Source organism: Vicia villosa, linkage group LG4 (genome assembly GCF_029867415.1).
Source record: "Vicia villosa cultivar HV-30 ecotype Madison, WI linkage group LG4, Vvil1.0, whole genome shotgun sequence".
Classification (NCBI taxonomy): Eukaryota; Viridiplantae; Streptophyta; class Magnoliopsida; order Fabales; family Fabaceae; genus Vicia; species Vicia villosa.
In genome coordinates, this window is record NC_081183.1 from 25,131,566 (window position 1) to 25,203,654 (window position 72,089).

The following is a 72,089-nucleotide window of genomic DNA, read 5'->3' on the forward strand; positions in this document are numbered from 1 at the left end:
TACCTTACCCTCCAGGTCCGTCAAAGAAAGAAGATGCAAAGCACTATGCTCGGTTCTTGGATATTTTTAGCAAGTTGCAAATTAATGTTCCTTTTTCCGAGGCATTAAAGCAAATGCCGATGTATGCAAAATTCATCAAAGACATCATCACTAAGAAGAGAAGATTCTTGGATCCGGAGGTAGTAACGGTGAGCTCTTGTTGTAACGCGTTAATTCAACGCACTACTCCGATAAAATCAAATGATCCTGGGCGGGTAACCTTACCGGTGTCTATTGGAAATGTTCACATAGGCAAAGGTTTGGTAGATACCGGTTCTAGCATTAATTTGATCCCATTGTCTATGGTGAGAAGATTAGGAATCAACGATTTGAAGCCGACAATGATGACGTTATCATTAGCGGATAAATCCACAGCTCATCCTCATGGAGTTGCGGAAGACTTGCTTGTAAAGGTTGACAAATTTTGGTATCCTGTTGATTTTATTGTCATAGACATGGAAGAAGATCCTGAGATTCCATTGATCTTAGGAAGGCCTTTTATGAAGACGACCCGAATGATGATAGATATTGATGATGGCTTAATGAAATTAAGGTACCAAGATGAAGAATTATGTCTTGATCTCTTTGAAGCCATCAAGCATCCTAGTGATGAGGATGATTGTTTTAGAATCGATGCTACCGAAAGGGCTATTATGAAAGTGGAGAATCAAATGCACTTGTCGAATCCTCTTGAGAAGACTTTAATGGAAGCTCTCGAAGTTCTCACCAAAGATCAAGAGAAGGAAATTGAAGATTGCTTGAGAAATTTAGAGGCTTGTGAGGAGATGAATCCATTTGAAACTCAAATTGAAGAGTTGAAGGATGAACCTAAAGTTGAAGAGCAAAAGGTGGAGTTGAATGTGTTACCGTCTCACTTGAAATACGTGTTTCTCGGTGACAATTCTACTAAGCCGGTTATCATTAATAGTGGTTTGTCTAACAAGGAAGAGCATCAATTGAAGGAAGTGTTGACAAAGAATCAAGAAGCAATAGGATGGGTTTTATCCGACTTGAAGGGTATTAGTCCGGCCTATTGTATGCATAAGATTATGTTAGAAGATGATTTTCGGCCCGTGGCACAACCTCAAAGGCGATTGAATCCAACCATGAAAGAAGTTGTTAGAAAAAAGGTTGTGAAGTTATTAGAGGCGGGGATGATTTATCCCATCTCCGATAGCGAATGGGTGAGCCCGGTGCATGTGGTTCCTAAGAAGGATGGATTGACGGTAGTGAGAAATGAGAAGAATGAGTTGATTCCTTCGAGAGCGGTGACCGGGTGGCGTATGTGTATTGATTATAGGAGGTTGAACCAAGCAACAAGAAAAGATCACTTTCCATTACCTTTTATGGATCAAATGTTAGAGAGGTTAGCCGGAAGAAATTTCTATTGTTTCTTGGATGGTTATTCGGGATACAATCAAATATCAGTGAATCCGGCGGACCACGAGAAAACTGCTTTTACTTGTCCTTTTGGCGTTTTCGCATACCGAAGAATGCCATTTGGACTATGTAATGCTCCTGCAACATTTCAAAGGTGCATGCAAGCTATCTTCTCAGATTTGATCGAGAAAAGCATTGAGGTTTTCATGGATGATTTTTCTGTGTACGGGTCGTCATTTGACTTGTGCTTAAAGAACCTTGATGTGGTAATGGAGAGATGCATTGAAACAAATTTGGTTCTCAACTGGGAGAAATGCACTTTCATGGTGACGGATGGGATTGTTCTTGGCCACAAGGTTTCTTCAAAGGGGCTTGAGGTCGATCCGGCAAAAATTGAAGTTATTGAAAAGCTTCCACCTCCGGTGAATGTGAAAGGCATAAGGAGCTTCTTGGGACATGCTGGGTTCTATAGAAGATTCATCAAGGATTTCTCCAAGGTCGCAAAGCCTTTGAGTAATTTGCTCAACAAAGGTATGGAATTTAATTTTGATGAATCATGTCTAAAAGCTTTCCTAGAACTTAAAGCAAATTTGACCACCACACCCATAATTGTCGCTCCTAATTGGTCGCTTGAGTTTGAACTCATGTGCGATGCGAGTGACTATGCGGTTGGTGCGGTCTTAGGCCAAAGGAAGAACAAACAATTCCATGCTATACATTATGCGAGCAAAGTTTTAAATGAGGCACAGGTTAACTATGCCACTACCGAAAAAGAATTGCTCGCAATTGTATTTGCATTGGAAAAGTTTCGCTCTTACCTCATTGGTTCTAAAGTTATGTGTTATACTGATCATGCCGCAATCAAATATCTTCTTACCAAGCCTGATTCAAAACAAAGGCTTATTCGGTGGATTCTTTTGCTTCAAGAATTTGATCTTGAAGTGAAAGATAAGAAAGGTACAGAAAATTTGATTGCGGATCATTTGTCTCGGTTAGTGAATACCGAGGTGACAAACAATGAAAAAGAGGTGAGGGAAGAATTCCCAGATGAAAAACTGTACATGGTACAAGAAGTTAGACCCTGGTTCGCAGATATGGCTAATCATAAAGCATCTGGCTGGATACCGGAGGATCTAACTTGGAATCAAAGAAAAAAGTTTTTAAACGATGCTAATTTTTATGTTTGGGATGATCCTCACTTGTTTAAGTTGAGTAGTGACAATCTTTTGAGAAGATGTGTCGCGGATGAGGAGGCAAAAAGCATTTTGTGGCATTGCCACAATTCGCCTTATGGTGGTCATTTTAATGGTTTGCGTACGGCCACAAAAGTCCTTCAATCGGGATTTTGGTGGCCTACTTTGTTCAAAGATGCTTACCACCATGTTGCCTCATGCGACAGTTGTCAAAGAACTGGTGGAATAGGGAAAAGAGAGGAAATGCCCCTCCAAAGTATTGTAGAAGTTGAGGTATTCGATTGTTGGGGCATTGATTTTGTTGGACCATTCCCTTCCTCAATGTCAAATGAATACATCTTGGTAGCTGTTGATTACGTGTCTAAGTGGGTGGAAGCGATTGCTTCACCCAAAGCAGATGGTAAGACCGTGATAAAGTTTTTGAAGAAAAATATATTTTCGCGGTTTGGCTCGCCAAGAGTGATAATTAGTGATGGTGGATCTCATTTTTGTAATGCTCCGCTTGAAAAAGTGTTGGAGCAATATGGAGTAAAGCACAAGGTAGCTACTCCATATCATCCACAAACTAATGGGCAAGTTGAGAGGACCAATAGAGAGATTAAGAGAATTCTTGAGAAAACTGTGTCTAGCTCTAGGAAGGATTGGTCAATGAAGTTAGATGAAACCTTGTGGGCGTATCGGACCGCTTTCAAAGCACCGATCGGTCTTACACCATTCCAAATGGTGTATGGTAAAAGTTGCCACCTTCCCGTAGAACTAGAGCATAAGGCATATTGGGCCTTGAAGCTTTTGAATTTTGACCACAAGTTGTGTGGAGAGAGAAGAAAAATCCAACTTAATGAGTTGGAAGAGATGAGATTGCATGCCTATAAGTCCAATTCGATTTACAAGGAAAAGACCAAATTCTATCATGATAGTAAGGTTAGAATGAAGGACTTTAAGGTAGGGCAATTAGTTTTACTCTTCAATTCCCGGTTAAGACTTTTCCCGGGAAAGTTGAAGTCTAAATGGTCCGGACCGTTTTTGGTCAAAGAAGTGAGAAGCCAAGGGGCTATTGTGATAGAGGACCAAAAATCAAACCAAGAGTGGGTAGTAAATGGTCAGAGGTTGAAGGTGTATCGAGGAAGCGATTTTAATCGTGAAACTTGCGTTTTATCGTTTGGCGATCCTTGATTGCCTTTGACCGTCGAGCTGACCGACGTTAAACAAAGCGCTCTTGGGAGGCACCCCAAGTTATATATATTCACTTGTATTTGTGTTCTTTTTGCAGGTGGGATTTTTGAGTTGTCGTCGAGCCAGAAACGATCTACCGGTATTTTTGGGCGTGCTGAAACAATGCAGTTTTTCTGCTGTTTCTGGTGTAGCGCGCGTCGCACCCATATGCGCGCGTCGCGCGCTATGCGAACTCAAGGACCCCTTCCAGGCAGAGATGAGGGCGCGTCGCGCCGAGTCTGCGCGCGTCGCGCGCTGTACATATTTTTGAAAAAAATTAATTTTGATTTGGGCCCACCCATGCTGGGCCCGACCCGGTTTCGTGGGCAGAGTGTGTTAGCTAGGGTTTTGGAGGTCTTTGCCTCCATTCCACCCTTTCTCCTCTTTGTTCCAAGAAAAGAAAGAAACACAACACACACTTGTTGCATTTCCTCACTAATTTCGTCACTCCACTGTCATCAATCATCAAAGGTTTGTCTATCTTCTTCTCTATTTCCATTAATTTAAGTTTTAGTTGTTAGGTTTTTAGATTTAGGAATATTTTGAATAATTTTGAAAAACTAGGGTAGAAAACAATCGTTTGCTGTATCTTATGCTTTCTGGAACCTTTGGAAGGGAGGAGAAGCTTGTTTCCTCTTCTGTTTTGCAGATTTTTGAAGAATTTTTCTGGGTTTCGCAGAGCGCGCGTCGCGCCCACTTCAGCGCGCGTCGCGCCCTGGGTTCATCTTTGAATTTTTTTTTATGTTGTTTAGGGTGTAGATAGGGTCTGTTTTGTGATTGATGATGACTGTGGATTGATATAGGCTATTAAAATAGAGGTTATGCTAACTTTGTTTCAATTTGTGTGTTTTGTTTGATGTAATTTGTGCAGGAATGACACCCTTTTTAAAGAGAAAGAAGACTGGTTCTGGTGAGGGATCTTCCTCACAAGCTGGCAGGTTTGATCGGACGAAGTTTCTAGGTCCGGAGCAAGAGGCGAGGTACCATGAGCTTGAAAGCCGCGTTGTGTGGAGTGAACGAACTGTGGTTCCTATTGACCACGGCCTCTTCCAAAGGGCGTGGACTGCTTTGTCTGAAACATGCTGGGACAAGTTGTTCACTCCACCAAAATTCTATCAGGTGGAAATTGTCAGAGAATTCTACGCAAACGCCTTGCCTCCGAGCGGTTGGTCAGGTACTGAAGCTTACCCGTTTAAAACATGGGTGAGAGGTAAGGCCATTGATTTTAGCAAAGAGGCTATTTTTGATTTTCTGGATAACCCTCTTGCTTTGGTAGAAGAATGCCAGTACCATCCCAGGTTGAACAGAGGAAACTGGGACGTGGAGAGTATTAGGGAGAGGATTTGCAGGACTGGTTTCACCTATACTCTGACTAAAGCTGGGCTGCCAAAGACTTTTACTCGTAGTCAGTTGACGGAGGAGGCTCAGTTGGTGACTTCGGTGGTCCTTTACAACATTAGGCCACGGAGTCACACTTCCTCCCTCACCATTGATACGGCAGGTTTGGTTCAGGGTATTTTGAATGGTGATAACATTGATGTGTCCAGGATTGTGGCGAACGAGCTGAAAAGAGTCGCCCTGAATGGGACTCTTCATGGAGATGGGGTGAAATGTAGGTTGATTTTTCCTGGTTTAATAATGGGTTTGTGCAGGAAGGCTGATGTCCGGTTTCCACCTGGTGGTAGGATTCCCATGGATGGTGTTATAGATGATATTTTTGCTAACAGGTACTGTTTGCCTGGAGGTCGTCCTTTTGGTGTTGCTGCTGGTGCATCTGACCTTCCCGATGCTTCTCAAGCTGTTCCGGTTGCTGCTGCACCGCCTGCTGGTCCACAGTATGGTGATGCAAGTGATTGGAACTATCAGATGCATATGGCGCATCAGAGAGCGTTTATGTTTTTGCAGGATTCTATCCGGCAGCTTTCTCTGCAGCAGCCTGTTGGTACCCGGGATGATCTATCTGCTTATGCTTCATGGCCTGAGGGCAGGCCAGATCCTGAGGAGGGGATGGCTGATGCTGATGAGGATACTTCTGATGAGGAGTAGTTTTGTTTTACTGTTTTATTTTTATTGTTTTTAGTTTTATGTTAGAACAATTTTTAGTTACTTTGTTTTTAATGTTTATAGTTTTGTTCCATCCTTTTGGATGAGGTACTTTGAAAGGCTAAGTTTACGCCTTTGGATAGTTAACACCTGTTTGGTGTGGTTTTTATTTTATATAAGTTCAGTTTATTTTATTTTTGCATTTATTTATTTTTAAGTAGTTTATTTTAATTTAGTGTTTATATTTTAGAAATAATGGTTTGATAAGTTGTCCTGATGATTAATTAGCTGGAACACGAATTTTTGTTGCCACGATGAATTTGGATGATGCAACACAATTTGAGTGGTGATGATATAAGTTGAAAACTGTACGCGCAAGGTACATCCTTTATCGTTTTATTTATCAAGTACCTTTGATTCTGATGCTTTTAATTGTACAAATTAGTTGTCATTAATTTCTGTGGATAAAATTAGTTCAATTGTGAATTACTTTAGCCTAGCTGTAGTTGTGAGGAGACTTTCCATTGTGTATATATATAAATTGTGCTGGATACCAGCAATGTGCGTTTTAACTCGTTTTTATTATGATTAATCTTGCATTATTATTAAATTGTGTTAAGCATGAAAGTGATCAAGGCGTTTTGTTCTGCACTATGAGAAAAACTTCCAATCCAAATGTAACCTACCCGGTGAGTGTGTGAGTTTTTGCTAACCACGTTGAGCCGTTTGCCAAGATTCTTATCGGTTAAGCTTATGTTGTATATAGATCTCTATACCGATTTTTGATAGAATCTTGATGACTTTCTTTTCTTTCTACCTAGAACTGTTTCCATTTGATATGATAAGGATTGATTCCTTTTTGCCTTAGAATAGGGAGCATTCTTAGTAATGTCTTGGTAATATACAAGTTGGGGAGAATTAAATAAAGGTGTACATTGGTGAGGATAAATCAAAAGATAGTGCTCAAGGGGTATATATATTTATGTATATAATAAAGAAAAAAAAAATAATAATATAAAAAAAAAGAAAGAAAGAAAAGAATTCTGTGGCCCTTGAGCAAGTAATGAATAATGTGGTGAACTTGGTTGTTTAGGCTGTGATAATTGAATTTGAATGCTCTCTTAGGTTTTGACACTTTCGTTTCAATGGCCGTGAGATATGACACTTCCTTGTTAACCAAGCCAAGCTACAACCCGAAAGTCCTTAGTGATTCATGCTTATACACTTTTTAGATGTCTTATGCTTAGATGAGTTTATAATTAATTCGGTATGTTTGCGTCATTGTCTGGTGAGTGTTAGGATCCTCCATTTTTGTTCTCTCAGTAGAGAAATACGTAGGTGTGATTCATTCTTGAACTTCTTTTGCTTTGTGGAATTTCTGACATAGAATTTGTATATAGGATTAGCATTGTTATCATGGTACTTTGATGAGAACTGGTAAGGATTGATCTTTGTGTACTTTTGGAATTTGAACCATTCAATTGTTCTTGTTTCTACCTTGTTGTTTCATTTGTGATATTTTGTGTTCCCGGTAATTTATCATTGTTTTGTTTGAGGATAAACAAGAGTTTAAGTTGGGGAGAGTTGTTAGGTGCCAAATTGTGTTTATATTTAGTTTAATTAATGGCACCTTTCGACCGTTTTTATCGGATATTCGTACAATTCCCTGAAGTTTTAGATAATTATTTATAGTTTATAATATTAAGCTTTCATTTTATGTTAATATGTGTTTTAGTTATGATTTTGTAGGTTTTAGCCAATTTTGGGGAAGTTTGGAGCTTGTTTTGAGCTTTGCAAGAGAGTGCCAGGCAGAAGTAAGCGCGCGTCGCGCGGAGATGTGGGCGCGTCGCGCCCTGGGCAAGATATTTTGGAGCTTCAAAGCAGAGAGTTGCGCGCGTCACGCGCATGGGCGGTTTAAATTTCTTAAGTGTATTGGCGCGAAGCGCGCTGGAGGGCGCGACGCGCCCTGGACAGAAAATGTTTTTTCTATATAAAGAGTAATTCTGATTTTTTGGGTGTGGACCTTTTTCTTAAGAGCTAAAAAAACCCTAATCACTGTAGCAAACTAAGAATTGAAGATTGGAAGCCTTGATCGTCGATTATTCGCCTTTGATGCTTGTTGATCTTCATCCTTTACTTCTTGAGCAAGCTACCATTTTCATGGATAGCTAAACCCCTTTTGTATCAAGATAAGATGTAATCTTCCTAGCTTTTTGTATGTTTTTCTTGTGAATATATTATGTATGAACAAGTGATGATCAATATAGATGGTTTAGTTTGTTTATTAAAGCTTTTTCTTTGGTATAAGTGTTTGAGACATCAATATTTGTATCTAGATCTAACTTTATCATCTATCAAACTATAAATTGCAGACATGGATTTAGCGTTTGATGTTTACTTAGTATCGGTTTTAAAACGTTATTTGTATTGTTTAAACGGTGGAGAAATCGTCGGTTAAACAATACGGTAAATCTAACTATATCGTTGCGGACACGGACGATATAGGCGTCGATACGTAATTATGTTGATTGTTACCATGTTCATATACGTATATTTATAAGGAGACATACAAATTTAGGTCGATGAAATCGAATCTTGATACATTTTCTTTAACTTAGAACTCTCATTAATTTACTCTTTGCTACTAAAAGAATTGAATGATCTTTTGCAAACCTAAAACTAAAGTAACATTAACTCAAGACAAAATAGGCTATAGAACGGCGGTGATATCGCAATAATCCCTGTGGATACGATAATAACGAAAAGTACACCACAATACTCTTTCAACAACGACCCAAAACAACGGATAAACTCTACGAGTCATCCTCACCGAGTACTAATGCCGCTACTCCTTAATCTGAAAATTGTCAACAAGTAAGGGTGAGTCTCATTCTCAATTAATCAATGTTATGCATTCATAAGCAACAAAACATCATAATATATCATTCACCCAATTTGTCATATATTCATATTCACATCTATTATTCATCAATTCACACAATAATAGAATACATTACCAAAAGACAACACTATAACAATTACACCATCATCAAATATTATAACATTGGACAATCTTCCATTCATGTTATAATTATACACAACAACCTAATGCAAATGCAACTATATGCGTGTGGTACCAAACATGGGATAACCCATCTCACCGATCCACCACCATAAAGATTCGGCTACTTCTCTCACCAATTCCACACAATGGGAATTAGCTATCGCTGTCCCACCACCATAAGGGATACAACCCACAACATGATTATGAAATGCATGTATCAACCATAACATGCTCACCATCAACATTAAACAGCCAAATGTCATAATCATCAACCACCACGATAATCAATAGCCACACATAGTTATGCTCTTTCTCAACTACAATTAAATACATATTTTACATCAACAATATGTGTATATCAATTACCAGTTACAACCACGACATCATAACAGATAAAACATTCACCACACAGTGCAACAACAATAGCACCCCTCACAATCGTGTACCAAGTACAACAAATCAACCCAACAATAACAGAGCATTTACATCATCATTCATCAAAACACATGATGACCATATTTACCATGAACAACATCCATTTTGCATAACAAGCAGGAGCAATCATATTATAACAACATCCATCATTGCACATATTCAATTATGCAAACAACAAACCATTGCACCTCCTCATTTATGCAAAACAAGAGTAAACCAGATTTGAAGAAAACGATACTTTTCAAAATAAAATCAAGTTATTGTTGTTATATTTATTTTATATGGTAGAACATTCAATTTAAGGAACGACGTCCAAAACGGCGTCTAAAACGGACTTACGGTTTGAAAGTTACACATTTTTACATTTTTCAAAGAAAACAATTATCGCTACAGCACGCGGCGCCAACTGGGTTCGCGGCGCGGAACAAGAAAAAGTTATGCTTTCACGGCGCCAACACATGGACGCGGCGCGACCTGAGCGTATCACAACTTCCTGGTTTTCTGCCCAACGGTTCGCAGCGCAAACAGAGGTTCGCGGCGCGACCTGGCGATTTTGCAGAATTACGGGTCTGCGTTCAGACTCTGTGATTTCACATTCTTTTCACCCAAAAACGATTCCAGACATCGCATACAGGCATATAATCATCGAATTTCTCATCACACATCATTATACATCAAAACAACACATCAATAACCAACAATCTATACAAATTCATCAATTATCCCAAATCATAACATACCTAACAATATCAAATCCCAATATACCCAATCGAATCGAATCATACGTTAATCCATCCCATTACCCATAATCACATAATAGAAATTAACCGGAAGAGTCCCCCCTTACCTTAGCCAAGAGTTCTTGATTGGTCTCTCCCTCCATTGCTCCTCTTTCACGTTCTTCGTGTTCCAAACTCTTTTCACATTCCTTTCTCTCATTCTCAATTCCTTATTATTTTATAAAATAACCTTTTAATTAGAATAGGGCCTTTACTAACATAACACCCCCTCATTCCTTAACATCACACATGGCCCAACACCATAACCATCCTTTCCCAATTAATATCCAACAAACCACCAATAATTCTAATTATTAATTAAATTTCCATTTAAATTAAAAATTAAAATATACGGGTGTTACAGTATGAAAGAGGATTAGGCGGCATCACCAATATCCAATATGGTAACTTCACAAGCTTTAAAACTCAGGTTTTTCAAAGTCTCTTGGATGAAGAAGTGATTGATCCCAATCCCCTTATACTCACAATCTTGATAGGACATCTATCAAAGTGTTCTGTTCTTTTAGGAAGTGTGCGACCTTGGACATTTTGAATTTCTCCAAGTTTTCCCTGGCCAGGGCCACATACCGTTGCAAAAATGGTTCTCTAGTTTGGGTTTTCCCTATGATTTGGGAGACAATAAGTTAGGAATCCGACCTTAGCTTAACGTTCTCTGCTCCTATCTTTGTCGTCAGAGTAAGCCCTGCAATAAATGCCTCATATTCGACATAGTTATTAGTGGCAGGGAATTCAAAGTGTAGAGATACTTCGATCATAAAGCCTACTTCGTTTTCAAAAATCATACCGACTCCATTTCTTAAGTTGTTGGATGATCCGTCCGTAAATACAATTCACATATGAATGAGTCAACTCTAACAAACTAAAAGCGATTTCAACTGTGAAATCTTCAAATAATAGTGCTTTGAAGACTTTCCTTTACTCGAATAATCTCTTAAAATCCTTATTCAATTTTGATTCTATTATATCCAAATTTTAAAATAGTCTTTTGAATGTTATATTATTTCCCTTATTTTAACAAGTGAAACATGAAAATCCGACTCAACCAAATTACCTTTAATTTACAAAACTTTACACAATCATTTGTTAAACAAAAGCAGTGACACCTTCAGCTGCATCATCATCACATCACATCACATCACATCACACTCTCACTACCTAATTGATTGATGCTACTATCTCTTTTCTGATTAAAAATTAAATTTTTGATTTTGGAATAACCTGCGACTCTTCGAATTATCCGAGGCCACACCTTTTATATGGTCGCTGCTGCAAAATGGCTTCGTCCCTTTTGACAAAGATTCTTTTATCTCCTCGCTCGATTCACACCTCCTCCTTATTCACTCACCACCCACCAATTCTCTCTTCTCTCTTCAATGTAAGAATCGCTTTTTCTCTCAAATTTTTCATCTGGGTATCAATTTTTTATCAACCCACTTCAATTTTGTGTCTGGGTTTTTGTTTCTGTCTTTAAAGTTTTGATTTTTAAGTTTAAGAATCGCTTTTTCTCTCAAATTTTTCATCTGGGTATCAGTTTTTTGTTAACCCACTTCAATTTTGTGTATGGGTTTTTGTTTCTGTCTTTAAAGTTTTGATTTTTAAGTTTGGGAATTGAAATTTTCTGTTGGGTCAGTTATGAATTGTTAATTTGATGAATCCCAATTCTTTGAATTGGGTTTACTAGTGAATCATTCTGAAAAAGGAGCAATTTTTCTTTTCTAGTTTGAATTGTAAATAAACTTGTTGTGTTATTGATCTCAAGGTGTTGTTTGGTGTTGTTCTTTTGACAGAAGCAGGTGTTCTCTATACGAGCTGTTTCAACCTTTACATCCCAAAATACTAAGTTGACTAGTTGGGCTCCTTGTATGGCTTCTTCAGTAGTTAGTAGAAGAGCTACATATTCGACGCGATCTGCACCTACGAATGAGCCGGTTGTTTCTGTAGATTGGCTTTACGAAAACTTGAAGGAGCCGGATATTAAGGTACTTACCGAATTGGTTCTCTTGGTGCCTGAATTGTATCTTTGCATATTTTAGAAAAGCAATAAAGATGCTAGTACTTATGTTGTTTATTCCATGCAGGTAGTGGATGCGTCCTGGTACATGCCGGATGAGCAAAGGAATCCGATTCAAGAGTATCAGGTAACGACATTTGGGTGATATATGTATATGGTATCTATTAAGAGTCCATAAAGGACGATATATGACTTGAACATGTGTTTATAAGTGGGGGCAATTATCACCCTACTAGCTGGTTTTATAAGGATGAGTTAGGCCAAACTCTAATAGTATCACTTCAATTCGTTATCTTACATGTACGTTGTTTGCGTGTTTTTAACATTTTTATGTACCGTTTTTTATTAATGTGCTTTTTGTGTAATGCCATGTGCAACAGGTTGCTCACATTCCCGGGGCCCTTTTCTTTGACATAGATGGAATCGCAGACCGCACTACAAATGTGAGCTTATCTCCATTTTATTCTTTTCGATAGTTTTTTTTATACACCTTTATTGATGAAACAGTTCTTGTATCTGAATCTCGTTTACATATTTTGTCAGCGATCTTCTTATCAATCACTACTATTTATAAATATTGTGATGTCTTTTGTGAGCACTCTTAATGGTTTTGTGATTATTTTATAGATTGCTCTTGGTTGTTAGTGTGTTTATTCTGTCAACAATGTTTATTCTGATTTTTATTCTTGATCAGTTGCCGCACATGTTGCCTTCAGAGGAAGCTTTTGCCGCTGCTGTTTCTGCTCTTGGCATACATAACAAAGACGACCTAATTGTTTATGACGGAAAAGGACTATTTAGTGCAGCCCGTGTTTGGTGGTAAGCCATGGTGTGGTGTAAAAACAAGTGGGCTGTGTAATCCTATGAAGTTTTCTGCCTTTGTTCTCACCAATACCTTTGTTCTCTTTTCAATGGTTAAAAGGATGTTCCGAGTGTTTGGACATGACAGAGTTTGGGTATTAGACGGTGGCCTACCAAGATGGCGTGCATCTGGTTACGATGTTGAATCTAGTGCTTCGAGTGATGCTATTCTTAAAGCCAGTGCTGCAAGTGAGGCAATAGAGAAAGTATCTCAAGGACAAGCAGTGAGTTTGGAATTATATTTTTTAATCTTCCCTTTTTTTTTTGGAGTTGAATTTGACATTTGACGATTTCATTTTAATGCGTTGCATCTTTCATGTGCATTTTTTGTTTTCAGGTTGGTCCAATCACATTTGAGACTAAATTTCAGCCACATCTTGTTTGGACCCTTGAACAGGTTGGTTTAATTATTAGTGCCACTTCAAATGTAAATTTTGAATGCGTGTGCGTCTAATGTCTATCAAATGTCAAAATTACCTTTCTTTTTTTCTTTGTTTCTTTTTGATAATAGGTAACGAAAAATATAGAGGAAAAATCTCACCAACAGGTAGATGCTCGATCAAAGCCTAGGTAATTTATATTCCCTCTTGGTTGTATGCTTTCACATCACATATGATTTGCATGTAACTTAGTTATCAACCCGGAAATGATATAGCATGATGGCTGCTATACAGAAGGTTATAGGTATATATATATATAGGTGTATATATATATATATATATATATATATATATATATATATATATATATATATATATATATATATATATATATATATATATATATATATATATATATATATATATATATATATATATATATATATATATATATATATATATATATATATATATATATACAGAATTATTATGGTTAAATTGCCACCATGATAGCACACGGTGCTATGGAATAGTGGATTTTGTGCTAGTCGCCATATGCTACAATGCTTATTATTTTAGCCATAGGTGGTAATGACATGTTCATATGGTGGATTTTTGGCTGACTGCCGGAACTTGCCATCCACCTTAATGGTTGAAATAAGAGAAAAAAAGCGAGCAATAAATTGTCCAGCATATAGGAGCAAAGCGCTTTGATCTATGAGGTGCTTGAACTGTGAAACTGGGAAGGGTTCTGCTAATCGATGATAGGAACCATATAGATGAATTGGGCCAGGGGACATATTGAGGGAAGAAGGAATTGACCTGTTTGGGGGATCATGGGCTCTGTTAGGAGAAAGAAAGGATCACTTAGAACCTTCTTTGGCAAGGGAGACATTTGACTAGCGGCTAGTAGACATAATGCAATTAATTTTTCTTCTTTTCCATTTGTCCATTGTTTTCAACACAAGTTACAATACCCCCAAGAAAACCGAACTAAGACATGGGACTTGAACTGCAAAGAGCATGATGAACAAATTCAATAGAGACCTACGTGAATGGCATAAAGAATGTTGTTGATTAGCACACCAGCAGAGGACTCTGGCATATACAGTGGGTGTGCTGGTAAGGCCTGGCTAAGCTGAAAATAATGTGGCGAGTATTGGCTTTTGTTCATAGTTTGAAACTGGTTAGAAAGATGTTTGTAAGTGAATCTCATCAATGAAAAAAAAGTGTACTACTTCTAATGCCAAAATCAGGTCAAATAAATAAAAAAGGCAGAACTGCACCAGTAGTCCATTATAGCCTAATTTAAAGTTTTAAAGAAGTTCTATATATTTTTTATGTCAAATTAATCAATTTTCATCTCAAGTTAGTCCCTTATGTTTAAAATCGTGAACAGATTTGACCGAACTTCATTTTTCATCTATGTGTGACCAAAATTCTTACTCGACCCTTCAAAAGGGTAAATTACATCTTCAATTCATCAGGATAACAATTAAATTTCATCAAAATGACTCATGCAAACAATATCTAAGATGCGACTTTGTTGTCAGCAAGGGTTTAATTATGCTGCTGAGTGTTCTTTATAGTATATAATTCAATAATTGTGTCCTCAAATTTCTAACATTAATGAACTAAGAATAAAAGTCGGTTTAATGGCCATGATTAACGTGTTATTTAATTTGGGACACAATTTCGTTTTTGATGTATGATTCTTGGACTTACAAAGATTTTATCCTTTGACAGGTTTGACGGAATTGCACCAGAGCCCAGAAAGGGAATCAGAAGTGGCCACGTACCTGGCAGCAAATGCATTCCTTTTCCCCAGGTACAACATATGGGGTCATGTCGTATTATACTCGCCTATATCGTTATTATTAAGAACTCTTCGGTATATTGTTACATAATGCGTGCATGTAATTTTGAGACAATTATATAATCAATGCGAAATGTTTTTGACCTGCAGATTTTAGATAGTTCACAAGCATTGTTACCAGCAGGCGAGCTTAAGAAGCGATTTGAACAAGAAGGTTCGAACATCTTTCAATATATTTCAAAAATATCGCCGAAATCATTTTCTTCTCGAATTCTATGGTCACAAATTCTCATTATTCTGCAGGCATCTCTTTGGAAAAGCCGGTCGTGACTTCGTGTGGAACAGGAGTAACTGCATGCATTCTTGCATTGGTATTGCTATATCAATTCTTCCCTAATCTTTTCCATCGAAAAGTTCCCGATATATTGGAATTATCTTTTCATTACATTTTTTAATTTGATTTGATTTTTTGTTACCAGGGTCTTCATCGTCTTGGAAAGACCGATGTTCCGGTTTACGACGGATCATGGACCGAATGGGGATCACATCCTGATACTCCTGTTGACACCGCAGATATCGCCGCAAAAACGCAATAGAATCACCAAAATGAAATTGCATGGCAAAAGGCTGTATCTAGTTTTCAAAACATTTTGAGCAGAACTGATTTATGTCTGCATCTTTGCTTTAAAAATGTTAATAATGACAGGATTGTTTGATAACTGTACTAAGGTTTGTGTTTTTAGTTCTTGTCATATGAAATAAAATCAAAGTTAAAAGGATGTTACTAAAAAAATTAATAAAAGGAAAATATAATGTTTAATGTATTTGGTTGAAAATTAAACTATATTGTTTTATTTATAATGAGTCATCTTAGAACAATTCCATATCATCATAAATATGCCATGTCAGTGTGGCACAAATAAAAATTTGCCACATCAATTTTTATTTTAAAAATAAAAATTTCATTAAAGATTGAAAATAATGATTTTTGATATTAAAAACAAAAAAAAAGTTATAGGAACTAAAATTAAATATATGTTGCATCTTTATATAAAAATCTTTTTTTAAATAAATGATAAGTATTAATTAATGAGAAGGACTCTTGAAAAATAAAGTTCAAATTAAAATAAATCATTATTCCTCTTAATTGTTTGTAAAAAAAAAATAAATTTTAATTGAATTTTTTTCCAATTTTTTTATTAAAAAAAATAATGTTTGTTGCGTTTAGTCTACTTGTAACTGAATGTATTTCCATATTTTTAGGGAAAAAATGCAACTTCATTATACAGTTATTATAAATTGATTAGGTCTTCACTGAAAAAAAGTTGATTTGGTCCATTTCACATTTGATCTGTTCGCATCCACTTACCTAAAAGTTAGGAGTATTGGACTAGAATAATTAGGGTTAGGATAACTTGAATCCTAAACTTATACCCTAAAAATACATAAGAAATTTATAATAAATAATAATTATGTTTTGAAAAAACAATTTTTAATTTTTGGGTTTCGGGTTTAGTAATAAAATAGTAACTTTTAAGAGAAAAGGGGTGATGCACTGACAGTGTAAAATAGTTTTACACTGTCAACCAATCACACCCATGTATCCAATTAAACAACACTTTTATTTTAAAAAAGTTTTAATAACATGGCAGATTCCTTGTTTTCTATTGGATGACAGTGTAAAACTATTTTACACTGGCAGTGTATATCCATTATACTCAACTTTTAGTATAATTTTTTTACCTTGGGACAGTAACAAATTATCAAGCATCCGATAACATTTCATGAATGATTCAATTTTAGTTTAAATATTATTTTACATATATTTTTAACATAAAATTACTTATTAGATTAATTTCTGTATTTATTTAATTTTTTATAATTTATAATATATTCAATTGATTTAATATTTATTCAGACAACATTATTTTATATAAGGTTTTGTAATCTAAATTTTAAAAATGAAAAAAGAAAGAAGAAAAGAGAGACAATTTAATAAATTTAGTTAAAGAGGCTCAGACACATCATCAACTAACACGACTTTCATATCATTTAACATGAAAATAAAAAAAACAATGAGTGTTTTATTGTTCGTTCTAATTAAATATGGTTGAACTCGATAAATATAAGACATTTTTATCAAATAAAAATACTAAAGTATAAGACATAAGTTATATAAGATTTTGTAATTAAAATTGTAAAATTTTAAAATATGATATTTTTATCAACATGTTAAAATATAATTTTACCTATATTTTTAATATAAATTTGATTATTAAATTAATGTACACAATTTGTTTAATTTTTTATAAATAATAATATAGTCAATTGATTTAATATTTACTCAGACAACATTATTTATACAAGACAAGTCTATGACAATTTTATCAACAAGTTTAGTGTTTTTTCAAGAGAATCATGCAAAGTTGGCAAATGAAATAAATAACCATACAAATAATTAAAAAAAAAACAAGAAAGTAAAAATGAATAAATAAATGACCCCTCTTACAAACAAAATAAATGAACAACCAAAAATTGAATCTAAACTATAGCTCATGAGAAAAGAGCCCTATTTAAACAACAACATAAAAAATAAAAAAAAACAAAAAAATGAACCAACTCTCAAAAATGTAGAAAACAACCAATAGAAAGTAAAATTATTCTTGTTTTGGTATCTTCTCATCCTCATGATCAATCTCCTTCCCAACAAGTTGCTTAAGACCTTGAAGGATTGAAGGTTTTGACCTAACATCAACATTGTTGGCCAATGTAGTGATAATCCCTTTTGAAATAAAGCACTTTTCTTCCGAATACAACTTCTCTTGAACAAAAGGAGAAACAACTAGCTTGTGTAGATCTTCACTTGGAGGAGGTTCCTTTTCTTCCTGAAATAATCAATCACCAAAATCTAAGACATAATAATATCTATTTTGGTTCCAAAAAGTTAAAGTTCAAGCGAGTTAGACTACAATAGAACACCATATAACACTAGACAGACCTCAAAGCTCAAAGAGCGATAAACAGATATCACTTAGATAATATTATCTATTAAGGATATCATTATATCTGAGAAGTTGAACCCACGACCTCTCGATGTGTGAGCCGACTTATTGACTATATTATACAAAACAAAAACACAAACAAAAACAAAAAAAAGCAGTTATTATTATTATTACTATATTACCTTGCTAAAAGTTTCCATAACTTGAAGCATTCCAACTTGAGCTTGAAGAAACCTAACATAATTAGCAGCAGCACTAAGCATCTCAGCAGTATTCATCTTAGGTCCACCAGGAACCAACTTCCCAAGCTCTTGCGTCTTCTCAGTTATCTTCCTCCTCCTCTCCCTCGCCGCTATACTCTGCGTCGAAATAGTCCTTTCGCCGCTAACCACCTTCTTCTCACATTGCACAACATCAACCACATTCGAACACAAAAACGCTTCCGGTTCCGCTTCCGGTTCGAATAAAGTAGTAGTACTAAAAGGGTTCGCTATAAACTCATCCACAAAATAATTGGCTGAGTTCAAAAGCTCCTGTTGTTGTTGTTGGTGGTTTGTTAACGTTTCTTCATAACCTAGCTTCTGTCGTTTCGGACATGGAAGATTGTTAACGTAGTTATTGAGATTTTCCTCGTTTGGGAAAATGTCATTCATTGAAACGAAACCATCGTTTTGATCACAAGAGAAAGTTGAGTCAATGATTAGTTGATCTTCACAAGGATAATAATAATTATTATTCTCGTTTGAGTAAAAATTAGAAGGACTCGGAAAAAACAAGGTTTCATCTAGAAAGGAAGACGAAAAGTCATAGTTTTGTTGGTGTTGTTGTTGTTGTTCATGATGATGTTGGAAAGTGATGGTTTCGGAGTTGTCGAAGGTTTGAAGAGTTTGATGAGAAGGGTAAGAGTTACTATAGTTGTTGTTGTAGTGTGAAGTGAGAAATCCCATGATAAAAAAACAGGAAACTGCACAAGATAAAGACAAGTACGAGAATCTTTGTTGGAGACAAGTACGAGAATGTTTTTAGAGAGAAAACAGTGTACGAGAATGTTTGAAGGAAGAAAAAGACTTGAGAGAGAAAAGAGAAAAAGAAGAATAAAAAAATTAAGAACAAAAGAGCTATGATATATAAAAATAAACTGAATTTAACCTCACTGAATCATGCTGAGATAATTTAGGGGAAGTTAGAGGCAGTTACACAAAATGCAATTTTTTTTTTGATTTGAGAAAATAAAAATTATGAATTAAAGAAATGAAATAAAATAAAAAAATGAATTAAAATTTGGTGTTTTGCGGAATAGAAGGAGAATTTGGCTAAAAATAAGGAAGTTTAGTTATGGCATCTATATTCACGAAGCATTCATGTCAAGAGTTTTTCTTTGGTCAAAAAGAAATATAATATTTTATTTATTAATTAATTTATTGTATTATTATTAAGTATTTTATTAAAAATGTAGTGTAAAATAAATTAATTTATTATTAAAAAAGTGATTTTTTAAACTAAATTAAAAAGAAATTAGGTTGGAAATTATTTGTGAAACAGTTACATGGCCAGCTCATGTATGTGATTGACCATTTCATAATCTTAATAACCGTTTTGTTAACCCTTTTTTCTTATTGACCATTTCTTATTTTGTTAACCGTTTCCTTAATCCTTTTTTCTCTCTTTTTCTCATGTAGTAATATTAATTTTCTTGTTAGTTTTAATAATTCCTAAATATTTGAGTAAAAAAACACAATTGCTAAATGTTTTTATAAATAAAAAAAAGTAGTTCGAGAAAAAAATTAATACAAAAAAGACAATAGTTAGTCAAAGTAGACAAATAAAATATAAAACTAACCAAATCAACAATAGCATTAATATCCTTTTAGATATTTTATTAGGAATCTATTTAGATATTTTACATTTTACAATAATAGTTAGTACAAGACATAAGACTGTCAATTTATGAGATTTTTAATAGTTTAAGTTTAATTTTTAAGACCCCAAAATTTAGGAATTAAAATTTTTAAAATAAATGAACCCTAAAATAATGAGATATATAAGTAAAGACCCCAAAATTAAAATAGGGTCCCACAAATATATTTTTTGATTTTTAAACCGCTTTTAATTTCAGCATTTTTCTTTTAAAAATTTTTTGGAAAATTGTTTTCTTAAAAAAATCTTTTATGAATTTAATTTTTAAAAACAATATTTTTTATTTCAAAATTTTAACTTTTTTTTTTAAAATTGATTTTTATTCAAAAAAAAAACTTAAATATTTTGTTTCAAACGGTTTTAAAAAAAAAAGTTTTAAAGCCTCTTAGACCCCACAAAAATAATAACATTATGAGACTTACAATTAATAGGTCAAGAAAATACTCATTTATTAAGGGGCCTAAAAATATGAGGTGTAGTAGGGGATCTAATAAATAAATCGTTGTCATGTAGAGTTAATTCTAGTCGAACTCAAGTCCGCACTTGGGTGGCTACGAGATATTGTATATTTTAGGTGTGAGAACCCTCACAACTTTGTGCATTAAAAATGATGCCTCGTTTGGAAGATGTGTTTGAGTGATGTATATAAACTACTCTAAGCCTCGATTCTTAAGTAATGTGGAATTATTTTGGGCAAACCAAAATAATTGCCCCTCAGTCGAGACTAAGAGACACGATAAGAACTCCGAGTTACCATAAACAATGTCACTGTTCCGTTCGAAAACCAGAGTTATTGGTGTAGATTTTTGATGTAGTGGTGCTGATCTTTGATGTGGTTGCACGAGGATAGAGTGAATTATAATTATAATCAATACCTTAGACAATATATGTGGTGACTTATATACAATGTACGATAATCGAGATTATTTTGTATTGAGTTTATGGTCGGTCTAAAATAGTTGTCCTAAAGGTTTGTCATGGTGTGACATACGAGAAGCTTTCTAAAAAACCGTGTCGAAATCTTTATATCAGGATCCTTGTGCTAAGAAGTGGAAGAGATTCGGGGAAAAACACACTAAATACTAGTCTTATCATATAAACAATTCACACGATTTCCTTACAAGTGGCCCTAGGTTCGTAGGTTAGGTCGTGGCGCTTTCCCTTAAGATGCTCGAGTATACTCTAGTGCTCTTATATTTTCGAAGCGAGATTTGGCCGTTGTTTTTCATCTTCCTGTTTTCTACTATTTTGTTCAGGAACCTTAATTATTGGTGTAGATTATTGATGTGGTAATGTAAATCTCTAATGCAGTTGCGTGGGGGTGGACCTGCAAGGTTATCCCTCAAACACCCACGTTATTGAGTGAATAACAAGGGGTACAATGAATTATGATTAGAATCATACCTTAGATTTCACACGTGGTGACTTATATACAATTGACGGTAATTGGGGTTATTTCGCATTGGGCCTATGGCCGAACCATAATAGTTTCCCCAAATCTTGTCGTGATGTGACATACGTGAAGCCTTTTAAGAAAATGGGTCGGGCTCGGGATCCTTGTGCTGAAAAATGTAAAAGATTTAGAGAACAAGCGGATTAAATGGCAATCTCATCATTGAAATGTTAGACATGATTCCCTTACGCGTGGTCTTTAGGTTCATAAGTTAGGGCGTGACATTTTTCCTTAGGATGCTCAAGTGTCGATACATTTGCGAGACGAGATTTGAGCATTATTTCTCATCTTTCCATTTTCTTTTATTCTTGACTATTGATTTATCTTTATTCTCCTATATAAAGATTACTTTACCTTTTAAAATGATTTTCGCTGTTTCTTACCTCCTATATAAAGATTACTTTACCTTTTAAAATGATTTTCGTTGTTTCTTACTACTGAGACTTAGATTCTTCTCGCACCCTTTCTTTCTTCTCTAAGCTCTGGTGATATTTGGTTTTGCCATCTTCTTCTTTTATCCGAATTATGCGTTTCTGATTCATTGTCTTTTCAAGTTTCACCTACTTTTCACCGTTTCTTCGTTTCTATTTCATTGTTTTCTTTACTATGGCCAACATCAAAAAGGAAAGTAAAAGAAAAAGATAATACAGGTTGCATAAATCATACAATATTAAGTGTAGACTGTTTATGGTACAATTCACCGAGAAAATCAAACCGATTTATAGTAAAAGTTTACTTGAACCGAACCGTTTTTATTTACACAGAATCAAACTGAAACAAGATTATTAGTTTGGTATAGCATTTCGAAATTCCGAACCATACCAAACTGTTAGAAGACAATTTTTTCTAAACCGAACCATTTGTTAAGGAATCAAACTGTTAAACCATTTTTCATTTTTTTTTAATTTTAAATTTGTTTTTAGTATTTTTCATTTTCAATTTCGGTTTCGATTTACTTGTGAGATGGTTTGGTTCTAAAATCGTTTGTACAATATGTTTCGGTTCACTAATCAAACATAACAGTTCGACTATTTTAGCTTCAATCAGTTCGGTTCGGCAGTTCGATTCACAGTTTTTTGAACAACCCTAACTAAGTGTAATATCTTCTACAAATCCATACAAAAGGATATACATGAGGGTAGGGGTTGCTCCTAAGGACATTAATACAAATCATTTTCCATCCATGAACAGCCATATATCATTTTGTAAATCAACATGATTCAAACTAATTTATGGAGGAAACAGACACACTTAACAGGTGTGGCAACCCAAGATCAAGACACTCGAATCCGACCAGGGATCGAGGCAAACTGAATGAAGAACAGGAAACCCAAGGTGATCTAGAGTCCAAGAAACCTCCTAAGATTGAACAAATCACTCAAGAGTTAAGAATTAATCAATGTAACAAAGAAACTAGGAAGAAAATAACCAAAGATGCTTAGTTAAGATCAATAAAAAGTGTACAATCTTCTCACATTATCTTCTGAATAAGAAAATTGGTATTGGAGCAAATGGCCGGTTTAACATTTGTAGCTTGCAGCAGATCCAATTCTCAACAGACATTCTAGCAGCAAAAGTTTCAACAGTCTCCAATTCTTCCCTAAACAGATTTAAAAGCATTATACGGCTATTAAAATCGAAAACTATAACCAATGTTTGTGTAAGATTGAGAATCAGAAATATCACCTTCCACCGGGGTGTCCAACATATACGACTATGCTAATAAGTCCTCCTGGTATTACGATTCTCTCTGCAGCTTCTAATGCTTGTAATGTTGTTTCCGATCTTGTTATTATTTCCTTGTCGCCTCCCGGAAGATAACCTAAGTTAAAGGCAACAAGCCTAAAAGTATGCAGCACATTAAGATAGAGTTCATTCTTAAACTTCCAAGAAATTACACCAGTAATATATATGACTACAGTAAGTACCTAACTTAGTACATCGGCTGCGTTCAACGATTAGCTTCTAAATCTAAACACAATAAGAATAGAGAGATGATGCATGTTAAGGAAAAGTGAGTACCTAACTGAGGAATTCCTTTGAACAACTTCCTCCATTTTACTATGGCAAATATTGAAGAGCTTGACATGTTTCTGCATGAATTTGAAATTTTGGTTGGTGACATAAAAGTTCTTATTGTTTTCAATTAAACAGCTTCTGATATTCTTTACGAATTCAAAGTTGAAATGTTCACTCCTTTATAGTCCTCACCTGATAGGAATTAAGCGACTCTTCCAACAACGATGAAGTCTTATCTAAAGCATCTTTCTGAATGTCCAATGCATACACATAACCATTATGTGAATCATCAGCAACCAAATTGAGCATCTCTAAGGTGTCAAAACCATTGCCGCATGTGGCATCGATGACCGTGTCTCCTTTTTGAACAACATGTTTCCATACCCTGGTAGGAACAAAAGCAAAACCTCTCATATAGTGGGTAAAAAGCATTATCATTACACAGTTTATAGATAAATAGGAAAACAATAACTAGTAAGTGTAGCAAAATATATGTTATAGAGTCATAAATAACAAGCAATCATGCCAAATAGAGTTCTGTAACAAACCTGGATTACGTTCACTTTTTATTCAACCAAAGTTACTTTAGAATCAACGAAGCTAAAAAAGCATTCATAAAAGAAACCCTCTAAAGCTACAGCAAAGAGAGTTTGCCAAAAATAATCAGGTTTAGCTATAGGCAATTTGTGAGGCGATGCCTGCCATGGTGGCACCATAGGACGCTGTGTCATGTTTACAATGCAGATTTTCAGCTTCCCACCATCGACAACATTGAATTTAAGTCTGGTCTATCTCAACCCAAAAAGCTAGCTCGTGGGGTGAAGGTTGTACCCTACATATAACTATTTTTCATGTAATATTGCTATCTAAAATGTGAGACTCTCAACATCCTTCATCTAAAGCATAACTCTAACCCAACAAGTTTGTAATTGACTCTAATACCATATTAAAAGAAGTCTTTATATCAACTCTACGACTTAAAACTAAGTCCTACACTGGATGAGAGATGACATTAACATATCTTTATAAGGGAGGAGTCGTTATCTTACAAGTCAAGGTTGAATTAGCCTCAATCCGTATTCTAAGAAGGTAAGCTATCAAAGATACGTTGGGCCACCTGCTAGCCTTTTATGCTATTAGACCACTCCGGACACACTCCAAATGTTCACTAGCTTCACATAAGACGAAATATGGTCTGAAGTCTGAGCAAAGTTTCGTAAGATTGAGTTAGACTGAATTCGAATTCTAAGAAAAGTCGCCTTAGACAAATCTATATAATTATCTGCGAGTGCCGAGTGGTGACTACAAATAGATCTAACAAAAAAGTTTTAACTTTGCCTTGCAATCATGGGCGAAAAACTCATCCTACAAAAGTTGAAGACTTTAACTTGTTCTCTTTATTTAACAGAAGAATCAATAACATAACAACTCAAAAAGCAATCTTTATAAGCAATGCTAGTTCACTATTATAGAGAATCAATAATAACCAAAAACATTAAAACCGTTGAGGTTTAAGAACATACATGTGAGCAACATCCGTTGCCTTTTTCTTTCCAAAGAGGAAGCTCACAAAAACATCCTCTAACCCTGAAAAAAAAGACAACTTCTAGAAGCTTATAAACGCAAAAGGGTATGTGTTATTGTTACAAAGACAGCATTTTGATGAGAGTAACATTGAAGGGGCATAAAAGGTACCTGAAAAGGGAGAATCTTTGGAGAGAGAAGAAGAAGAATGAATGTCATTGGCAACAGCAACAGAAAAGAAGGCATTATTTTGTTTAATGGGTTTTACAGAGCAGAGAGAGTGATTTGTGGAGATGTTGGTTAGAGTGTGTGTCTGTGAAGGAACAAGGAACAAGAGTCTCCGAGAAGAAGTTGCGAAAGAAGAGAAACGATAGCGAAAGGATAACATCACGGTTTGAATTGATTGAAAAATTAATTCATTGTAGCTTGAATTTTTTAAGTGGGGTAAATAAAAATGGTAACCTTACACCACATTTTTTTTTAAAATTTAAATATCTCTTTTATTAAAAAAAATTTAATATGGACATAAAATATAAAATAAATAAGTTCTATTGATTAAGTTATAATATAAAAGTATAATGAGTGACTCATTTAGAATAAAATAGTGGCCGAAACAAAGTGATCTATTTTAATTTTTAATACAGTTTTTTTTCCAATTCTACCATCTAATTAATAAAATTTTCATCATTTTCAATACACGATAAATGTACTATAATAAAAATATTATTCTCTCTTTCTTTTATACACTTTTATTAATCTATATAAAATGGTGAACTAGATTATTCATTATGAGACAGAGAGAGTATAATATCAGAACATAGTAAGTAGAGCCGCGTTAAAACTTTCCCTCTTTTAGAATTAATAGACTATATATATATATATATATATATATATATATATATATATATATATATATATATATATATATATATATATATATATATATATATATATATATATATATATATATATATATATATATATATATATATATATAAAAGAGGGCCTAATTAACAAGAAATTTTAACCGCCTTAAAAAAGTGACTCCATATCTATCGTCAACTAATAAAGTCTTTGCTTTGGACTGGGCTTGAGACTGGCCCACCGTCCGATAGGGCCTAGTCCAGCGTGCTGTAAAGATGGTCCAACAAGAGCAATCCAGATAGCAGTAACCGTTTGAGACTTCACACCCACGTGCCCATCCGAGAGCACGTGACCAACTGTCTACCGAAAGAATCGGTCTTCCTCCTCCGAGGACCACGTGCAGTTGACCAAGGATAGGGGTTACGTGCTGACATTGGCTTACTCATGTAGGATCCTGGCAGTCCCATGTTTTGGGTTTGTGAATCCAGCCCAAAGCAAGAGATCTTGGCCCAATGCTGGGGGCTAGAAATACCCTCTTTCATAAGAGGGTCGGGTATTCACACTCAATCCATTCTCTACCTTCGTACTTGCTCTTCTGACTCTAATTTTCACTTTAGCATCGGAGTACCTTGCAGGTACACCCCTCCTATTTGGAGCAACCAGAATCAAGTTCACAGGCCACGAAGATCTTCTGATCGACATCAGATCAGTCTTCAATTCATTCATCGAAGATATGAAAGAATGATGAACTCATTGTTGTTCAAATTAAGATTATATTTAGCTATCTAGTATGCACAACTATTGCCTTCACGTCAAGTATGGTTGAATTTGATGCGAAGATCATTTTGAGTCTTTTTTTCTACGAACTAAGGTTGAAAATTTTTAATCATCTAAACTTTCTTGACTGACCATATCAATCAAGATTTTAAAGTCACTCTCGACCACTAATTTTGTAAATCACTCTAGTCTAGCTAGCTCCAGACCATGTAACATCATATACAATTCATCAGTGAAAGCATCGCCCACATCAATTTTACGAGCATAATTCCTCACCTAACTTTATGACGAATACGCCTCCGTAACCAGCCATAGAAATAGAGTTATTATAAGTACCATCACAATTGAGCATATCCTTTTGTTATTAGGATGCTGCCATTGAATTTGTCTAGTTTTTGTTCTCAACACCAACCCATTCTTCTAAATACGATTCTCATTCTTGATCTATCTCACCATATGCTTGATTGTTTCAGTTGGCTTGTAAGGGCATTAGAATCCCTCCGTAAAGATTTTTTTATTTCTCCAATTTAAGATGTTCTTGCAAAATGGATAAATATGAATTTCCAATGCATTCTATAAAACTCCACAATATCTTCTTTAACAAATATTAGAAATAATAAATTAAAACAATTTTAAAATTTTTATTTTAAATAATAAAGTACAAAATCAATGTATTAACCAAACAATTAATATTCTGATTTATCAAAATAAAATATTTTAAATTAACATCAAGGTGAGTTAGATATTAGAGTCTTATTACCTGTCATGTATTTATATCTTAAAATTATGAAAAACTCAAATCCAAACTCGAATTCAATCATAGTGGTTTTACTCGTCAAACTCAGGGCGAGTTCAAACGTACCCACAAATACAAGTTATGTTGCTATATACTATAGACCTTACAAATATTTATAAAAGTAATAAAAGTCACCATAATTATGAAATTTCAATGTACTAAAACCTCAACCGATTTTGATATGGCAATAACAATTTTTTAATATTTTAAATTAACTATTCATGGTTTCCTCAAATATACTATTTTTTAAAGATTGTTATAAAACACATTTTAACTTAAAAGCCATTTTGAAAAATATTTTAACAAATACATAAGTTTTGTCCTTTCTATTTTGTTATTTTTTTGAAATTAAATTATATTAAAATTAGAATTTAACAAAAAAAAACACCCCAAATTTCTTTCCTTGTTTATCTTGAGATTCTCCAGAAATCAAATAATTCCTCATCTCTCCAAGATTCCCACTCCTCCTCTCTAGAAAAACTCATGGATATTTTTCATCAATGTTCTTCATTCTTTTTATAAATCAAATACTTGTATAATCTCACATTCTCTTGCATTTCACATTTGACATGAAAATTTTATCATCTCTTTTCTTTCTACATTTATACGAGAATCCGCAAAACAATGTCAACAAAATAGCATCGATGAAATGGATAAATATATAACTTTAGTAACTGAAAACTAAATACAAATCCAAATAAACATAACATTATTATGTCAAAAGATTAAAAAAAAAAACATAGCCTTACAAGGCTTAACAATAAATTAGTTAATTCTTAGCACAATCACTTGGAACAAAAGAAAGTTTCTTCCCTCCAAGATCATACTCTACTTGAAAATCAATCTGGGCCACATTTCCAAGAATCGAAACTCCTTCGATATTCGACGATACTACCGCCAAGCATAACAAGTTACTCTCGTACAACAATAGCATGTTCTTAGGCTCCAATGTAACATTGGCGCCGCCCGTGAAATGGAAAGCAATATGAGGAAAATTTATATCCGGTTTATACGTAAAACAATAGCTAAACGGAGATGAACTATCTTCCACTTGTTCGATACCAATAGCTTCTTTTACCGAAGTTATAAAATTATCAAAAATAGGTGGTTCAAGATACGTTAATGTTGTCCCTGAATCTATGATTATGTTACCATCAGTTTGACCTGTATGAAACATTTTTTGTCCAACCGTGACACCTTCAAGATTGACATAGTAAAAAGTTGGCATGGAAGATTTGATTATAAGAGGTGTAGACACGACTCCTTCACCCGTTATAATTGCCTTGCTCCCGAATCTCAATTTACTAGTCGAGTTTGATGCGAAAGGAACCAAACAATAAGAAAATTTCCGACCGATGGAATCCCCTAGTTGCGAAATTAATGACAACGGCCCGGCTCCTAGACCAACAAGTCCGGATGCTTTACCACTATTATCAGATGTGAAGATATTATAATATCCACATCCAAAAATAGACTTAGGAAATGTAATGTTACCATTAGTAGCACTACTATTAGCACCTTGGAGAGTACTATTAGAAGAACCAAAACTAATGGAATCAAACCCTAATTCACCAATAGAGAATGATCTATCACCATAATGATATGAGTAGAAACACTCATTTGATTTTCCACAAAGTTGTTGTTCTTTAGGGAGCAATGTACAAGAATGTGAGTCACATAGGACATTTGAGAAAGTTGAGGATTTTGTTGTATCATAAAAAGGAGTGTTTTGAGGGAAACAATTCATACAAGGGGAACATTGTACCCAAGTAAGATCACTACCCGTGTCAGCAATAACAAGCTTCTCAATAGGTGGTGTACCTATGAAGATTCTCATTAGATAATCACCATTGTTTGGGAGGATAATTGATTCGGGTGATTCATTTGATAAAAGGGAAAGGGAGAATCTACTTAGTCTAGAGTTTGATCGAAAAGCTGCTTTTTTTATGAGATTGAATTGGGATGTTGAGGGGTTGTGAAAAGGTGACATAGGTGAATCACGATGTATAAGATCAACACTAAAGCTAGTTTGGATGTTAATTGATTTGATAAATGGTGGAGAAGAAAGTGAACATAGTGTTAGGATTACGAATACTAATGAGTCCATGGTTTAGGAAATATAGACCCAAAAAAGTATTCAAGGAAGCAAGTTTGTTAATGTGCTTCTATTTATGCATTTTTGAGGAAGTATCTAAGATTTCTTGTTAGTTAATAAATATATATACATATAATTATAGTTCGATTAATCCAGCTCGATTGGTAGCAGTAGAAATATTCAACGGTATGAATGTAAGTTCGAATCAACGACATCTCATTTATTCACTTTTATAGAATGAATTTCTGACTAATTAATTATTTATAATAAAAAAATATAATTTATATAATAATAAGAATAATTAGCTAACTTCGATGCGATTTGACTTTTGTTATTTGTTTACTTACAAATTTGTCCTATGATTTTGATTTTTTTAAATCTTTGTTGATGGACTTTGGCCCTTATATTTTTTCTCCTAAATTTTGTAGGCCATCTTACAAATTTCTTTTACATTTAAGCTAGTGACCTTATTTATTGATGTGATACACAACTATTATTTATTTTTTTTTAAATTTGAAAAATATTTAAAAAATTGAATATTCACTTGCAATTATAAGATCAAAATTACAATTAGACATTTTTTTATATAGTAACTTATCTCTTGCCTTATGATATTTACTTGAAATATTTATAAAACAAAACGGCCAAACAAAACTTTTGTACAAATAAATAAATAGATAAACTATATTATATAATGTTATTGGAATATCCAAAAGTCACTTGAAATATTAAACACACAATTTATTTCTAAACGGCAAGTCTTTAAGCATAAGTCAAAAGTCAAAGAAAATAAGAAAAATAGTATAGCACATTGGAAAACAATGAAGAGTCATTTTATAGCAATTAGGTGAAGAAATTTGTAAAGGCCTAAATTTGGTCTAATTGAAAATTTTGAAGTGTCTAAAATATATTAGTAAAACAAAGCATGCTAAACGTAGTTTATTAAAAATACAAAATTAAAGAATTATTATATAATCGCAAAGAGTAATTTGAGTATAAATTAAAAATATTTGACTTTGGCTTTTCATTTGTATTATGGCATACATTGTTTAGTACATTAGGGGATAGTTTATTTAGCTTATTCACGTAATTTTAAAATTTCTTTAAGTCGTAAAAGATTATGTGTCCATATTTGAGATTTTCGGTTGGATCTAAACTTGAATTCGGAAGAGTCTGCCTCGATTTCTAATCTATTCAACAGGTCATGGCTGAACTTACTTGACTAAGGGTTTAAGCGGATCAAAAAAATCAATTAAATAGACAATTTAAAAATCAAACTAAAAAAAAAGATCGGTTGTTTCTGGTTCGTTTCCAAATTCGAACCAAACCAATAAAAATCAAGGTGGTATGATTCAGTTCTCGGTTTTAGTTTTTAAAAATTGCCAAATTGATGAACCAAACTAAATGGTTAGAATTAGGTTATAAATCTTTTAATCCAACCAGCATTAAGTCCAAATTTTGTATGGATCAAACCATTCTCCATCTTTGTTTACATTTTCTTCCTTTCAGTAAAAGACACATCTAGAACCAAACTCAAAGACATATAAAGTAGAAGTTATAAGTCACATAAACTTGGTTTTACCAAACTGCCGCTCTCGTTTCCCGCAACCACGGTTGCTCTACCATCATTATGATATGTTATGGTCGTCTTCTTCATGTTCAAATTCTCTTCATTAATTTTCATTTTTTTTTTACCTTTTTTGTTTCTCATTCTTCAACAAAATTCCTTCTAGTGTTATTACAAAATAGTTTTAATTGATGTGTATTTGAGGTGTGTGAAACATGTTAATTTGTATTGAAAATTGTTATTGTTATTATGGTGTTTTATTTGTTAAGCTTTCGAATCTCTTACCAACCTTCTAATACCAAGTGCCAACTTTTATATTTGATAGTGAACTTATTTCATGATGCAATAGAAATCATGTCACTATTTTGTATGATTAAAAACAACTTGCAATTTGTTTGAAAAAATAGAGCACAAAATAAATTATATGAAATGTATTATTTTAAAAAAATAATAGCATTTTGTCAAAAAAAAAACATAAAATACACCTAAAACCACGATAGTAGAGAATATATTGATGAATATAATGTTTGCAAAAAACATTATAAACTGATCAACCAAACCAAACCAAATCGAACAAAACAAGTTAGTTTGGTTCAATTTCATTTTTGAAAATATTAAAAACCGAACAAACCAAATCGATGGAGATATCATCGGTTCAAACATTTTTTTCACTACTATAGAATATACCTTTCGTAAAACAATATTACAACGGCCTCCTTGTTAACCGTGGTGGTGTCTCGTTTTTGGGCTTTTTTTTTTTTTTGCTTTTACTAAAAGATATATTACTACAGTCATTGTTAAAATTCATAGTGAAATATACCACAAGTTACAGGGTTCGAATCTCAACTTCCTCAATTTACAATTTTATCGTCACATAAAGGGAATGTCCTTGTATAACACAATGGTTCATTTAGTCAACCGTGGTGTAAACTCCAATAATTTCATCACAGTTCTTCTTATCAACCGTGATGAAAAGTGATATTTATTTATATATAAGTGAAATTATCTCTCGCTCAGCACATAACAGAAGTTTCTCTCAAAAGAAAATCCTAATATATTTCACTCTTCTCTCTCAAAACATAACCCTAACATCCATGTCACTCATCACACATACGAAAACCTTAGATTCATCTTCATCAAACTAATACAACTACGTCGTTTTCACCAATGGCTACTTTCAGGTTCGTTCATTAAGCTTATGCTCCGATTTCGTTTATAATTCTATTTTTCTATTATTGTTTAGTTTCTGTTTCTGTTTCTGTTTATGGTTTTTGTTTCAAACCCTAAGCTTGAATTGTTTATTTTTTTGTGTATGTTTATGCTTATTCTTACTTGTAGGTATGGTTGGATGGATGAAAAAATTAACGAGGATGAAATTAAAGTGAGTGCTGCAAACACATGTTTGTCGCACTCACTTCAAATTCATCCTCCTTTCATTTTGGATTCCATCATGGGACATGTATGTTCTAGGTTGTTTAAGGGTTTGTTGTTGATGAATGTTGTTAATATTTGTTTCAGATGAGTTTATTATATCTTATGTGGTTTGCTTGTTTTTCCAACACCTTACCGAATATATAACCTTTTAGATTGTATTAGAAAATTATAATATAATAGATAAAGTTATATTTGAAAACAAGTTACACGTTCAATTCTAGACAAGAATCCTTTAGTCCATTATCTGCATTTTATTCTTTAATAGTGAGAACTTAGTTCAATGCTTCTTATTTTTCAACTCCCATTCCTTCACCTATAATTTAGTTTGCAATTGTAAATATATGGTGCAAAAAGAACTAGAGGTGAATGAAGGGGGTTGAAGAACTAGGAGCATCAAAACCAAGTTCTCACAATTAGAGAACAAAATGCGGATAAGGAGCTGAAGAATTCTTGTCTAGCATTGAACGTGTAATTTTTTCTTCTAATATAACTTTATTTGACATATTATAATATTCTAGATCAGAATGAAAATGTTAGACGCTAGGCTTAGGATCTAGAGGGGGGGTTGAATAGATCCCTTTAAAAATTTATTCACTTTTAAATTTGTTTTCAAAGATGGCTTGCGAAAGCGCTCTGGGATCGACTCACGTCTATTCCGAACCGTTATTGGTAGAATCGGATATGCGACTAAATCTTTAATAAATGTAACGGATAGTAAAATGAGAAGTAGTTTGAATCATTTGGTTTTTGAAAAATATTTGTTTGAACAATTAAACACTCAAGCACCTACTTCCAACAAAATATAATTGACAAATTGACTCGGTCAATTTATTGAACACTTGTTGTGCAGATGTTGTTATGCACAAAATATTTCATAAACAGTTGGTGTGCAATTGTTAGAAAGTCAATGTGATCTAAGTGTGGTTGATTGTGAAATCAAATTGCAACTAACAATTGTAATTCTCTATACAAAAACAGTTTTGTATCACAATTTAACACTTATAATTATTATCTAGTTAACAACTGTATACCAATATCAATAGCAAGTAATAGAGAAATAAGGAGAGAGGAACACAAAGATTTGTTTAGGCAATTCATCCTCGCTACGACTACGTCTTCCCCCAATTCCAAACGAGAATTGAGATAGTTTTTATTTCTTTGCAAAATATTATTACAAGAGAAGTTAAGGCAATAAACAAACTGTCAATTCTTTATCTTCTATCCCCCTGACCTTAAGCAAGATCAGGTCGCCCAACAATCTCGAATCAATCCTCCGGTTACCGCTGCTTCCTTTGACCGAACTTCACCGTTCTTCAAGGCTTTCACTCGGAAAGAGGACTGAATCTGGAAAATTCGTGCACAAAATTCGTGTGTGTGAAAGAGGACTGAATCTGGAAAATTCGTGCATAAAAATGCCCATAATTGAGCGATGCATCGACCTACAGGGCTGCATGTGTCGACCTCTACAAGGCAGTAAGGTCTGGAGGTGAGCAACATAGTATGCGTCGACCTCTAGACCCCTGTGCATTGACCTACAACTTCTGTGCGTCGACCTATGCAAGGCAGTGAGATCTGGAAGGAAAATGCACAACATGCATCGACCTCTAGGACCCATGCATTGACCTATAACATGTCATGCGTCGACCTACAACTTTTGTGCGTCGACCTCTTGCTAGCAGAAGTGACCTACAACAAGCTATGCGTCGACCTACAGCTTCTGTGCGTCGACCTCTAGCTAGCAGAAGTGACCTACAACATGTTATGCGTCAACCTACAACTTATGTGTGTCAACCCCTGGCATGCATATTTACTCAAAACCATATTTTCGACTTGTGAAACTGATCCACATGCATATGAACAAGTTTAGAATGATTGTGGAAATATTTAATTCAAGAGTGCACCCTAGGCTAAGAGGATACCATCCAATACATTCTACTTCTAAAGACCTAGTTTTGACATCACTCAAAATAAACTTCTTGAGGTATGCACTCACATACTCCCCCTTTTTGATGATGACAAAACATGTCGAAGTGCTTGTCTTTAGATAGCTCCCCCTTAATATATGCACCAATTAAACGCTTCGTCTCTTTTGCACATACTTCTCCCCCTTTGACAACCTCAAAAAGAGTACAAGCCCAAAAGAAATATTAGAAGTATCAAGTATGGCTTTCAAACACACAAAGAAAATTTAGAGGTGGTTGCAAAGGAAATAAACATTAACAATCATTCACATAAAATGAGGTTAATGCAAAATAGTCTATAATTAACAATCATTCATATATCATCATCAAGCTTCAACATGTATCACATATTTAAGACAAAAAAAAAACAATCTATTCATTCAATAATAAAGAGAGATTAGGAGCCGAGAGTTAGAAATGATATTACCTCCAAATCTTACACTTACATATGGTGTTATAGCTTACACTTTTTCAAACAAAGGTTAAGCTATATATATATATATATATATATATATATATATATATATATATATATATATATATAGGGCATATCATATGAGAATGCCATATTTATATGAGAATGTGAGAATGAATCTGAACCATTGAATTTTAAAATAAATGGTGGAGATTATGGGTGAATCTTTTTTCTCTCTCTCCTACATCATTTATTTCAAAATGGAGGAGAGAGAAAAAAAAGATTCACCCATAATCTCCACCATTTATTTTAAAATCCAATGGTTCAGATTCATTCTCACATTCTCATATAAATATGGCATTCTCATATGATATGCCCCCATATATATATATATATATATATATATATATATATATATATATATATATATATATATATATATATATATATATATATATGATGCAATTTACAATAAAAATCAATATTATTATTTTGTCGTCAACTTATTTGCTTCTAAAAACTCATTTTCTATTGCTTACCCGAAGATCTTGTGGATGTGGGATGAAAAATCACACATCATAAAACTCAAGTAGGTTTGGAAAAATCAAGGCATGTGTGAGGGACGAAATCTAAGTAATAACGAGATAACCAAACCTATCTTGGCATGTGTTGATGTGCTTTTTGTAATGTAGCCCCTCAAGTTTCACTCATTTGGGTCGATTAATTCCCTATTTAGCGTCTTTGAATATGTCTTCTAAAGATACCCCTATACCATGAAACGAAACACCTTTTTCGACATTTTTCGGATAAGACCCATCAAAAGCAACAAGCACACACACACACATACACACACACACACACACATATATATATTACATAATCATACTCCAAAATATCACTGCTGAGAATCGAACCTGGGACCTTTAGGTCTATCACAATGGATGTGTTAATTAATCATTGTGATATCGCACACGCTCTCCAGTATACTACAATGAAGTAGCTTAAGTATCCATTCAGGAGCTACTAAGATGTATCAGGATTTGAAAAAGATATTTTGGTGGTCAGGACTAAAGCATGATGTGTGCATTTTGTATATGTGTGTTTGACTTGCCAGAAGTCAAAGGTTGAGCACCAGAAGCCTACAGGAATGATGCAACAATTGGATGTTCTAAAACGGAAGTGGGATAGAATTTCGATGGACTTTGTGACTTGATTAACGAGTATTCTTGGAGGGCACGATGCAATTTGGGTGGTAGTTGATAGATTGACGAAATCAGCGCATTTTATTCAGATTAATATCCATTTTCCAAGTAATTATGAGGCTTCATTGAGTTTTGTCGAGTATTGTTTCTGATCGAGACCCGAGGTTTACATCTAGATTTTGGGAGAGTTTGCAGGGGGTTTAGGTTCTAAGATGAGGTTGAGTTTTTCCTATCATCCACAGACAAATGGTTATACGGAGAAAATTATTCAGTCCTTGGAGGATTTGTTGGGAGCTTGTATTCTTTAGAAAAAATGTGCTTGGGATAACCATCTTCCACCGATAGAGTTAACTTACAACAATAATTTCCATTCTAGAATTAGAATGACACCATTTGAGGAATTTTATGGTAGAAGGTGTAGGACACCTTTGTGTTGGCATGAATTTGGCGAGAATGTAGTGCTTGGGCCAAAGTCGGTTACGTCTCTGGACTTCTACTCGCACCGAAGCTGGTTACACCTCTGGGCCTCTGTTTTCACCGAAGCAGGTTACGCCTCCGGGTCTCTCTGCACCGAAGCCGGTTACGCCTTCAGGCCTCTGTCTGCACCGAAGCCGGTTACGCCTTCAGGCCTCTGTCTGCACCGAAGCCAGTCACGCCTCTAGGCATATAAACCTCCACTAAGCCGGTTGTGCCTCTAGGCCTCTGAATCGCACACGGTCACGCCCTCGCGCCTCTAACCTTAATTTAACTTTAACCTGCAAGGGACTCTGAACATCAGTCATGTTCAATAAGAAACATCTGACCAAATTAGAGAAGGAATTACAAATGCATCCTTAAAGGATGACCAAGACAATAAAGCTAATTTATTTCTTTACCCAAACAGTAGGGATAGGAATAACTTAGACATAATGGGAGAACAAATTATTTTAACTAGCTGGGATAGGTTTTGCTTAAGGCGCCTCATCCTGCTCCTCAAAAGGGGATCTGAAGTATAATTACATGCAGAAGCATAGCGTATAAAAGCCGCAAATGGTTTAAGTCTTGAATGTTGACATCATAGTTTGAGTCAATGAATTATAACTATATAACCACACCAATGGTCCTCCGGGATCATGCAGAAAATAAGGACTATTAAGAGTGTCTAAAATCTTCCACAACTTGGATAAAAACAAAACGCAAATTATAAATAGGTCAGATTCTCCTGGCGCTCTCTGACTTCTCAAGTTTACAATTCATCGAGTTCTATGATAACATGGGTCGAAGATACGCTAGGAAACTCCCCGATTAAAGCATGACTCCCAACCGAGTCGAACAACTAACCGGTTATGCTTAAAAATGCCTTTGGCACCGGTCAAGATAAAAAATTCCTCCGTTCGAGACCAGGTTATCAAAACCTCTGGTAATATATTTAATCTATGTGATCGGTTTAAGCGCCCAACTGTATATACATATTGGCTAGATATTAATCTATTAATATACGCCTCGGGCTATCGGTAAAGAATCAGAGGCAAGCTAAAAGATTATAGCCTGAACCTACTCAAGAGTTTCTAAGCTCATAGACATCTAAAAAATCTCTACAATATGTTGTGATCACAAATCACAAGGTCATGCATTGGATTAAAATAGAAGAACTAAAAGTCAGAATCCCACTAGGGATTTCTAACCTCTGCATATCTAGAACATGGCGGGGTCTATGAAGCCATCAAGACATGAACTCATTGGGGCTTCTGGTCCCATCTATGTCAAGAACCTCTCAAAGATCAAAGACTTCAACCGGTCGAGAACCCACTGGGGTTTGTTGCACCCTGATTTTTCACCCTACGATTCCAGTTCATTGGCATCATTTGCATTTAGAATTCTTATTTTATCTCAAAGAAATATGTGTAGCATTTTATGCGTCCATTTTCATCTCATTTTGAAAAAAAATAAAAAATATCCATATACATTCATTACATGCATTTGTACAATTAAATAGTATTTTGTCCTTGCACGGTTTTATAATTTTAATTTTTAATTCGATTTAGATCAAGTTGAATTTTAAATTAGAATTATTAAAATCCTTTTTTCTCATATTATTTTAGTTCTATTATTTGTTTTTGTTCTTTTTTTGATAGGTACTAAATAAAAATGAAGGTCCATTGATATTGTCCAAAGCCCATTTGTCATTTTTTTGACCCAAGCCATTTTTTTGTCCTACATCAAGCCATGTTCACGTTTTTTTCTCTTATAACCAAATGAAAATTCTACAAAACCATAACCAACTTGTACCATTCCATTATTCCACTTGCTGTCCAAAATTGTTGTTCCACTACCTGCCGTCTCATACCTGCAGAAACAGTCCAAGTATCATATCAAAATGGTCAAGACAAAACCTGTATCAAGAAGACAACAAATCAGTAAATCAATTTTGTTCAAATTCTCTCCCATTTCCCCCCAAAATTCAACTCAATTCTCCTATATAAACACAACTTCAGTCACAGAAGAAGGGGGAAGAAAAGACATAAAAACTCTGCAAGAAATTCACCTAAAATTTTCTTCCTCCAACTTAAAGCAGAGCTTCCCCAAACCTGGAGCAAATCCACCTTCATACAGCTTCTCCAAACTTCAAACTTCATAACCTCACAGATTCTTCAATTTGTTTACTGATAGCAACTCAACCTTTTGCAATCTTTGCACACAAATATCCAGCACAATTCGTCCATCTTCATTCCATGAAATAACCTGCAAAAAACCACATACCATCAAGACCCACACGGGAGAAACCAAATCTCAATAACCAAAAACTGATCCAAAGCTCATACTGAAATCAACATTACTTTATATTAATTTCCATTCAAACATAAAAAACCGTACCTGCAAGTGTATGACACTTCCAGAGCCGATCCTTCACAAATTCCAACAATATTGATCATCATCGTAACTCAGCAAACAACATCTGATTCAACATCAATGACTTCACAACTTCTGCCTTCGCAACATTGATTTTCAACGACAACGACAAAACATGTAAAGATATCCAGAGTTGGTAAATTTTTCTTGGCTCGAAATTGCTCGAATGGATATATACTTACTCATATTGCTTGCTTGGAAATATTAATTGATTGAATCTACGTGATTGAGTATGGGAGGACTGAAGCAGAGCGATGAAGGAAAAAGAGAGACTGAGTATGGGAGGACTGAAGCAGAGAGATGAAGAAGGTTTGGTTGTTGAATCGTATGAACAGAAAGAGAGAGGTGAGCAGCCATTAGGTTTAGTTTCTAGGTTTCTTTTTGAGAATTTCTTTATTGACCCCCTACCTTCTTGGTCACCCGTGGCGAAAACCCCAAAACGCCCCTTTATTTCGGAAATGCATTTTCGAAGTCACTTTTTTATGAGAAAAAAGGTGGTTTCGAAAATGTACTTCCGAAAACATGTTTTTTTTTTAATGAAAAAAACTGATTTCCGAAATGTACATCTGAAATAATGTTTTTTTCCAGAAAATAGGTGAATTCGGAAGTTCATCTCCGAATTCACCTCCCTTTGAAGAATTCGGAAATGTACTTCCGAAATAAGGTATGATATAGAAGAAAAATAACAAACAACAACGATTCAATTTATTTAAAGGATGAAGATTACAAAGATCACATTACATAAAATTAAAGTTACATATTGTTAAACACGGGTAGGTGAGGAAGAGTCAACATTTTGATAACTTCGGCCCCCGATCTTTGAAGTTTCGCATCTAACTCGATCGGACCCTTCGAAGAAAATCAGTCGAAAGTTGTCCACAAAACCGCTAAATCTTCGTCGTTCTTGACTTCAAATAGGGTGAATTGAGCGTCTCCCTCGTCGTTAAACGATGGCGAGCAGTACTCAAGCTTGATAACCTTCCGATTTTCCGGATATTGCAATAGCGTGTTGAGCGACGTTATCAATTCCGCGAACGGCGTGTCATGCGAGAAGCGGAATTGGAACGGCATCGGGTAGCCACTGGTGAAGTAGACAAATGCTAGGTGGGGGTAGGTTTGTGTCATTGGTGTTTTGTGGTGTGATGAGGATGAATTTTTTTTTGTATTTATAGACTTATTGGAGTAATAATGGCCCAACAAACCTTATCTTGCATTCAGTGGATGTTTCGGAAATGATCTTCCGAAATAAATCCAAAAACAACTATATTTCGGAAATGAACTTCCGAATTTAGCAGAAACAGAGATGAAAAATCAAATTTTGTGCATTGAATTCAGTTTTGAGATAACCATAATGTCATACCCCAAAATTTGCCCATACTATTTCTCTTATACAAAGTCAAATCAGTACATAAAGCTCCAAGACACACTCCCCTATACAAGGCTCTGAAACTAGGGTTTGGTCTGCTCAAAGGAAAATCAGTGAATCAATGGCTCCAAGGCATCTCATATGGCTCAATATATCTCACACTATCTCTATAACAAGTATCAAGTCTCAATTCAAAAGATTGGTCACTCAATTGTTCAAAAAGTCAACAGTCGACTAGGTTAACCTAGAAGTCAACTGTGGTCAAAGTAAAGTCAAAGCTCCTGATTTTTTGTCAAGATCCTCATATTGAAGTATCATTCACCATTTGATCAAGAGTTGATCATGGTTCATCAAGGAGAGATTAAAAATCAACAAATAAAAAAGTTTCTAAATTAGGGTTTTGTATAGGAAAAGTCAACTGAGCTTTGACCAGCCATAACTTTCACATGGAACATCCAAAATTTTCCATCCAAAGCTCATCTTGAAGGAAATTTGATTCTCTACAATTTTTTCTCTCACATGCCAAGTCTAAAAATGCTTCATTTGAGAGATATGGACCAAAACATTACAAGTCCTTTTCAAAAGTCAACAAAAAGTCACTTTTTTCAGAAAGACATAAAAGGAGCATGGAAAATAATTTTGATATGAGACCAAAGACATTGGTTAGAGGACTCTTCATGGTTTCTAAAAAGTTCAAAAACTTTGAAAAATGTTGAAGCATGAGGAAATGGCAAGGTGCATAAGTTCGTCTATTTTCAAGGGTATACATGAAAGAAAAAGGTCCAAAATTTCAAGTATTTCCAAATGGGCCTATATTCTTTTCATCCAATCTTCATCTTAAGCCCATGCACGTCCCAAGAATATATCTTTCCACTTTATATTATTTTTATTGATTATTTTATGGTTTTTATTTATTTAAATCATAATTTAATCATGTAAAATAATAAATTAATGAAAGATATGATATTGCTTTGATTTTAGGCTAGGAAATCAATCAATATATCCCTCCAAGTCAATCAAATTTCGTACAAGGGAAAATTGGCTTAAAAAGATTGGATTTGATCAAATTTAGAAACATTGAAAATCAATTTCCAATCAAATTGCAAAAATTGATTCAAGAGAGATTTGATCCAAATTTATTGACCTAAATCAGTCCCTATAAGTACCCAAACAAACCAAAGACAAGGGTGGACGATTTTCTGCCTCTAAAGAACCATAACCAAGTTCATAAAAAACTCAAGAAACTTCAAGTTTGATTTCAGAGTTTGGGGTGTTTTCAAAGATTTTCAAAGGTGCAAGCGCGGTCATTAGGCGTCCTTGAAGCCATACTGATAATTCTAAGGCTCTTACAAACCCAGAATCGGTGAAGGTACGCTATTTCGCCTCTTGTACTTTTTTTGATTCAATTGCTTTAATTCATGGTGCATAAGCATATTTTAATGGTCTATATTTGTTTGTGATGATCTTCTGAATATTTCTGGGCCTTTAATTGGATCGTTACGCGCTTAGATAGTATTTCACCATTGTTAGGTTTGAATGCTCCAAATTAGGGTTTAGTGATATAGACAAAATTAGGCCGAGATATTGCCTTCATCATGTTCAGAAGGACGAACCCAATCGATCCATGGTGTCGTATGGTGTTTTTGCGCGTGTTTTTGTGGTTTTGTTAGTTGCAGGTGCTATGGCTATGGTCTCTGACCGTGGGTATAGGGTGAAGGCTAAAGCAACGGATGAATGAAGAAGAAGACATGGTGGCAGTCGCTGATTGGATCGTTTTGAAACTAGAGGGGCTCGCGCGCGTTTTTGACTAGGCAGATCCCACTTTTGGTTATGTTATGCATAAGGAATTACACTTGCAGCGAATAGACAGTGGCCTAGTGGTTAGCAGCGTATATCAAAGGTGTTCATCTGCAAGGGCAGGGGTTCGAACCCTGCCTCTTGCGTTTTTGTCTCTTTATTTTTCTCTGAATAACCTTGCTGGGAGATTCGATACTGGCAGCCTACATACGCATATCATGCACCGGCCAATCCGAGCCTTCAGATTACCACGCAAACAGATCCATTGAGCCTAGATACGCAGGTGTATCATGCTCCCTCAACCACGTGCTACATCAGATCCCAGCTAAGTTTCTTTTCTTTTTTTATTTATTTTAATTCAATTTTATTCTTTGCTTGTTTATATTTGGTCTACATATTGCAAAATTTTTTTTAATCAAAATCATTCCAATTTTTTTTCCTAACAAGAAAAGGATTTGTTTATTAAATAGTTTTATTTTGTGATGTAAATAATTAATGTTTTAAATAAATTTAATTTGTTTAAGTTATTTTAATTAATTATAAAATTTTTATTATTTGATTAAAATATATATTAGGATTAGGTGATTTAAGCGAATTTTTATTTATTCTATTAACCAGGTTAACTTGGGCCCTAATCAGGGTTTGCGGAGATTATGCCTACACTGAGAATATTTCTTTTTTTTTGTGCCTTTTCAGGGTTGGCTTTTCAGGTGCCTTCCGACCACGCGCCTTCCGAATCCGAAGCTAAGTATTCATTTAAATTTCAAAGTCTATTTTGTTTCCTTTGATTTTAGGGTTTCCCCTTTATATTTTTTTTGAACTGTGCATACATTCACTCCATCTATTTTTCTGCCTTTGCCATTTTTCAGGGTTAGCCCCGAGGTTTCCTTCGACCGCCAACCATGTCAGATCAAATTCAAAGCTAAGTGCCTTTTATTTATTGATTTATTTATTTTATTTTCTTCATCTTTTTGTTCTTTAGAGTTAGCCGTGTTTTCCTCCGAATCGATTATGCACTCACCCTGTTTTTTTTGTTTGCCATTTTTCCCGCCTTGCAGGGTTTGCCAAATACCAAAGCTTTGCATAGTCGGTAATCCTAAACCTTAATTATTACTTGTGTTAAACCTATTAATATTATTATATTATCCCGCTGGTTTCAAATCCCCTTTCCTCCGCTGGTTTCAATTTCCCTTCCCCCATTATCACTGTAATATTAATTGTTGTGGTTAGTAATTCTAGGGAGTGCAACTTGTTAACTGAATTAGCATCACTTAAATTTACAAGATAATATAACTGAATATAATCACGTGATTGGTGCACACACGCACACTTTTGGGTAAACCTCTCTGTTGCCTGTTGCCTTGTTGCCTTGTTTTTTTTTTTTTTGCAGAATAGCCAGTCCCTCGAATACGAGGATACCTCAGCCATGGTGCCTCGATTAAAGATCATGGTCCCTAATGATGCTGCCTTCGGTACACTAAAAATGATCTCGACCCTCGGAAGTTGCCTACGAAAAGGCTGAGGTATCCTTTGGCTGCCTACGAAAAGGCTATTCTGATCCTTCCCCTTAGACTACCTGCCTCTCTATGGCATGGGTTAGTCTTATGGCGAATGATAATGCGATGACCCGTTTACATCCAAACGAAAGGCTTCCTGCCCTCTCATGGCATGGATAGACCCTTTCATCCTGAAAGGCTAAAAGAAACCTATCATCTAAGTTTAAGGTAATTGCCCCTAATTGCTTTGCCTTGCTCTAAAAAATTTTCATATTCTTTCTCATAAATCTTCAAAATGGCTACGCTCATTTACGAGCTAAAGTCCACTTTCTTCTTCTACATTTCTTTTCAAACAAAGAGCAAAGCAATTAAGAGCCCATGGAAAACCATGGATGTAAAGGGTGCCTTACACCTTCCCTTTGCATAATTACCCCCCGAACCCTATTTTATTTAAAAGGTTTTTCCTGTTTCTTTTAGCCTTTCTAACTTGTTTGGATAAAATAAAAGTCGGTGGCGACTCTTGCTTTACCGCACATTTTCGATTAAAAAATTCAGTTCACCGTATTACACATAACAAATACACATAATATCACAAGATAGGCACAACATAAACAATGAGAACATTAAACATACTTATATTATATATGTATTGAATCAATTTGATTTTACATGCTAAACGAAAAATACATACATAAAATGACACGCACCGGTCATTACAAAAAAAAAAAACGGTCCAGTTAAAACAAAAATTTGCCGAACCAATCGGTGGCGCTTAGATCTGAAATCGGTATGTTCTTCGACCGCTCTCTATTTTCCTCACGCTCTTGCTTCATCATTTCTTCAAACTCCGTCATTCTTTCAACGAAAGGATCCGGCCAAGTCTCCGCCTCATTTGTATGATGTGCCGTCCACTGACAAGAAGTAGCCGGTATAGGACACCCCGGTTTCAAAAAAACTTGCATAAAGTGGCGCGATCTTAGATACCTGATACATATGATGCGGCTCGACGCGTCCAAAGGCGGTCGGCTATCAAGTGGAAAGAATGTCTCATATAATCCAAATCTCGTCAAATCGACACACACCCGATCGTACGCACTTGCTATAAGAAGGCCCATATCGGAGAATGACATCCACTTCGAAACCGGGGCGATAATGCTTAGTGATGGAATAAGTGAATCATGAAGTTTCTCAAAGTTTTTTGGATTTTCATAGAGTCGGGCGTAGATGTCCCTATGCGAAGTCAACTCCGAAATAAGTGCCCGTCGAATTACAGTGTGATTTTCTTCTCCTTTTCCGAGCAAACCCGCAATGGCCTGATATCCACAATTGCCGTCAGTGCCAACATCAACTATGTTATCAATATATTTGTGCATAAAAAGCGGCATCTCATCAATGTAGATCATGGGAGATTTTTTGATCGGAGGTGTGCGAGGAGGCGGCTTCGAAATACGCGCTCCTTTGTTACCACTACACTTGGACTTTGGTGTTGGTGAATCCGGGATCAATGCATCAACATGTTCAAAATAGGAAGGAGATCGTTTGGTTGATGTGTCTTCTTGCGTATTTTTTGGTTTTTTCGTCGCACCTTTCATTTTAACCGGTTGAGATGGCGGTTTCAAATCGGTGGTCTCCGGAAATGCAATTTTTCGCAATTGTTCTTTTATGTGCATTTTCATTGTGTCATCCGCTTTAGCAAACTTATCCATTATCACTTCCAATTCGTCGGAGATGGTGATTTTGGAATCATTTTCTTTCAGCGGCTCGAAATCATCAATACGGAGCTTCTTCCAATGGTCGATTACTTCATCCATGTGTATCGGTGAATTCAACTTCATCTTTTTAGATTGTATACAAGCACATGAAAGCCCGTATGTTTTTCTAATTGTGCACCCGCATTTAGAACTATCCGGACCCGTTGTCTCCGCCCGCATCGCCTCATGAAACATAAAATTCAATCCCGAACGGGATATGTTGTAAATCAATTGCGAGAATCGATTTTGGCCCTTAAATCGGTGTTCCATAACCATCTTGCTCCGACCGAAAGATGTTTGAATTTCATTGTGTTGATTTTCGAGCATTTGGTTCACGGTGTCTCATCCCCGACACAAATCCCCCTTGCTATCACCCAACCATCTCTTCATCGCCGCATGTGCGGATTCAACTCGGTTAGTTGTAGTGCAACCAAGATGTCTTACTCGATCCGTCCAAGCACAAACAACTTTTTCCTTTACTTTGTCAAGGATTATGGATTCGACATAATGACAAAAAGTCTTAATAGAAACGCACAAAGACCTAAAGTGTACCAATTTCTCGGTATACAAGTCTTCGGAATGTGCATCTAAAATCTCCCTCCATGCGGCCATAATCTTATCCACCACAACACCGACTTTGATGACTTTACCATTTTCATCCGGCCTATCTTTCGTGCCAACCGCGGGTTTGAGCTTACTTCTCACGTTGCACGTTATGTGATACCAGCAAAGTAATACGGTCGATGTCGGGAAGACGGTATCGATCGCATTCATCAAAGCATTGTCTCAGTCGGTAACAATGACACTTGGCATATTATTTTGATCAACCAACAAAGACTTGCATATTTCCAAAGCCCGTGTAAAGTTATCTTCTTTTTCACATTCCAAAAAAGCAAATTCAACCGAAAATGTCTTGTCCATCGAGGTCACACCGACAATCTCCAGAAGCAGAAGCCTATACTTGTTGGTCTTGTACGTCGAATCCATCACAAGAACGGTTGGAAATGTGTTGAACAATTTGATACTTTCGGGATGAGTCCAAAAAATGTCACACACCGTAACTTTGTCCTCGCACGTTTGAAAGCTTGACACGTATTGGTTATCGCCTAATAGTTTCAAAAGTTATTGCATTTCCGACCAAGGGCCCATTTTCAAGACTTTAAGATTGTGCCATTCATTGTATACTTCCTTGATATTTGAAACGCTATCCGGTTTTTTTCGCTTCAAATCGGAAAGTATGTTTCTCGGCGCCACTTTGATTATCGATAAATTCGAAATAACATTCTTCTCTTCGCGGGACAACCGACACGCCGTTGGATGCCCGTGTAGGTTGGCATCCAAGGCATGATTATGAATTCCATAAATGATGCTTAAACGCCACAAATCATCAATCCTCCGAGTCACGCGCAACTTAAATGGACACCCACACTTTCTCGATCCCGTGTCTTCGTGTTTTAACACCCGGTTTGTTGGTACATACCTCCCACCCCTCTCGCAATTCAAAACTACAAAAGCTTTTCGTTTACTATTTCCATTGTCGGACATTAAAATAACAATGCCAAATCCAAGTTTACTAGCTTCAGTACGAACCTAATCAAGCAATTGTTCACGACAAGCGAAGCTCCTATCATTTGTAAATTGTTGTCGTACATCCACTGCGTCGATCATGGATTTAACATCGTTAACCGGATCGTTATTAACGTTGACATCTTCCGGAACTACTATGTCATTGGCGACAATGTTATCCGGATGCACCGTACCTAACATATGCAAAAATTAGCAAAAATGGTCAAAACTGTTTTTTTAATACTGTCAAGCATTATTTCGGAAGTACATTTCCCAAATTTGTTAGGGGACTTATTTTGGAAATGAACTTCCAAACTGACGGAGTTTTCATCACAGAAAACAGCAACAATGTAGTGAAATAGGGGATGAAATGAGAGATGTTTACCTCAAATTGTAGCTTTCTATGCTCCCTTTAACGTGATCAACAGTTTGAAACTTGATTTTTAGACGAAAAATGGATTGATATTGATGAAAGTTTTGGAGAGGGTTTGGGTTTGTTTTGGAGAAAAATGATGAAATAGTGAAGGAGAGAAAATGGTATATGAACACATTATTTCGGAAATGTACTTCCGAAATAATACCTGACTGTTAAAAACAACGTATTTTTTGAAATTTCATGCATTTCGGAAATGCATCTCCGAAAACACTAATTTTTTGGTGTTTTCGGAGATGCATTTCCGAAGTCTAAAAAAATCTATAAAAAAATACTTCGGAGATACATCTCCAAAGCAGGGGCAGGTTGGGAATTTCGCTGGGGGTCACCCCCATAGGGGGGTCATTAAAGAAATTCTCTTCTTTTTTTTTTATTTCGTTTGCCCCCCCCCCCCCCCCCCCCCCCCATGTCAACCTAGTCCAGATTAAGCCCAATGTATTTTCATATTATCACCTTACATTTCAGCAAAATACTCCCCTTTGTGTTAGTATTTTCCTGGGCCGGTTGACATATGAAGCCAACTCGAATTTATCTTTACACCATCACTTTAATTGTCTTTTAAGCTTATTTTGTTTCACTTGTCTCTATTTTATTTTTATTATTTTTTTATTTTCTAAATATAATATATTAGTTTTTTCATAATTTATAAAAATAACAAAAACATGTTTAGAATTAGATGTTATTTTCCTTATTAAAAATACAAAAATATATTATTAGAGTTTAGATTTATTTAGACTTTATTTTTCCTATTAAAAACCCCAAAATAATAGAGTAGTATTTCAATCCCAATTTTAGCTCCATTGTATATAACAATTTTAGGATTTTAGAATTTCCCTTTCATAATGCATTTAGTTTTCTTTTTCGTTTCAATTTTTTAAAATGCTTAATAATTTCAAAAGTAGAGAAAGGGGAGTATCCTTGCAATTGGATTAATTCACAACTATCTACATCAAAACCAATAAAACACACATAAAATACATAATAAATTTCAGACTCTTAAAAAAGTGGAGAAAGGTGAGCATCCTTGCATTAGGATCTAGTTCACAACTATTTACATCAAAAAACACCAACCCATTCAATTTTGTTTTCTCTTTAAGGACATTTTAATTCCTTTCCACGACAATTGTTTAAGTCTCCAAAGGTCGAGCAGCAGTGAAATGTGACGTTTAATATCGTTCATATAAAAAACACAAAACACATCAAAATTTGTAAGCTGAACTACGGCTGCTCAAATTCCTTAAAAGGGATACATAGGCATTATGTCGCGGGGCCTGAACGACCACAACTTTGTAAATATTTCCTTCTTTTACATGCATTTTCTTTTCTTCCTTTCTCATGCATATCCCTTTTAGCATTAGATCTTAGACTTTTAGATAACACCCATAGATTAGACTAACAAGAGTGGATCTCGTCGAGTACGACGGACGTGAGGAGTGCAAATCACTTCTCCTTGCGTACCCGACATCCTTACCCTTTCTCTTTGTCGTAAGATGTAACACCCTTCTAAACCCCACGGAAATTAATAAAATAATTCAGAGTAAAACATGAAAACAAGGGTGCCACAATTCCAATTAAAACAAATTATCATAAATCAATTGTCATGCTTCACTTAGGGACAAATCATCAATTTAACAAAATCATGTTTTTTCACAGCGGAACATTAATCAACGGATAAGCATAACATCATCTATGCAATATCTCACAAAATTAATCCGATAACAACAAAATAGAGTATCATCATAAACTCTAAACTAGCGTTCCCCCAGTGTTACAATATCAGAGCATGACACCGACGATATACTTAAACAAACCGGCCTATGAGCTATCCTCACCAAAGCCAAAAGCCGCTACTCGCCAATCTGAAAATGTCAACAGTAAGGGTGAGTCTCATTCAAATTAACAAATATTATTGAATCATAAATAATAACACATCATAGTTACATCATTCACCCAATTGTTTCATAAACAGACATTCAGACAAGTTTCATCATCACAAAACAATCAACCAACACATCATCAATATTTATAACACTAGAACACATCCAATCATGTTATAAAAGTCATGCATATGAATGCAACTGACACTATGCATGTGGTACTAACATCATCAAATGGGAATAACCCATGACCGATCCAACATCATCAAGATACGGCCCTGCCAACACAGATTCCACACAATGGGAATCATGCCCTTCACTGATCCAACACACCCTTATGGATACAGTATCATCAATGAACATGAATGAATGCAACATATACAACATACTTATACCATCGTCAAGTCTAATGAGTAACATCATCAAATACTCATTTTATCATCATCATCATCATCAACATCATCATCATCAAGTATGTTTATATACATTAGCATCATTCAAATACAATCAATCATCATCATCATCATCATCATTAAATAACATACATGTATCCACATCAATCATCATCATCAATAAGGAAGAACATACATGTATCCACATCATTCTAAAACAAAGCAATCATCATCATACAATTCTCAACAATCATCACATCATAATGTTTTTCAAAACGACATCTTATATTGTCACATTTCATCATATATGTCAACAATACATCATCCATCCAACAGATAAGATATTCACATCATTACAAAACTATCTCATAAGCTTCATCATACCAACAAACAAATCATCACATAATAATGTCTTAAACATAGCTTGTGTCATTACATCTCATCATATATGTCCACAACACAACATTCATCAAAATAAGCAAAGTAGTGAAATAATCTCAAGCTACTAATCATTTCATCATCCTAACATAAAGAATACCTCATAAGCTTCATCCTGCTCGAAACGACACACAAAATGGACCAACGGTTCAAAAGTTATGAGTTTTCTAAAATGATTCATTTTTTTAAAAACCTTCAGCCGTAACGGGTTACAGAAAAAGCGTAACGGGTTACGAAGAACAATTTTTTAAAAACAGTTTCAGCCGTAACAGGTTACCAAAAAAGCGTAACGGGTTACGAAAATAATTTTCAAAAAGAGTTTCAGCCGTAACCGGTTACGAACAACATCGTAACCGGTTACGAACTCGTAACCAGCCCAAAAACCCCATTTTTCACAGCCGTAACCGATTACATCACCTGTAACAGCAAAAAAAGCACTTTTGACAACAACTTATTTCCACCCAACACAACCCAAATCGAATCATTTCGACCATACACAAAAAAACAGAATCAATTCACAATTATTCCATGTCATTTCATGCCTCAACAACACATTCAAACACAATCAAACATCACAAACAAGCATTTACACATACTTTATCAATTTGAAACACAACATCATCCAAATTGACTCAAATCCCTAACTCTATCATATGACTCAACCGATACGAAATAATATATCTATATCAGTCCTATTATCCATAACCTGATAATAGATGTTAATCTAAAGAGTCCTCCCTTACCTTAGCCAAGAATCTGGACTTTTCCCCTTCTTCTCCATCAAACCCGTAAGCCTCTTTTCTTCATTTTCAGCAAGAATTCCCAATCTTCAAACTCGCTTATCTCCCTCATCGAGAACCTCCCTGACACGAATTAATATATCAAATCGAAGGAAATTTCGTGTAGAATCCGAATCTTCGAGAATTACCTAATTTGGAGTTACGAGCAGAGAGTTATGACATGATTTGTGAAGGCTGCCAAAGGGTTACGAAAATAGCTTTTGCCCATGAGTTCTTCTTCTCTCCCTCTTAGGTTTTCTTCCTCTATTTCTCAATTTCCTCTTATTTTCTTGTTTTATGAAAACTTAACATAATTTAGTAATGGGCTTCTTCACACTAACACCCCCACATTACTAACTCCACCAATGGCCCAACACTACATTTTATTATTTCTTCCCACATAATTCCAATAAAATTCTAATTTAAATTAATTAATTTAAAACTTAATTAAATTAATTAAATAAGAAATTTTGGGATGTTACAACTCTCCCCCACTAAAAGAGTTTTCGTCCTCGAAAACATACTTCCAGTGAAAGTCCCGGATAGAGCCCTTCATCTGACTCTCCAGTTCCCATGTAACATTTCCATCAGTCAGTCCTCAAAAATCCATCTGACATAACCAACAGGAAACACATCTCACGCATTCAATTCTCGTCTCTTACATCGCACTTGACCACCTAAAGGCGTACCACTTGCTATATCTTCAAAAGGTTAACAACAATAAAACAATTGAGATACGACCCATACAATACGCCCAATAACTGAATAATGTAATTACGCAACCATGGTATGATCACATTGATCAACACTGCAGTAATGCATTCCATCTACCAAACATACCAACCTTAGACACACTCTTCCATCTGAGCGATAAAATAATACTTACACTTTTCACCAACTGCTTCCTTCAAGAAACTCAGTACTCATATTCCTATACCATTGAATTCCAATTATCTGACTCCTCTTAAGTCACACCATCAATTATCCAACATGTTACATTCCACTTTTGCTGCACTATTCTGATTACTCATTACAATCATCTACACCAATTAGATTTCCGAGCTTTACCCGATTCCGACTCTCTTTACTCATTCGTTCAAGAATCATTCTTTACCATTCATGGTAGTAATCTACCACTTAGCAATACTTACTCGCACTCAAAAACAAATTCCAGATTTATTTCACCTATTAAAACATTCCAACCATCAGAACAAGTACACACAAGTAATTATAATCACACTCGTCGGCCTCAATACACTATTTCTTACAAAATAACTCAAATTGAGTTTCGCTCTTCTCTAAGAATTAAATCAACCTCATCATTCTTAGAGTATAATCCCTTATTATATCTGGAATCTACAATAACATCTTACAACAGCACAAAGTTATTATAGCATCATATGGTATCAACTCGTCGTCTTAACTTCGCCTAATATATACTCGTTAATTACGTACAACCATAATAACATATTCATCATCTCGGCAATTATTCAAAAGAGTTATAATTCTTCGACACGTCATCCTTACATCCACTGGGTTCTAAATCCAATATATAGATCAATACACATTCTCTATGTAGGCTCTTGACATATCAATTCCTCACTTCCCACAAGTAGTACTCATAACACTACTCCACATCGCACTTCTGATGCGCGACTCTGATTACCCGTCTTAAATCACTGTTCAATATGTTGCACTTTTTCATATTCACTTTTTCATAAGTTCACACAACATGGTGAGTGATTATTCTCACGGCTTAGTATTCATCACATCTTATACCATTAAGGCAACAAACAAGCTCATCCCATCTATATGATTCCGTCTACTATCAACAAGAGATTAAGGGTGATCAAGTCCTCAATTTGTCAATAGATAGCCGACAACCATATTTAAGCATAAACTGTCGTTACTACATAATAGTGTCCTTCCTGAGTTTGCACTCAAACTCATTAACATCATCATAATCTAATAATCCACTTTGAGTCTTTACAACTCGCACACTTCCCTCTTATTGGATCTTGTCGGTGAGACACCAACGTCCAAACATTTCATACAATTCGCTTCATAGTCACTTAGCATCACACACTTGTTAAGTACTTCCAACTTCACAATCACTAATATACTCGTACATTACTATTCATCTCGTTCCAAATCAAAATCCTCATCTTAGCAAAAGACCGCGATAACATTCATAACTCGTGGCTTTACTTCCAATCCCGTGACGTCTTTCACATCCCAATATCATTCCACTCGGAATCTCAACAAGTCTTCCTCGCATCAATAGGTGTTAGAAATTTTCTACAATTCTTCTTTTATACCCGTCGTTACTTTGGCATCACAATTACGACTTCAACTGTTCCCAAAGTTTATTCCGCCCTTCCTACTAATTCACTCTTCACTAAAATCCATCGGCACTCAAATCATCTTTATTATCGAACATCTCATCAGCCTATTCATCAACAACATGTTCCACTCAATTTTGTTTCAAACAATCGCGGTAGTAGGTATTTCTATTCAACAAGTTCTATGTTTCCTTAACCGAATTCAGAATATCTCCTCATAGGATCACCTCTATTGTATTTATAACTCTCTCATAAGGTAGAACATAACTTCACCTATTCGTAGGCTCAAACGACACATTAATCCAACACTCGGAACTCAAGATATGAATTTTCCAATCGTTATCCGAAAATGCAGCATCGACATCATGCAGTGACGCTCTATACGGTATTCCCTAAACTCTTCAAATGGAATATTCAATTCTTAAAATTACTTCTCAATAAACCTTCTAATTATTCCTTCAATCCGTCCAACGCTGACACTGACATCTCGTGCAGTACCAATAAGTCTAGTTCTAAGAACAAGAGTAGCCGTAACTTCACCTCTTTCCAACATCATCCTGTCATAATTAAATATGTTACAGCTGCTGCAACCATTGGTATAACAAAGTTCATCTCGTTAGCTTTCCGACGCTTCAAACGGAGCTCAAATCGGATGTCCAGAACTCCAATTATGAATTTTCGAAGTTCTGCAGCTATTCAGCAATTTTCCTGCGTTTTGCTTACGAAAATCTCACTCCAAAACTCATTCTCTTCAACTTGATCACATTCCAAACATCCCCTTATCATATCTCTTCACTTCCAAACATTCTTATAATTTGTGCAACACATTCCATCGCCGAAGTGCGATTTCTGGAACATTACGACATCAATGCTCTTTGCAAACTTGCAGCTGAACCTCTCCTGAGACGTAAGGCTATTCAACTGACAAATTCGCATCACACCAGCAGAGCTGATACATTGCAACTTCCTAATTTCCCTCTCCTACAATAATTATCAATTACCTCTAATCATCTTCCTTCAAGATGTTCCAACTTAATTACTAGTCAAGTCTTAATTTCAAGTCAACTTCAATTCGGTAAACAACAACTCCAACAATGCTCGCACTGTTGCCAACAACAGCCTACTGAATCAATCGTCTTACAACTGAAACATAACCGAGAAGCGAAGCTTATCCCCCACTTGTTTCAAACCAACTTCCGTAACAAACAACCAAACACCGACAGTGATTCACTCACATGTCGCGTACTAAGGGATAATATGCCGACAGTATTCAACTGTCGTGCAACTCAACTGACTCGACAATTGGCCGGACGGACCGAACTGCTCTGATACCACTATTATAACACCCTTCTAAACCCCACGGAAATTAATAAAATAATTCAGAGTAAAACATGAAAACAAGGGTGCCGCAATTCCAATTAAAACAAATTATCATAAATCAATTGTCATCCTTCACTTAGGGACAAATCATCAATTTAACAAAATCATGTTTTTACACAGCGGAACATTAATCAACGGATAAGCATAACATCATCTATGCAATATCTCACAAAATTAATCCGATAACAACAAAATAGAGTATCATCATAAACTCTAAACTAACGTTCCCCCAGTGTTACAATATCAGAGCATGACACCGACGCTATACTTAAACAAACCGGCCTATGAGCTATCCTCACCAAAGCCAAAAGCCGCTACTCGCCAATCTGAAAATGTCAACAGTAAGGGTGAGTCTCATTCAAATTAACAAATGTTATTGAATCATAAATAATAATACATCATAGTTACATCATTCACCCAATTGTTTCATAAACAGGCATTCAGACAAGTTTCATCATCACAAAACAATCAACCAACACATCATCAATATTTATAACACTGGAATACATCCAATCATGTTATAAAAGTCATGCATATGAATGCAACTGACACTATGCATGTGGTACCAACATCATCAAATGGGAATAACCCATGACCGATCCAACATCATCAAGATACGGCCCTGCCAGCACAGATTCCACACAATGGGAATCATGCCCTTCACTGATCCAACACACCCTTATGGATACAGTATCATCAATGAACATGAATGAATGCAACATATACAACATACTTATACCATCGTCAAGTCTAATGAGTAACATCATCAAATACTCATTTTATCATCATCATCATCATCAACAACATCATCATCATCATCATCAAGTATGTTTATATACATTAGCATCATTCAAATACAATCAATCATCATCATCATCATCATTAAATAACATACATGTATCCACATCAATCATCATCATCAATAAGGAAGAACATACATGTATCCACATCATTCTAAAAAAAAGCAATCATCATCATACAATTCTCAACAATCATCACATCATAATGTTTTTCAAAACGACATCTTATATTGTCACATTTTATCATATATGTCAACAATACATCATCCATCCAACAGATAATATATTTACATCATTATGAAACTATCTCATAAGCTTCATCATACCAACAAACAAATCATCACATAATAATGTCTTAAACATAGCTTGTGTCGTTACATCTCATCATATATGTCCACAACACAACATTCATCAAAACAAGCAAAGTAGTGAAATAATCTCAAGCTACTAATCATTTCATCATCCTAACATAAAGAATACCTCATAAGCTTCATCCTGCTCGAAACGGCACACAAAACGGACCAACGGTTCAAAAGTTATGAGTTTTCTAAAATGACTCATTTTTTAAAAACCTTCAACCGTAATGGGTTACAGAAAAAGCGTAACGGGTTACGAAGAACAATTTTTCAAAAACAGTTTCAGCCGTAACGGGTTACGAAAAAAGCGTAACTGGTTACGAAAATAATTTTCAAAAACAGTTTTAGCCGTAACCGGTTACGAACAACACCGTAACCGGTTACGAACTCGTAACCAGCCCAAAAACCCCATTTTTCACAGCCGTAACCGGTTACAAGCCTGACCGTAACCGGTTACATCACCTGTAACAACAAAAAAAGCACTTTTGAAAGCAACTTATTTCCACCCAACACAACCCAAATCGAATCATTTCGACCATACACAAAAGAACAGAATCAATTCACAATTATTCCATGTCATTTCATGCCTCAACAACACATTCAAACACAATCAAACATCACAAACAAGCATTTACACATACTTTATCAATTTGAAACACAACATCATCCAAATTGACTCAAATCCCTAACTCTATCATATGACTCAATCGATACGAAATAATATATCTATATCAGTCCTATTATCCATAACCCGATAATAGATGTTAATCGGAAGAGTCCCCCCTTACCTTAGCCAAGAATCTGGACTTTTCCCCTTCTTCTCCATCAAACCCGTAAGCCTCTTTTCTTCATTTTCAGCAAGAATTCCCAATCTTCAAACTCGCTTATCTCCCTCATCGAGAACCTCCCTGACATGAATTAATATATCAAATCGAAGGAAATTCCGTGTAGAATCCGAATCTTCAAGAATTACCTGATTTGGAGTTATGAGCAAAGAGTTATGACATGATTTGTGAAGGTTGCCAAAGGGTTGCGAAAATAGCTTTTGCCCATGAGTTCTTCTTCTCTCCCTCTTAGATTTTCTTCCTCTATTTCTCAATTTCCTCTTATTTTCTTGTTTTATGAACATAATTTAGTAATGGGCTTCTTCACACTAACACCTCCACATTACTAACTCCACCAATGGCCCAACACTACATTTTATTATTTCTTCCCACATAATTCCAATAAAATGCTAATTCAAATTAATTAATTTAAAACTTAATTAAATTAATTAAATAAGAAATTTTGGGATGTTACATAAGACCTTTGTTTTTTTCCCTTTAGGTTTTAATCGATGTTTTCCTTTCCCATCTCTTGGGATAAATAAACAATCGATGGCGACTTCATTGATCTTTGATGATATCGATCCAGTTATTTTAGGGTTCTCTAAATTCAGCAGGTCTAGAACCAACCGAGTTCTGCAACGACCAAAGGTCCCAAACCTACTCGGAGTCTACGACTTCTGCATAGATAACCCACTGCCACACGTCATCAAGATGCGAGGAGGTACTTATACGAATTTTATTCGGGTAGGAGCAGATAATTCTAGGATTCTTTGTCCGAACAGTTTAACCCTATGGGTCTCGAGATCGGAGGCTTATGTGTTGCACCCCAAAATTTGCCCTCCTAATTTTAATTTCTAACTAGCTTAAGCTTCACATTCATCTGCATATCCCATTTAGGTCATGATCTAATACATACATTCATAGCACTGTTACTGCTGCAAGAAAATTGACAGGAAATGAATTTTCTCTTGAAAGTAATTTCTGATTAAAAGGAGAATATCTGGGGTTTCATCTGATTTTTATATCTTCATCAAAATCTCTTGAAATTAGGGTTTTACAATCTTCAACTCAAGGCATTGATTGGAGGATGTAAGCTTGAAGTTCATCTGGTCTTCCCGAATCAGGGTTTTTGACCAAAGTCAACGCAATTGACTTTCTCTTTGGTCAACTATTAATCAGAAGCTGATTTTATGATATGAGGTGTCATGAAGCCCATGTGGAGGTATTCCGTTGAATCCTTCAGTTAATGTTTAATTGGAATTGAATTGGAAGCAGATTAATCAGGAAAATTCATCTGGAGCTGAAAAGTCAAACATTTGACTTTTGGTATTTTTGGTCAAAATCAGGGTCAACTCCCATATTATTAACTTTTTTGTGAATTAGTCAAGGAAAATCATTGAAAATCATTAGAATCAAAAGTTTAATCAAAGTTGCCAAAATTGGAAAGATAGTTGAAAATTGAAGTTGCCATAAAAGGAAAGTTCTACACTTGGAATAAATTTGGAAAGTTTGAGAATAGTGAAGTGATCAACTTCAGGATCATTTTACACGTGGTTCTAGGCATTATTTCAAGACAAGTTCAACACAAAAAATATTCATTTCATAGCCCTCTACAACTTTGTAGTTGGGAAGATTTTCATTTGAAGCCTAGGTCAAGAGTAATGGAGCTCTGAAGTTGGAAGATTCACACTGAATGCTTGTCAAATTTTCCAGGCATATTCTCGCCAGAACAAGCATTTTGTCAAACAGGTGGTGTGCCATTTTCAATACCAATTTAAGAGGGTTACAAGAACCTCCAGGATCTAAATATAATATAAATATCCTCTCCTCCATTCCCTCTTTCAAATGACCCAAAGATCGTGTCATTTGGTTATGTGTGGGGAAAATTACAAGGTCTCAAAGTGATACACTTGAACATGTCAATTTCGCTGGCATCGGGCAAAAGAATGGCCCGCGTGTGCAGCAGTAGTGCAAGAGTATTTTTCAAGAGAAATATGAATGACTTCCAAGCAATATTTCTTAATCCTCCCAACATCACTCTTGTTTAGCCCCAGGTCCTCTTTCATATGAGCATCAGATTGCCTCAAGAGGATGTTTAGGGTTTGAGATACATGTACATGAAGTTGGTGTCATGAGTATTGGTTTTGGCAAGGCACTAGCATCATACTACAAGTGGGCCCTCCATATAATCCATATTACAAAGAATTGCTCTTTCTCTCTCTCTCGAACACACTCCCCTTTGACGTACATGCATGAATTCAAGATGTCACCCAATAGTAAGAGGACTTTCAAAAAAAAAACTTGCTGATAGTGTGACTTTTTGACAACTCACACATTTTTTCACCTCTTGGCTTATTATGGGAAGAAACTGTAATTTAGAAATGTTGTAATTAAGGGTGGACTGCGCTTGGATTCGTGTGTTTTTCTTGGGGAAAATAGTAGTTATTCAGCTTTAAATGATGATCATGTCTATTTGGAACAATCAGTTGAAAGTCTTTTGGCAATGATCGCACCATAACAACTTCATCTATTTAACTACATGCTAACAACCTCCAACAAACTCTTAACTGCCATAACTGAATCTCCATCTTCAAATTCAATCACCACCTTCATCAACAAGAATTTTTGTTACTTCTCCATTCAACTTGAATCATCATCATCATCATCATTGCACTACCCACACGCCATCACTAATTTCTTAAAGTAGCGCCAACCTCATCAAGTTCCAAGATCCTTGAGTTTATTTCTCAAGGTTCAGCGTTATCAGTACCATCATCATATTCACGATAACGGTTTCAAGAACTTCCATAAGCTGAGTTTATTTCTTAGTTGAAGACACAAATCTGGAAGCTGTCATCATGGCACACGTATCCGGATCCAAAACGCAAAGAGTAGAAGTTTTCCGAAGACCTTCGTTCAAGATTCGCTTCAGGTAAGTATTCGTTCCATAGCATGTAATAGCATGTGATAGGTCTGTGAGCTCTCAATCATTGGAGAGTTGAGTTAGGATTAGCACCACAAGCTTGAAAATGATGTATGCGCATGTATGTGATTGTGTTGCATTCGTTCGAATCGTTTTGGATATCTGATGTAACTCTGTGGTTCCCTGCATTTTAATACCATAGCTGAACTCTACAGAGCGAGAGGATCGAATTGATGTGCTCAATATTGTTTTTGGTGGAAGTGGTTGTAGTTAGGGTTTAAGGTTGGGACTCGGTTAGGATTTTAGAGGAAGAATTAGGAAAAACTACTGCTATATTGGGAGTCAGGTTGAAAAATCGAGTAGGAAAGTGTTAGCTTTTCTTATTTCTGGAAAAATTGGTGCACCTCCGCCGCCAAAATTGCCGGAGAAGACGACGAGGCGGCTCTCCGGCTTTGTGTTATTTTGTTGTTTTTATCTCAGGTGCTTACGTGGCGCGATTTTATTGGTCTGTTTTCCCATCTTTTGGCATTTTCGTTTTACTCAAATGATTGGCTTGTGAGGTGTGTGGTTGTGATTGGCCAACTTCGTTTTTGTCCTGTTGTGACTTAAGTGAGTAACTTGCCCAATTGATGTAGTGTTCTCTGGTCTTAGTGTTACGTTTCATATTAAATAGAAACCATGTAGTAATTAGATATTGAATTGATATGCATGCTGAGCTAATTCAAAGTAAAAATGAGATAAAATGAAATGAAATAAATGGTGTTATTTGCTGGTGGGCCATGCTCTGACTTTATCATTTGGGCCTAGCACGTTTTGTTTACTACACCCCCAGGAGATAGGCCCAACGCGCCAATGCACATGATTCTAGTTCATTTTTTAATTGCTGATTCACCCCCTGGCAGACTTACCTCTTAGAATTTGTTTTAATTGTTTTCTTTCTAACTTTTGATTCATAAAACATTTTTCACTTAAATAAAAAATGCCATAAAAATACTAGTTTCTTAATTAGATTTTAGGCTAGCATAATTTTGACATTTAATTGGTAGTTTTTCCTCAATAAAAAATACACCAAAAATATTAGTTTTTTTAGGTTATTTTCTCATTTCTTCTGTATCATTTCTATGCCATATTTTGTATGATTTTGGTATGATTGTGTTAGTCATTTTTTAGATTCATTGTGGTTAAGTCTCTCTTAGGAGTAGACTTGGTTAGGGACTTCATTAAGTCACTAACCATGGGTTTCACTTGCGATTATCTTTGCTTATCTCTTACCATATGTTTATGGGTGGTGACTTCAATCTTCATTAAGATTAGTCACATAGAGCAATTTAGGTTGAATTCTATGCATGTTAACAATAGGTAGAGATTCCCTTATCCTTGACCTTAGGGCCATCTTTGTATGATAATACCAGGATAGGAATTAGATATGTATGTCCCCTTTTCAATAAAAACACCCAACAAATCATAAAAAACATAGAAAATATTAAGCAGAACTATGGTGCTCTGATTCTTCATAAGGAGATACGTAGGCATAGAGGCAACTCTAGCGAGCACAATAATTATTAAAAAAAATTTAAGTTAATCATGCATTGCATTCCCCTTCATTAGCAAGTAAGTAGTAATAGACACCTTTTAAATAGAAACAAACATAGGTGGATACCGTCGAGTACGACGGACGTGAGGGGTGCTAACACCTTCCCCTTGCGTAACCGACTCCCGTACCCAGTTTCTTTGGTCGTAAGACCTCGTTCTTATTCTTTGCTAGGTGTTCTGATATTTCTTTCCCTCGACGGGATAAATATATTAGTGGCAACTCTGGTTTATTTTTCGCAGTAGCGACATTATGTACATGCCATAATTCTCTGAGTTGGGTATTCAAGTCGGATATGTTGATAGGTGCAAAAAGTAGTAGTAGTCGGGCTGCTGATAAGGCACCTAAAGGTCGATAGCCGAGTTGACAACTCGAAGCTATCGTGACCGACTCTTTTACAAAATGGCTGATATTCATTAATCGTTACAAGTCATTGATGGAGTCGGTTACGCATGATTAACGAAGACGTTACAACACTTATGGGCGGTTACAAGCATTAAGAAGCTGCTTAATGGTCATTAGATCAAGGATTTCACTATAAATAGGGCTCCCACATGAGGGATAAGCAAGGCCTTCTTCTTGGATGCACGCATTCCATAATCGTGCCACTAGAATCCCTTAAACTATCCAATATCTCCATTCAGGGTTTGAATCAATGAAGAAGTCATCCAATACAGTTGTGACCTCGCCGAATTCACTTCGGGGAGTGTTTACCCAGAAATATGGTAAACAAACGCTAGTTTCCTTTTTAAAGGTTACTTTTGCGGAATCAACTAAAATATTTCAGGACTAATTGCTTTTCTTTGTCTGTTACGTGTATCTAATTCGTATTAAATGCAGTAATAACTTTACAGTAAAAGAACATACTGAAATTTAAGGCTTTAAAGTAAATGAGGACGATAAAACGCAGTAAATGTACACTGAAAATGAAGCATAACGTAAATGATTGCATAAATTAAATTGGTGCGCATACATACATTCCAAAGCTGCACTCATTACTCATTTTGTACAGAGATTTGAGTTTTACTTTTGTTTTGTAGAAAATGCGGACCCCTTTTTCTATTCCTAAAACTTACTTAAATAATAAAAATACAACAACTGCTACTAACGGTCGACTGATTATCAGCCAACACGTGTCTTTGACATGCAGCATCTTCGCCTAAAAAACTTCCACGTATCTTTTGAAACTGCTGCAAACCGTCTGGAAATTGTTGCTTTTGACTTCTGATGTCTTCCCGCTTCAAATCTATGCTTGGCAAAACGCCTAAGTTTTTCTACATATTTTAGTCGACTAGCCATGACAATTTTCCAATTTAGTCGAACAGCCTCGACTGACAGGAACTCCTTAGTCGAACTGTTTCGACTCAAGACATCAATATCTTGTAATTAATATTTTGTACTTTTCTTAAAGATCAATTCCCATTATTAGTAAGTCGAAATCTTAGGGTAACAAATTGCCCCCCAAACGGCTTCTTTCGACTGATATTTCAAAAGGAGAAAGATGGCGTTTTGTCTTCTTTTAGGTTTCGACCTTTCTTATCTCTTTAACGCCATGATTAAATTACGCATTCCCAGGCACTAATTATTACCTAAATACTAGGTAGTGGGCTATAACTGCTCCCCACTTTCTTGTACCAGTTTCCAAAGCATTTGATATGACTCTTGATTCAACAACTTCCTTCTTCACGTTTTTACTGACGTCATTACATATCCCCTATATATATAGGCATCTCTTCTTCCCTTTTTCTCTCTTCACATTTTCTGTTCTTCAATTTTTCAGAACATTTCTTCTTCTTCTCCAAACCCTAAACGTTCCTCTTTCTCATTCTTTGACCATGGCTGCCAACATCGCAAACACTACTGTTTATGATACAGGTTCTAATCCTCTAGGAGCCATTATTTCTCGTGAAGAAGAAGAAAAAGGGTTAGATTTTGTTCCTCAACCACAACTCACAAAGGCTAAAGCCATTATCTGGCGGAATCAGATGTTGATTCCTTTCCAAATCACTGATAAGTTAATGGCTTTCTCAGGGCCTCTTCCAGATCCTCGTTCTCACCCAGAAAGGATTACTGATTTCTTTCCTTCATCTCGAACTACAATGCCTGTATCATTTGATAAGCAACGCCCTCTCGACCTGAAATTCATGGATCCTTCAGTAAGAGTGTTTCGTTCGACCCCAGCCCCTGGCAACAAGGAATTTCTAGCTTGGCTCAACAAAGTCCAAACGAAAAAACAACAAAGGTGGGAGGAATTGGGCGTCTTCGACGCTATCCAATTATCTAGAAATGGTCATAGGGTTTGTCCTCCTATGCTGCTTGCTTCGTTGTTCTTCTGGGAAGGTTCGACTAACACCTTTCATTTCCCTTGTGGAATGATGACTCCCACTCTTTTCGACGTGGCTGCTATCACAGGACTTTCACCTTTGGGTGAAATCTTCGACCCAACTCTCCCAACAGAGATGAACTTCAACTTTAACAATGCTACTATTACCAAATATATGCAGGATCACCATGACAAGTCCACGGTCGAAGTTTCTGACGAAGAACACGTTGCTTTCCTTACCTATTGGCTCTCGTATTACTTATTTTGTCCAGGATCTGTTAAGATATCCAAAGCTTATATACCCCTGGCTATTCAGATTCACGAAGGTCGAAGAGTTTCCTTGGGTAAGCTTTTACTTGCCTATCTTTATCATAGTTTGGGTATAGCGTCTCTAAGAATAAAACGCCTTCATGAAACTCCAAAACAACTATCTCTGTCAGGACCTTACTGGCTTTTACAACATTGGTTAAATGCCACCTTCGAGTCACATATTGGTTATATTGTCTCTCGATCTGTTTTAGAAGTTATGTATGACCGGAGGGTCGAAGGCATCAAACTTGCCTTACAAACTCCTCAAGATGAGTCTAACAGACCCAACCTTCTCAAATATGTGAAAGTGTTTTCTGAATGTAAAACATTCATAGCTTCTATGGCTCCTTTTTCAAATCGGTGCTTCGGGCCAAGTTGGTTTAAAGCCATTTTTCCTGGAAACACTCCAACTCTTCGAGCTCAATTGAATGCCATTTGGGCTGCTTTTTTGACTCCAACACTCCTCTCTCATCGCATTGAGTCGACTGGTAAGTGTTATGGGTTCGTGGGCTATCAACCAAATCTGGTCTCACGACAATTTGGCTTGAGCCAAATGTTACCAAAAAGCCTGTACACCCATGATGCTGACATCTGTTGGTCTGGTCGACCTTTCACCTCTCATAATCACCTCGACTGTCTAAAATTCCACAATAAACAATCTTTGGAACACCCCACCTTTACTTTCCAAAATTCCTATTTTACCACTAAGGAATTCAGTAAGTGGTGGTCTGATTATTATCAATTATATGATGGAGATTCTTTTATCAAAAAACTTAACACTACGTTCGACGTGCTGGAGGATCAACTCACTATAAGTAAGCACTTTCATATTTAATTTCACTTATTTATTACCATCTGCAATGTTCTAACTTTAATTTTAGATCTTTCAGGGCCTGATCCTGCTAACCAAATCGAAGTCCCTGCTGCTAAACCAAGTCGAAAACGTCCTAGTACGTCGAACACCACCACGACTAGGAAAAACAAAGCTGTAAGAAAGGTATTACTTCACCCTTTATCTCTTATCAATACTCACCCATTAATTGTTTATTTTCTCCTTAGTTGATATTTCCTGAGGATTCAGACGAAACAACGTCTCCACCGAATCAGGAAAGCAAAATTTTCTCACGACCTCCTCTTCTGACTCCAACAAAAAAACGAAAGGTTGTCAAAAACATTCCTAAAGTTGCTGTCCAATCACAAACAATCCCAACAATAATCCCTTCTTCGTCTCAAATTCCTCCTGAGGTATAACTTAGCATAATCTTCTAGTGTACTTCTTTAAAAAGGTTATATTCTAATACGTTTCTTCTGAATAGAGTGCATCAACTGTCGACCACACTCAAGAGAAGATCGTTGAAGCTGCTGAAAAGATTGCTGAGGCTGCTACTGACTCTAGCCTTCTTAGCCCTCAAAAGACTGACGCTTTTGGAAGCACTACTGATTCGGCTAATACTCCCGGTTGAAGTCAAACTGACCCACAAGAAAATCCCATCATCGACCAAGCTCAACCTGCAATTGAAAATGTTGAAACTGCTGACCACGCTTCTCACACAGAGCACAATGCCATCTCTCAATCAAAACAACACTTTACTGTTGATGATAATAACTCCAACAGTTCTCTTAGTCAAGAGGCAATTTTGAACTTGAAGAAAACAAATCCTCTAGAGGCTCTCCTTCGACTTCAAAAACTTAGGGCAAGTTCTCCTGATAGCCCTGTTCAATCAGCTAATCCTGATGATGAGATCGATGCCTCTCTTGTTGACGCTGCTTGCCAATTTCGAGCTCACTTGAATGAACCTGAATTTCTTACTGTCCTTGAAAGCTCTGAGCATCTTGGTGGAGAGATTCGAAAGTTACTGGATTTACTCGTTAAAGCTTCTCTCCCAGCAGTTGTTGCTCAATTCTTTTTTGATTTTGAAGCATATTTCGACCAACTCTGGAGGGACCTCATTACTAAGAAAAACATTGATCGTCAAGCCAAGAATAAAGAGCTCGAGATGAACAGGGAGTGGGATGCCAGTGCAGCCTCGACTAAAAAGATTGAAGAGTTTCAGGAAAGAGCTTTAAAATTTTCTGACAAGGAAGGGAAAATCAACAACAAAATTGCTGATTATAAGGCCCAGACTGATGCTCTTAACCAGAAAATTCAAGATCTTGAACAAGAAAAAATTACTTTGGCTCAGACTGAGAAGATTCCTTCGCCTGAAACTGTTAATCAAGAGATTTTGAAGGGTCTTGGTCATGGTGAAAACGCTCTCAAACTGAAAGATAGCGTTCGACAACTTAGACAAGGCTTGTCTCGACTTGATTCTAAACTTGACTTTGAGTCGGCCAAGCTGGTTTACTTTAGAAATAACTTTCCTTCCTTGTAATTCTGTTTCCGTCCGACTACTCACATGCTTTGTAATGAACATTTTGTAATGATTGGCCATATTTTTAGCCATTTTTAATATAGTATTTTGGTTCTATTCTATTATACGAATTTCTTGAAGTATAGGTTTATATTTTTTTAAATATTTACCATTTATCCTCAAGATTCGACCATCTGAATTCAATTCTTCAATTTCGTATGCGTTGTTTGAAAACACTTGCAGAATTTTAAACGGTCCTTCCCAACTTGGGGACCATTTACCCAATAATTTATTCCTTTGATCCATGGGTAGAATAACCTTCCACACGAAATCATTCGCCATGAATGTTTTCTCTTTTACTTTCTTGTTATAAGCTTTCGCCACCTTTTGCTTTTGTCTAATCAATATATCCAACGCTATCAATCGTTCTTCGTCTAACTCTACTAATTCATCTAACATCATACTCCAATACTCATCTGTCGAAAGATCGCTTTGTCGTTGAATTCTAGCCGACTGTAGATGAATTTCTGCAGGCAATACAGCATCATGCCCGAAAGTCAAACGGAATGGGGTAGTGTTTATTGCTTCTTTTGGTGATGTTCGACAGGCCCAAAGGATTTGGTCGAGTGTTTGATGCCAGTTTCTTGGCTTCTTCCCTACATGCTTTTTTATCAAGTTTATAATAACTTTATTAGTTGCTTCGACTTGACCATTAGCTTGAGCATAATAAGGAGTTGATGTTAACAGCTTAAATCCTGTCTCTGTTGCAAAAGCTTGCATCTTTCGACCAATAAACACTGATCCCTGATCAGTGGTAATAGTTTTTGGGATCCCATACCTGTAAATAATATGTTTTTGTATGAAACTAATCACTGCTTCTTGATCAGCATTAACCAATGGAATTGCTTCTATCCATTTAGTAAAATAATCTATTCCTACTAAAATGAACTTGTGTTGTTTAGAAGATGCAGGTTTAATTTCTCCTATTAAATCCAGAGCCCATCCTCTGAAAGGCCAGGGTTTGACAATAGTATGCAACTCACTAGCTGGAACATGTTGAATACCTGAAAATTTCTGGCATTCTTGACACCCTCTTGTGTATTCCATACAATCTTCTAACATTGTCGGCCAATATAAACCTTGTCTAAACAATAACCACTTCATTTTATAGCCTGACTGATGGGCTCCACAAACACCACTGTGGACCTCTGATACAGCCAGATATGCTTCGGCTTCACTTAAGCATTTTAACAATACACCTTTAGTCGTTTTCTTGTATAATTCATTTCCCAATATCACATAATTTAAAGCTCTGTATTTAACCTTTCGATCAGTTCCTCCAACTGGATTATTTAAGTATTGGACTAATGGGTTTCTCCAATCAGAAACTGCCATATTGTCGATGGCAAAAATTTCCACAATATCCAAATCTTCATTTTTATTAATTCTGTCTTCTACCTCCCCAAGTTTTGGTATCGACAATTGTCCTATCTTATCCAACACTTCATGAGTTTCCTTCTCTTTGACTTCGACCATATCTTCTAACTTACATTTGGAAACTTTATATCCTGAAGCAATTTGTGCCAATTCATTGGCGACATAGTTATCAGATCTTGGTACATGCATGATCTCAACATATTGAAATTTCTCCAACAAGCGTACCACTATTGCGTAATAAACTATTAAATTTTCTTTGATGCACTTATACTCTTTCTTAATTTGTCAAATTACAAGCTCAGAATCACCTCGGATTTTGACTCACGTTGCCCCCAAGTCTATTAGAGCTTTTAAACCAGTTATTAAAGCTTCGTATTCAACTTCGTTATTAGAACATGCACCATTCATTCTATAGTGGAATTTAGTTGGAAGTCCTTGAGGAGAAATAATTAAGACTCCTATTCCGGATCCATTTTTATGACTGGAACCATCAAAAAACAACTTCCAATTAAGTTGATCGACCAGATTTTCTGATAGTTCAACTAGCCCATGTTCGACTATAAAGTCGGCCACGATTTTTCCTTTCATAGCTTTTAAAGGGACATATGTTAAGAAAAATTCAGTTTGCGCTAAGGCCCATTTACCAATTCGACTATGCAAAATTGGCTTAGACAACATATGCTTGATAACATCATAATGAGATGACACATACACATCAACAAGCTTTATATATTGCTTAAGTTTATTACAGGAGAAGTACAAACATAAACATAATTTTTCAATATCATTGTACCTAGTTTCAGCATCTACTAAGGTTCGACTTAGATAATAGATAGCTCTTTCGACGCCATTATCATCCTCTTGAGCTAACATACTCCCAATTGTCGAACCAGATGCAGCTATATAGAACTTCATACTATTTGTCCTATTAGGGGGTAACAAAATAGGAGGCTTAGTTAGATATGCTTTTATTTGGTTGAATGCCTGTTGATGTTCTTGCTCCCATTTGAATTGATCTTGATTCTTGAGCTTCACAAGCGGTGAAAATATCTTCGTTTTACTGAAGGATAGAAAAACACTTAGAAAGGGGGGGTTTGAATAAGTGTAGCTTTAAAAACTTGACAGATAAAATAAATTGCACAGTTATTTTTATCCTGGTTCGTTGTTAACTAAACTACTCCAGTCCACCCCCGCAGAGATGATTTACCTCAACTGAGGATTTAATCCACTAATCGCACGGATTACAATGGTTTTCCACTTAGTCAGCAACTAAGTCTTCCAGAGTCTTCTGATCACACACTGATCACTCCAGGAACACTGCTTAGATACCCTCTAAGACTTTTCTAGAGTCTACTGATCCACACGATCACTCTAGTTACAATCTGCTTAGTTCACTCCTAAGACTTTCCTAGAGTATTCTGATCCACACGATCACTCTAGTTCCTTACAACTTAATGTAATCAATTCTAAGAGTTTACAAATGCTTCTTAAAAGCGATAATCACAACTGTGATATTTCTCTTAATCGTTTAAGCTTAATCTCACTAATGTATTACAACAGCAATGTAGTGAGCTTTGATGAAGATGAAGATTCTGAGCTTTGAATTTGAACAGCGTTTCAGCAAGTTTGATATGAGTTGTTTTGGTGCAGAATCGTTAACCTTGCTTCTCATCAGAACTTCATATTTATAGGCGTTGGAGAAGATGACCGTTGAATGCATTTAATGCTTTGCGTGTTCCGTACAGCATCGCATTTAATGTTATACGCTTTTGTCAACTACCTCGAGCCTTGTTCACGCTGTGTCTACTGACGTAGCCTAGAATAGCTTTTAACGTTCCTTTTGTCAGTCAGCGTAGCTTGCCACTTGTACTTCCTTCTGATCTGATGTTTGTGAATACAACGTTTGAATATCATCAGAGTCAAACAGCTTGGTGCATAGCATCTTCTGATCTTCTGACCTTGAAGTGCTTCTGAGCGTGATACCATCAGAACTTCAGTGCTTCTGTTCTCTTGTTCTTCTGATGCTTCCATAGACCCATGTTCTGATTCTGCTTCGACCATCTTCTGATGTCTTGCCAGACCATGTTCTGATGTTGCATGCTGAACCCTTGAGACAAAGCTTCTGAGCGCTGAATTATGCGTACTCTTTATATATATTCCCTGAAAAGGAAATTGCATTGGATTAGAGTACCATATTATCTTAAGCAAAATTCATATTATTGTTATCATCAAAACTAAGATAATTGATCAGAACAAATCTTGTTCTAACAATCTCCCCCTTTTTGATGATGACAAAAACATATATAAATGATATGAATTTGCGATCAGAAAGAACAGACGGCAAAAGACAAATTACACAGCTATAGCATAAGCATATGAATATGTCTCCCCCTGAGATTAACAATCTCCCCCTGAGATAAATAATCTCCCCCTGAAATAAATACTCGAAGAACTTTAATAAAAGACTTCCCTGATTATTTCGGTAGAGACGATCATATAAGCTTCTTGTCTTCAGAGAATTCATAGCTTCTGACTTCTGCTTCCATTGGACAGCTTCAGAACTAGAATTTCTTTAGATTCCTAGAACACTCACAGCTTCTGATTCCTGCTTCCATCTAGGACAGCTTCAGAACTTGAATTTCTTTGATCTTCTGAACATTCACAGCTTCTGACTTCTGCTTCCATCTAGGACAGCTTTAGAACTTGAATTTCTTTGATCTTCTGAACATCCACAGCTTCTGATTTCTGCTTCCATTTAGGACAGCTTCAGAACTTGAGTTTTCTGGATCTTTAGAACATTCGCAGCTTCTGATTTCTGCTTCCCTCGGATAGCTTCAGAGCTTTGAATTTCTACCAACATCACTTCATGCTAGATTTGTATCAGAACATTGTTGAATGTACCAGAGCATCATCTGAGCATCTCTACATCCTGAAATGTTACAGAACAAAAAACTAAACGACAAAAGTCAGCATGAACGAGTCAGAACATAAAATGTATATTAGAACACATTATATGTATCAGAGCCATATAGGCTAAAATAATGTATCAGAGCAAATAATATATCAGAGCAAATAGAATTTTGTCAAATCAAATAGACAAATATGAATCAAATTCTATTATCAGTGCTTCTGATTCCTGAAGCTTGATAGCACTCAGCTTGCTTCAGTTTCCATGGTTTAGCTTCTTGTGTTTGCTTTGAAGATTCTCTTCACTTCTTTATACCTGCAAAACACTTAAACCATATAGAACTTGCAGTTCTTGTTAGTGAATGTGTGGGAGCTTTACCCAGCAACTGATAGATTTAATCAAATCATTTATCATTTATCTTCTCCCCCTTTTTGTCATAACATCAAAAAGAATATTTCAAAAGATTCAGATGCAATAAAACGACAAATAAAATTACTGGAATGTAAAAGCAAAGAAACATTTCATTGATAATCAAACGAAGGATTACAGGAGAGGAATGCAGGAAAACAGATGCAACAAGGAAAGAAAACTACAAAGACCAAAGGACTAAGATCCTAGCCTACGCAAAATCCGCGCCAGAACATCATGAATCCCGTCAGTGCTTGTAGCTTGCCTTGTCATGAAGGAGCGAAACTCAGCATTGGCTGCTTCTTGCGCGTCCAAGCGAGAAGCCAGCAAAGCTTGATTCTGATGAAGAGTTTCCAAGGTCTCCATCAGAGCTGAGGTTTCACCAGAAGAAGAGACACCAGTATTTCTACCTAAGGGGACAGCAATTCCAGCAGGGTGATCTTCTGGAAGATCTTCAGCTTGTGCATCTTCCATTTCCTCATCTGAGTCTGACTCAGAAGTAGCCTTAGCATATTCTGGTTCAGGCAGCTCAGAAGTTCCATCTTCCAACGCTTGAAGAATAGCTGCTAGGTTTGTTGGAGGAGTAGGACCAGCATCTTCAGCACGATAAACCACTACTGGAAAGACCATGTGAGGTGCTTTTTCAGAAGGGTTCATTCTGAACCAGTTGAACAGCCACTGAAAATCTCCAGTCAGCACAGGAAACCATGGTCTCCACACCACGATGTCTCTGCAGAGATTTTCTTCTTCCAACTCATCTGCAGGTATCTTCTTCTCAAGAACACTTCTGTTCCTGATGAGATGGTGACGGCTGCTTTCACCAGCTTCCAGCCGAAGACCACGAATGCCAAGAGCTTCAGACATGATCCTTCTCTGAGTGTCTGTTGCCCTGTCCAGAAAATCCTGACGAAAGGTATCCCAAAGGTTGTTTGTGGCATACTCATCCAGATGGTTAAGGTGAGCAGCACCTAGAATCTCCAACCAGCCATTTACATCAGAATGTAAAAGCTCCAGATATGATTGAGTGGTAGGGGTTGGAGGGTTGACAGTGAACCTTGAGTCGGGAAGAACAACACTATAGGGATTAGGT

General features: G+C 35.8%; 4 protein-coding genes across 5 annotated transcripts; 1 reads left to right on the forward strand and 3 right to left on the reverse strand.

The window, feature by feature from the left end:
- Window positions 1–11,302: 11,302 nt before the first annotated feature.
- LOC131594649 (thiosulfate/3-mercaptopyruvate sulfurtransferase 2-like) lies at window positions 11,303–16,013 on the forward strand. 2 transcript variants are annotated; one of them, XM_058866828.1, is made up of 12 exons: window positions 11,303–11,541; window positions 11,960–12,145; window positions 12,245–12,304; window positions 12,558–12,620; window positions 12,872–12,996; window positions 13,100–13,262; window positions 13,376–13,435; window positions 13,550–13,608; window positions 15,165–15,246; window positions 15,385–15,448; window positions 15,538–15,605; window positions 15,714–16,013. In XM_058866828.1, exons 1-12 carry the CDS (start codon window positions 11,440–11,442, stop codon window positions 15,828–15,830), a joined length of 1,149 nt encoding a protein of 382 aa, XP_058722811.1. In that variant the 5' UTR covers window positions 11,303–11,439; the 3' UTR covers window positions 15,831–16,013. The 2 variants fall into 2 exon arrangements, with proteins under 2 accessions (XP_058722811.1, XP_058722810.1); XM_058866827.1 differs by having other exon boundaries at window positions 11,308–11,541; window positions 11,954–12,145.
- Window positions 16,014–17,891: 1,878 nt separating this feature from the next.
- LOC131596909 (transcription factor bHLH52-like) lies at window positions 17,892–19,183 on the reverse strand. Its single transcript, XM_058869644.1, has 2 exons — window positions 18,419–19,183; window positions 17,892–18,119 (listed from the first exon to the last, which is right to left on the reverse strand). The coding sequence occupies exons 1-2, from the start codon at window positions 19,181–19,183 to the stop codon at window positions 17,892–17,894; spliced, it is 993 nt and encodes a 330-aa protein (XP_058725627.1).
- A 3,391-nt stretch (window positions 19,184–22,574) lies between these two features.
- On the reverse strand, window positions 22,575–25,577 carry LOC131598977 (tRNA (mnm(5)s(2)U34)-methyltransferase, chloroplastic-like). The gene is made up of 7 exons (XM_058871503.1): window positions 25,321–25,577; window positions 25,149–25,212; window positions 23,818–24,010; window positions 23,629–23,699; window positions 23,293–23,448; window positions 23,082–23,206; window positions 22,575–22,965 (listed from the first exon to the last, which is right to left on the reverse strand). Exons 1-6 carry the CDS (start codon window positions 25,535–25,537, stop codon window positions 23,083–23,085), a joined length of 825 nt encoding a protein of 274 aa, XP_058727486.1. The 5' UTR covers window positions 25,538–25,577; the 3' UTR covers window positions 22,575–22,965; window position 23,082.
- A 2,619-nt stretch (window positions 25,578–28,196) lies between these two features.
- LOC131598978 (aspartic proteinase CDR1-like) lies at window positions 28,197–29,785 on the reverse strand. Its single transcript, XM_058871504.1, has one exon. The coding sequence runs from the start codon at window positions 29,691–29,693 to the stop codon at window positions 28,356–28,358; it is 1,338 nt and encodes a 445-aa protein (XP_058727487.1). The 5' UTR covers window positions 29,694–29,785; the 3' UTR covers window positions 28,197–28,355.
- Window positions 29,786–72,089: the final 42,304 nt, after the last annotated feature.

Coding starts and splice junctions, on each gene's coding strand:
- LOC131594649 (XM_058866827.1), top strand. CDS start 11,440: ATGGCTTCGTCCCTTTTGACAAAGATTCTTTTATCTCCTCGCTCGATT. Junction 13,436..13,549: donor TTGTTTGGACCCTTGAACAG/GTTGGTTTAATT, acceptor TTTTGATAATAG/GTAACGAAAAATATAGAGGA. Junction 15,247..15,384: donor AATGCATTCCTTTTCCCCAG/GTACAACATATG, acceptor TTTGACCTGCAG/ATTTTAGATAGTTCACAAGC.
- LOC131596909 (XM_058869644.1), bottom strand. CDS start 19,183: ATGGGATTTCTCACTTCACACTACAACAACAACTATAGTAACTCTTAC. Junction 18,120..18,418: donor TTATGGAAACTTTTAGCAAG/GTAATATAGTAA, acceptor TGATTATTTCAG/GAAGAAAAGGAACCTCCTCC.
- LOC131598977 (XM_058871503.1), bottom strand. CDS start 25,537: ATGTTATCCTTTCGCTATCGTTTCTCTTCTTTCGCAACTTCTTCTCGG. Junction 23,700..23,817: donor AGTCGCTTAATTCCTATCAG/GTGAGGACTATA, acceptor AAATTCATGCAG/AAACATGTCAAGCTCTTCAA. Junction 23,207..23,292: donor GTTGGACACCCCGGTGGAAG/GTGATATTTCTG, acceptor AAATCTGTTTAG/GGAAGAATTGGAGACTGTTG.
- LOC131598978 (XM_058871504.1), bottom strand. CDS start 29,693: ATGGACTCATTAGTATTCGTAATCCTAACACTATGTTCACTTTCTTCT.